Source organism: Chenopodium album, chromosome 9 (genome assembly GCF_948465745.1).
Source record: "Chenopodium album chromosome 9, dcCheAlbu1.1, whole genome shotgun sequence".
NCBI classification, from domain to species: domain Eukaryota; kingdom Viridiplantae; phylum Streptophyta; class Magnoliopsida; order Caryophyllales; family Amaranthaceae; genus Chenopodium; species Chenopodium album.
The window spans coordinates 13,223,936-13,296,024 of NC_137842.1; the positions used below are offsets into that span (position 1 = coordinate 13,223,936).

The 72,089-nt window shown below is 36.8% G+C and overlaps 1 protein-coding gene and 1 non-coding gene across 2 annotated transcripts; one reads left to right on the forward strand and one right to left on the reverse strand.

Annotated features, from left to right (window-relative positions):
* Positions 1-52,864: 52,864 nt before the first annotated feature.
* LOC145560952 (small nucleolar RNA R71) lies at positions 52,865-52,971 on the reverse strand. Its single transcript, XR_014093542.1, has one exon. It is a non-coding gene; the product is annotated as a small nucleolar RNA R71 (small nucleolar RNA).
* A 3,036-nt stretch (positions 52,972-56,007) lies between these two features.
* On the forward strand, positions 56,008-59,224 carry LOC145559578 (dof zinc finger protein DOF5.3-like). Its single transcript, XM_081620988.1, has 2 exons — positions 56,008-56,639; positions 58,054-59,224. The coding sequence occupies exons 1-2, from the start codon at positions 56,604-56,606 to the stop codon at positions 58,972-58,974; spliced, it is 957 nt and encodes a 318-aa protein (XP_081477114.1). The 5' UTR covers positions 56,008-56,603; the 3' UTR covers positions 58,975-59,224.
* Positions 59,225-72,089: the final 12,865 nt, after the last annotated feature.

Sequence of the window (72,089 nt, forward strand, 5' to 3'; positions counted from 1 at the left end):
AAGGCTCACACCGGGCCTAGTTTAGTAATTTGGCCATAACCTCCTCATTATTCATTGGAATTGTGCTTATAATATATCGTTGGAAAGATCTTTTCAAGCCCCATCCAACTACACCGTTATTGGACCCATACTATTGATCAAACCAAACTGGATTGGCTATTTTCTTAAAATAGGTTTTCAAAAACAGAGAGAGGAGAAAAGAATTTAAAATTATCTGCAACACTAGACTTCCTACACTTTCACTTCATTCGATTATGATTCGACGCGAAAGGTACTCATCACCGGGTTTGGTTTTGGGGAGACACAAATGGGTGTCTACAGAAGCCCCCACTTTGACTGAGTTTGGAGAAACGCAAGTTTCGAAAACAAAAGTCAAAGTATCGATAGGGACTGGTAATGATTCAGAACGTTCTACGATCCTAAATCATTCTTATAACGCCAATACCTGTAAACTAGCGTTAGTTAAACATATAAAAGAGTTAAGAAACACGTATCTTGCACCGTCGAGCACACGTCTCTGAAAGTAACTGATTTGCTGCTGCATTGCTGTATTACTGTATTTTTGACGACTTCCTGCAAGCTAGAGAATGCCGGCTGAAGACTGCTACGCTTGTAACTGCCTCTAATTCCGCCATGATAGACTTCTACATGCTAGAGAACCCCATTGAAGATTGCTTCGCTTGAAACCACCTTCTAGCATTTTGTGACCATCTTCCGCAAGCCAGGGCACACGATCGAAGACAACTTCGCTTGAAATCACCTCCAGTTGTTTGTGACAACTCTCCGCAAGCTAGGGAACGCTGTCGAAGATATCCTCATTTGTTGTGATAATATTCCAAGGAAAATTACTAAAGACCCACACTTGTCGATCTTTAAAAACTCGCTTGATCTTTGCTTCCGATATGCCAGTTGTCGGCGCTTTTGCTACTTTTGAACCTGTATGTCGGTGCCTTCTGCTGAATTTTTGAAATAGTCTGCTGAATTTTTGAACCAGTATGTCGGTGCCTTTTGTTGTATGAACCAGCATGTCGGTGCTTCTGCGACGAGCCAATGCTTAGGCACTTTAAGCTAAGTGAGACGATCATTCATCAGGTCGATCACTTTATGTGATTGTAATCGAGCCGATTACAAAATCATATCAAATTTCTTAGAGGGGCTAACTGGCGCACCAAGGAACACAAGAAATATTGCAAGAGGTTGGAACAACCGTATCGAGTGGCTAAACAATCTGTCGTCGTTGAAATATCGCTAGCGCCGCATATTTAGCGTTAGCGCCAGGCGCTGGCACTAGCGCCAGGCGCTAAGCCTTATCGTCTGGCTACAAGGCCTGTCGCTTGGCGCTAGAGTCGGGATTTCCATATATACCCCTTTATTCTTTATTTTCGCTGTTACTGCTCATTTTTGCTCGAGAATCGCTACGGAACTTCAATTCGTCCGTTCTTGCTCGTTTCTCAACCGAATTCGCTCAAATTTATTGCAAATCAAAGCTTATTCCATCCATTTTCCCGATCTATGTAAGTTTTTTTTCCAAACTTGCTCCGATTTTAATGAATTTTGCGCTTGTTTGTTCACGAATTTCTTGAAAATTCGAAACTCGAATTGCTTAATTCACTTTGTTTGTCAAATTTTATGCCATGAAATTGCTTGATTATTTTTATATATTGCCTTCGGAGTAATTTGAGACTTGTTTGACTCAATTTGGTGAAGAAACGAACAAATCACCATTGTTGGACCTCTTAAGGTCGGGAAGACAATGTGGCTTGTTCTTGATGTTTTCGCTAGCAATTCTTGTCCAATTTGTCACAATAATTACCATAGTTTTTCAAGAAATTGTTTGAATGCTTGAAAAATGTCGTATATGCTCAATTTCAATTTGTGCTCTGTTTTAGTACTACGTACTCTGTTTTTTTTTTTTTTTTTTGCGAACATAGTATCATGCGGCTAAGCGAACCTTAGATGCCATAGAACCTTAATTTATGATGATTTTTCACAATGTAGCATGGCTAGACAACGAGGTTCGGGTTCACAGTCCCGAGGCGTACGACGGGAGAACGAGCCCGTAGAGAACGACGCTGATCCGTCCACTTCTCTTGGTCCTTTCCCTGAGTGGGATGAGCGGACTCTGTACTTCTCCCCCGTCCACCATATTTCTGAGAAGGTGCAACTTGGGATCACAGCTGGCAAGACGCGCTACCACGGTTCAGGCTGCGACACCTTGGGCGACCTGTACAAGATGCATATCGGCATCGATGGAGAGGCGAAACTTCTCTGGGAGTCTTGTGGATTGATTGCGCTTTTTGAGACCTCAGAGGCTATGATTGCCTCTAGCGGGGGTCAACACATGGCTCGTGCCCTGGTAGAGTTCTTTTGGGACACCACCAACACATTCCATTTTCATTGGGGTGAGATGATGGTCACCCCGGCCGACTTCATTCTTATTACGGGACTAAAGTTTAGCTCTTTTGCGCTGCCGTTCGATAACGAGATCAGCGTCTTTTCTCCTGAGGTCGAGGAGCTGTTGGGTCAGATTGTTGTTCGGGCTCGTGCTGAGGTAGAGTCGACTTAGTTTAGCACCAAGGGGATTCGCCGTTCGACTCTAGCGGCGGCTTTCGAGGATGATGTAACCACCCGAGAGCAGCTAGTGCGCATCTTTGTGCTCATTTTGCTGCCAAGGACGTTTCCCCTGACAAGGGTAGTAGAGTGCTGCTTTACTACCTACCTGCAGTCCGTGATCTACACTTGACCGGGACTTATGACTGGGCCAGCTTGGTCTATGCTGACTTTGTTCGAGCGTTACGAGACTCGTATCGACATCGGTCCTTCACGGGAAATGTCGCTCTGTCCGGATTCTGGAGGGTCATAGAGGTATACTTTATCTCCCATAAAGTTTAGCCCTAAGCTTTGATTAGCATGTGTTGATACTTTTTGCCTTTTGTAGATATGGTTCTACGAGTACTTTCCCTCGGTTGCGCCGGCGAGACCATCGCCGCGCAGATTTCCAATGACTGCCTCTTGGGGAGGCCGCCGTGCTGGGATGTCTACTGCTTACGTCCGAGATCAGATCACCTCGGTATAGTTCCTTGTATATTTTAACACTTTCACATTATCTTTGATGGATTCTCATCTAATAGGCGTTCTTTGCAGGAGCCTGACGTGCAGTACCAGCCGTGGATCGGCTTGGTCGTCCCTGGATTAGCTGCGCGGTATATTGCTGAGCGTCGCTACTTCTTAGGGACATATGGAGCAGTCGCATATCTTGGAGAGAGGGTTGCTATTCAGCAGTCCTCGGACACTTTTGTCATCCCTGCTCCTCCACCGCGTCACATGTTCAATGCCGCGAGGTTGGTTAGCATGTCAAAGAGAGCTGATACCCCTTGGCGATCTTGTACGATCCCTGGGCGGTGCTAGGAGGAGGAGCTACTTTCATTGTTAGCTCCAGTCCCTGTACTGGATGAGGAGGTGGCGGTACGATTTTCATCTTTTACCTTCCATTGAGTAGCCCCCAAGTAATTGTTTTACTAATTTTGATTTTCTTTTGTCAGGCTGGACCTACTGAATTCGTGCCACCTCTTATGTCCATCCATTATCAGGGGACATACGGGCCGATCGAGGAGATGATTCCTCCGGCTCCTGAGGGTGAGCGCTTCGTGGAGTGGTCGATCCCTCGTCACCAGACTCGGGTAAGCTTTATTTCTTTGCAATTTTTTCCCATATATGTTATGCATTATTACCGACTTCATTTCCTTGACAGTTCTCGCGCGAGGTGGTCACGGTGATGGCACAGTGCATAGATGCCTTCCGGAGCCAGCTCGTTCGGATGAGGAATGTGGCTACGTGTCGTCGCATCGACGCCGTTCAGGAGGTAGTTTTCTTTCTTATTTTTGCATTACTGATTTTATTTTGATTGTTTCTGACTTAGTTTCTTCTTGCAGGGTCAGCCCATTCCTTCCCGTACCCGTACGAGACCTGAGCTGCGGAGAGAGCCGGCGAGGTCTAGCTCGAGACGTCGCCGCATTGGTTCTGGCGGTCGGGGTGGTCGTTCTGAGGCTGCCCGTACCGAGGCGGTGGAGGGCTCGGGCTCTTCACCTGAGGGTGCAGATGTTGCGCCTGTAGGCCAGGGAGAGGCTACCTCGGCTCTTAGAGGTGGTGGGATGTACGAGGTCGGCTCGTCATCGCAGCAGCCCCTCCAGCCTCAGCCTCAGGTTAATCTTGGGTGGACAGGTCCTATGCTGAGTTTTCCACCTCCCGAGGAGACTTGAGCTGGAGCAGGAGCTGGTGGAGAGGTTACACCACGTAGTGCACATTTTGTATGACATGATGGGTGTACGTCTCCGGCGCCGTAGTTTATTCCTGTGCTTTTTATTTTGACTTTGTATAGAACTTTGCCTTTATTTAGACTCATTATTTAGACATATTTGAATATACATACTACTATGAGTTTATTTTAATTGGCATTTATTTATCATTTTTTTATTTTTATTTATTTATTTTTTTTTATTGTTATGTGTATGTTTGTGTGTGCAAAGAATCGTGATAATTAATTTTGCGCAAAAATTCCGTCATTTTTATTAGTGATGGAGGGTATCCGACTTTCTCCCCCTAAAAAGAAAAAATAAAATAATGACAGAAAAAATATTGGATTTACAAAAAACTTAAAAATTAAGTCTAAATAAAATCCAAAAAATAATATAATTAATATGATTGATATATTAATTAACAAGAAGGAAAGATAGAGAAAAGGTATAAAAAAGAATAAAATATCGTAAAGTCATTGGTCAGACTCGAATCAGGCAAAAAAACGCGGTTTTGAGAAACTCATATGATAAGACACGTCAGCGCCATCTGGAGCCACGCGTTTTGGGTTAGCGCCAGGCACTAACCCTTAGCGTTTGGCGTCAGGCGCTAATGTCTGGCGTCTGGCGCTAACGAGCGCTAACTCTGAATCCTTTTCGGATTGAAACTGTGCCGATTTTGTGCATAAATAGCCCCCTGCCCAGCCGATTTTCTTCATAATTTCAGCAGATTAAATATAACCTTAGCTTTTGAAAAAAAAATCATGTCTTTAGTCTCTAAAAGTTTTACCAACTTCAATCATGAATGGTGTCGGTCTCTGTAGGCGTCGCTCGAAGTGCACCTACGTTAAAGCATGTTGTGAATATGCTTGGCACTCATAGGAAGTGGGAATTGACATAATATGATTAGGGACAAATAAAGTAGGGAGCCGCCAACAAGTTTTTAAGGAACTTGTAAATCGTTCACGGATCATAAAACGCAACCACGATAAAGGGACAACGAAGGCAACAACGATTGACCCGTGAAGGTTACACCCCATTCATAATCCATGAGATTACTAACTCCATATGGTTCGGAACCACGAAAGGAGGATCGGGGATGATGGTACGAAGTGAGTCATGGAGTCACATTCGCCCGTATTGGCCTCTACTCGATTCTTATAGTGAAAAGTGATTCCTGCGATCTCAAAGGCATACAAACAAAATATTCAATTTGCTCCAAACTATTATTAAGCTAAATTGGTTTAATATTATTGCAACATATAATTCTAAAATATCGTGACCACTTAAATTAAATAACAAGATTAAAAAGAAACCTAAACCGGTCGTCCAAATTATCTTATTAGGCGTGATTTTCAATTACATATTCCCTTTAACATGCAATATGGTGATCAATAAATATAATAGAACAAACATTAATATTGGAAACAATTTAATCACAATTCCAACAACATAAAATCGTTAGAAAAATAACAGAAATAAAAGGAACATGATTCTTACTTTGATTCTGTTTGTTTGCAACTACAAAATAATAAACGAGTTAGTAACTTCAAGGAAACAATAAAGCAATAATTAAATTAAATTAAATAAAGTAAAGTTGATTTGGGGCCAAACCCTCAAACAATTCTACCTTTCACGCCTTGGCTTAAGGACAGAACCACGAGTAAAGTATGGACTCCTTTGAGCACTTGAAAAAGGAATTTTGAAATGAGAAGGGTAGGCTAGTGTTTAGGCTAAAGCATAGAAGAGAGAAAAGTAAAAACTAGAGAATTAATTGATGCCCCGTACATCAGAAATGAGGGGGTATTTATAGGGAAAATGTGCTGAGGGAGCACACGGAACCCTAAAATGATAAAAACCCTAAAAAAGTATCCCGTGACACGGCAAATTGTACCGTGACACGGGAAGTCTAACCGTCAGACGGCAAACTTTCCCGTGACACGGTACATTTTTAGTGTGACGCGGGAAATTTTCAGAAAACGGGAAAGAAAACGCGTTAAGGGTTTACGCGGAAAAGACACGGAATGTCCCGTGTCACGGCAGACTTCCTGTGTCACGGGAAATCCCACCGTCATACGGGAGGGATTCCCGTGACACGGTGGCTGTCTACCGTGGCGCGGGAATTTCCAGCCCACTTTTCCGTCTAAATACATTTTTAACCCTAATTTCATTCGGCATTTTAAGTGCCGATTGATAATTTCAGGCCTTTTCTGACTTATTCTTATTAGGGCTAAAATAAGAAAATAATTAAATAAAAATAAACAAAAGGTTTGGGCCAAAAATAAAATAAAAAAGGGTTTGGGCTAAAATTAAATAATAAGTTTGGGCTGAAATAAAAAACTATGCTTTTACCAAACATTAAGACCAATCCATGGACCGTTCAAAAATATGAATTTAATCAAATACGATTTCTTAAGCACTCTCGGGATTAAATACCAAACCCGACCAATAGTGGCGGTGAAAGGTTGTTCATCATCGGGTCTGGTTTTGGGGAGACATTTTTAAGTGTCTACAGTCTCTAACTGCCAAGGAGAGAAAAGAGTTAGACGTTTTTCATATGGGGGGTATTTATGGTGTCAAGGGGGTAGATCTTGATGTAGACTTTATTCATACCGCCTTAGAATATTGGGATGTGGATACTCATTGTTTTAGATTAGGTATGATGAAATTAGCCCTTTGTCGGAAGAATTCGGTGCTATCTTAGGCTTCTCTGCATTAGATCTTGTAGTAATCCCTAGAATAAATGAATATTATTATAAGGATTTTTAGCGCTTCTTTAATTTAAAAAACAAAGATCTAACAAATTAAATATAGTAGATGGTAGCATAGTTAATTTGAAAGAATTTGCTCGCCATTATTTTGATAGACCTTATTTTGAGTCTTTTCATGTTTATAGAAGAAGGGCTTTCCTTTTTTGCAAGCTTAATTAATATCTTCTCAATAGTGGTAGAGCTAATGAGGGTCAAGCAATCATATCAACTGTTTTGGAGCAGATTGAATCTGGGAGAAATCCAATGCCATTAATTGTTGGAGAGACTTTGCTTAGTCTTGATGAATTGAAGAAGAATCTAAAAGCATCTTTTCGGGGCTCTCCAATTTATTACAGGTAAAAAAAATAATATTTTTAATTACAGAAATCAAAAACATATTTTTGTATAGTAATATTAACTTATTTGCATTGATTTTTTTTTTTTTTTTTTTTTTTTTTTTTACAGATGCGGCTAATGGAAAGACTAGAATTAATTAGTCCTCTAGACAACACTAAAAAGTGCACTCCAAACTGCGTTGTGAGAAGGAAGAAACGCTTCTCTAAGATGGGGCGCCGTGAATGGAAGAAGGTCTTTTGCTCTTGCAACTTTAATATCAAGTGGGTCGTCCTTTGGTGGAAAATAGAAAAGATGATTGGTGTCAACAAGAAACCTTTTTGCCGTCTTCCCATCTTGTCCAGAATGACTTTTTATTATCCCTGCAAGGTAAAAAGATAGTATGACCTACTTCAAACAATTCCTTCCGGGGATCTTCGTCGTCCCTATGAATTTCCTGTCTCCCAAGAAGTAGACAAATTTGATTCTTATTGGAGCGCTAGGCCTTTATGGGAAGTGATCACCCAAAAGGTTCCTCCTTCCTTGCCCAATGATGTGAAAAAGTGGCTTCTAAAGAAACCTTCAAAGGACATGAAGAAAAATCAGAGTAAAACTGATAAGAAGAGTCGTCTAGGTGACAAAGTGATTCCCGTTAAGGAATGCTTGGGTGAGAGACTTGAGTTCAAAACACCTACAATGCCTAGGAAGAAAAACTCTACGAAGGATAAAGGAAAGAGGAAAGCTGACACTACAGAGAAGAAGGCTTGGGTAGAGAAGAAACATGGAGTCCTAGCTGTGGGAGAAACTATTTACTCCAAAATTGAATGTAGGTCCTCTAAAGGATGCCTACTAACTAAAGTTATGGATGAAGAAGAGGATGCAGACAAAAATTGGAAGACAGCAAAGAAAGAGAAAAAGGATTAAAGCATTGCTTAACTTTCAATTATTAGAGTTATTTTTAAATTTAAAGTTAATTTATTTAAGCTTTATTTAAATTCCATCAATAATGTAATTGTTAATTTATTTTATTAATGAAATTGCAACCTTTTTTTTAATTTAATTATCTCCTTTAAATTTATTTTATTAAAGCAATGAAAACCGAAAACTTAATTTTTTCGGAAATTTTTTCGAGTACGAAAGTCGAAAATTTTCCAAAAAACACCGAAATATTCCCAGGTACTTTCCAGAAAAATGGCGCCACGCTTTTACGACTAGCGCCAGCTGCGGCAGTCTGGCGTCAGGCGACAGGAGTTGTCGTTTGGCACTAAGGTCTATTGGCTGGCGCCAGGATTTATTCTGTGACGCCGATGTTTCGTCGATTTTCTATCGAATTTATTATTAAGTCTGGGATGCGAGGTTTGAAAAAATAAAGTGGCCGCACCCGTAAAGGGTTGCCTAGTATCCTTTCTTAAGGAATCAGGCCAAACGTAGTTCTCTTGAGTGTCCTACTCAAGTAATTATGGGTAGTATTTTTTAAGTTGGTCAAGATTTGTCATGTTCGAGAACTCATTGCCATCCATATCAGTTAATTTTGCTGCACCTCCTGATAGGATTGTTTTGACAATATAGGGTCCAGACCAATTAGGCCTAAATTTTCCCCTTGGATCTAAAACATTCTTCCTTAATGCTTTTAACACCAAGTCTCCTACTTTGATGTTTCTTGTCTTGACCTTCTTATTAAAATGCCTAGCCATACGAGTTTGATAGCATTGAGTATGATGTAGTGATTCTAGTCGTTTTTCATCAAGTAGAATTAGCTCCTCATATCTTGCCCTAGTCCATTCAACTTTATCGAGTTTGCTTTCTATTTCAATGCGTAGCAATGGTATCTCTAGCTCTACAGGTTGTACGACATCCATTCCATAAACCAAGGAAAATGGCTTATTTCCTGTTGAAGTGCGAATTTACGTGCAATAACCCCACAATGCGAAGTGGAGTTTGTCAGGCCAATCCTTGTAATTTTCTGTCATTTTCTCGATGATAGTCTTTAAATTTTTATTAGCCGTTTTGACTGCTCCGTTTGCCTGAGGTCTATAAGGAGAAGAATGATGATGTTGAATGCCATATTTTTGTAGCAATTCTTCACACTCAGCTTGAAAGTGAGTTCCGTTGTCACTTATCATTTCATGTGGGACTCCATATCGACAAATAATATTTCTTTTGATAAAGTGTGCTACATGTTTTGCAGTGAGTTTAGCGTATGATTGTGCTTCGACCCACTTTGTGAAGTAATCAATTGCCACTAAGATATATTTGTGACCTCCTGTTCCTAGGGGAGTGATTTTACCAATAATGTCAATTCCCCATGTAGAGAATGGCCATGGCGAAGTGTAGGTGTAGAGTAGGGATGGAGGAACATATTGTAGATAGGCGTATTTGGCACTTAGGGCATCTTTTTACGTATTGATGACAATCCCTATTCATGGTAGTCCAATAGAATCCTTCTAACATTATCTTTTGGACTAGCACTTTGCCATTTACATGAGTTCCACAAACGCCTTCATGGACTATCCTCATTGCTCTTTGAGCATCCTTTTTTCCTACACATAAGAGAGCTCGACCCTTAGGTACCCTTTTGTGTAACTCGTTGTCTATGAGTACGTATTGGGAAGCCAAAAGTCTTAATGCTCGTTTTGCTCTTTTGTCAGCATAGGGAGGGTATTCTCCTTTGGTGACATAGTTGAGTATATCAGTATACCACGGTTCTTCTTCTTCTTCTTCATCTTGGACCACTTCATCATCTTCTATAGCTTGAATATAGGCCGGTTTATGCCTTTTTTCTATAGTTAGAGGCATTTGCTCGATTTCCGTAGGAATCCTAACAATTGACGCTAGTCTTGCTAAGGCATCAGCAAATTGATTTTCTTCTCTAGGTAGATACGTGCATTCCACCTTCTCTAAATGATTAGTGAGAGTTTCCAGATAAGTTTGGTAAGGGGCTAGACTTTCGCTCCTTACTTTCCATCTCTTAGATATTTGATTGATGATCAATGAAGAATCTCCGAATATTCGTAATTTTTTCACTCCCAATGTCAAAGATGTTTCAAGGCCTACCACGCATGCTTCATATTCAGCAGCGTTGTTGGTAACGTCGAAATCAAGCTTTATTGAGATTGGAACATGCTCTTCTTTAGGTGATACTAGTAATACTCCAACACCACATCCCTTTTGGTTTGAGGCTTTGTCGAAGTATAAGGTCTAGTATCGTTCTCGGTGACCATCAAGTCTTTGTCTAGAAATTCATTGTCATGTATTGGCGTCGAATCTTCTATTAGAAAGTCCGCTAGAAAACCTGATACCACAGATCCTTTGATATCTTTTTGGGGCATGAATCTTACGTCAAATTGGGCTAAGTTGACTATCCATCTTGATATGCGCCCATTGAGTGTTGATTTCTCGAATACTTGAGGGGATCCAATCGGGAAACTACAAATACTGTTTGCACGAGCATGTAATGTCTTAACTTGGTTGTGGCTCACACCAATGCGAGGCACAATTTCTCAAGTGGTGTATAGCGTACTTCATACTCGAGCATCTTTTTGCTCAGGTAGTAGATCGCGTTTTCTTTGCCTTCTACTTCTTGTGCGAGCATGACTCCCATTGTCTCTTTGGTGATTGTTAAGTACACCCTAAGAGGTATTCTTGGAAGTGCTGGTGCCAATACGGGAGGATTTGCGAGATAGGCTTTAATCTTTTCAAAGGCTTTTTGACACTCGTCATCCCATATTACTGGTACATTCTTTTTAAGCTTTTTGAAAATTGGTTCACATATTGTTGTCAATTTTGATATGAACCTGCTTATGTATTGCAACCGGCCAATAAATCCTCGAATTTGCTTCTAGGTTTTGGGCGGTGGCATTGAAATGATTGCCTTGATCTTGGTTGGGTCTATCTCTATATTCCTCTAGAGCTTATAACATAACCCAAAAGCTTTCCTGAGGTGACTCCAAAAGTGCACTTGGATGGATTCAACCTCATATTGTATTTTCTTAGCCTTTCGAAGAATTTTCTCAAGGCTATTTGATGGCCTGGAAGATCTTTGGATTTCACAATCATATTGTCCATATATACTTCAACTTCTTTATGCATCATGTCATGGAGCAAAGCAGTCGCTGCTCGTTGGTAAGTACCACCCGCATTTTTCAACCCGAATGGCATTACCGTGTAGCAGTAAGTACCCCATGGTGTTATGAAAGTTGTTTTCTCCATGTCTTCTTCTGCCATGAGAATTTGATTGTACCCCGCGTATCCATCCATGAACGAGAGAAGTGCATGATTTGTTGTGTTATCTACCATAATATCGATGAGTGGTAAAGGAAAGTCGTCCTTTGGACTTGCCTTATTTAGATCTCGGTAGTCGACACACATTCTTACCCTTCCATCCTTTTTGGGAACTGGGACGATGTTGGCAACCCATTCAGGGTATTTGGATACCTTGATAAAACCTACAGTTATTTGTTTTTGAACTTCTTCTTTTATTTTAAGAGCTATATCGGGTTTCATTCGACGCAACTTTTATTTTTCAGGTTTCATTCCTAGGATTAGTGGTATAGTGTGTTGAGCTATTTCTCTATTAATGTCTGGCATATCTTCATATGACTAAGAGAATACATTGATGAATTCTTTAAGCAAATTAACTAAATCGGTTCTTTCTTGTTCATCAAGTGTTAATCCGATTTTGACTTCTCTTTTATTGGTTGAATCATTTGAGATATCAACCGTCTCGATTTCCTAAATTATCGGTGTTTTCTTTTCAAGTGTTTCCATTGCTTTAATAAGTTCTTTGTCATTTTCATTGTTAGTTAAGCAATGCTCGTCATCTTGGGTTAAAGAAAAACACAAGGAGTAAGAAGAAGAAGACATATTATTAAATTCGGAAATCATTACATCGAAGAGAGATATGTCCTCAGGGACTTGATCGCTAACTATCCTGGGGGAAGAGATAGAAGAAGAGGGTGCTACAACTAAAGACTTAGATGACCCTATAGGAAGAGACACTGACTCTGACTCTGACTCAAACGACTCTTCGAACATCGGTCCTTGCCCCGTTGTAATGGATATTTTCCTTCCTCTTGGAGTAGTCACCTTGACTGTCTTGCGCCACCCTTGTAGTGATCCTTCTGCTGGAGTGATGAGCTTTGAGGGATCAAAGCTTTCGCTTTGTAGGACCGTTTAGATGAGCGAGGACTTATCCTCTATGTACGTTGACTCATCTTTTTCTCGTCCAAACAGTAATCCCATGACATTAAAGTCAAAGCATGGGGGTGCTTTCTCCTTGTGGATAGGAGTTGGGATTTCATCTATAAAATAGCAATCCAAGAAAATTTCGAATCCCGAATGTCTTATGCCATTTACGACAAAAGGTTCGGGGAAATCGTAGCATGGATAGTCCTCTCCTTCTTTTATGAATTGTCCATTGAGGGTAAGAGGATACTGATCCATTGGGATTGCCTTCTTTTGGATGCGAGCGTTCCTACGCGCTTTTGACTTTTCCTGGGCTCGCTTGTGATCTTCCCAAGTCGGTTCGAAACCAAGTCCGAAAGTGTCTAATTTAGGGAAGCCAGGTGATTCCAGCGATTTTGCTATTCCTTTCTTCTTTCCTAGGGTCATTTCGGGAAAATGTCCTTTCTTCTTCAGAATAGCGTTCACTATCATATTGGAGTGGGGGTCATGGCAGAAAGGGGTCCTTTCATCTTCCTCGATTAAGGAGACCTCTTCATTAAAGCCCCACAAATCTTCATCATCTTCATCATGCTCCACTTTAATTATTGGATTTTCTATGGCTTTAAACCTCATGGGTGAAGCATCTATCGTAATGGGAATTACTCCAACTATGGCCTTTACCTGTTGGTGGAGAGATGAAGGGACACCCTTTAGGTCATGAAGCCAAGGGCGTCCCAACAGTAAATTGAACGAAGCCATGATGTCTACTACTTGGAATGTAGTAGCGTGTTCTATAGCTCCCGTCGTTATATTCATAGTAATTTTACCAAGAGCTTGACGACGAGTGTTGTCGTAAGCTCTTATTCCTTGTGTTGACGGGGTTAGGTCTTCATCTCTTATGCCTAGTATCCTCGCAGATCTGAGTGGACAGACGTTGATGGCCGATCCATTGTCTACAAGAGTCATAGGGACGTTCATTCTTTTGCAAACTACTGTGAGGTTTAATGCCTTATAATGTTTGTCACCTTCTAGAGGTAAGTCCTTGTAGGAAAAGGTGATCAAGTTGATAGGACTAGGGAGATCACTCGTAAGAAAGTTAGCCAACCCCTCAGGAATGGTGTCAGAATCTATCCCTATATTATCCAAGGCATTCATCACTGCCAACCTATGTTCTCGAGATGTTGCTAGAAGCTTCCATACATTCCTTTCAACTTTGGTTTTCTTGAATTGCTTGACAATATCATTGTCTTCTATGATAGGTATGGGAACTTGCTGTGTGGTTGGTATAGGTTGTGTCGAAATAGGAGGTTGCATTCTCCAGGATCTTGTGAGGACGTCTATGGATGAATCTTCTTCAACCCAGAAGTCATCCATGGCATATGACACTGAAGGTGGATGTTCTACCATGTCTTTTAAGTAAATGTCTTCTTTATCACTGTCCCAAAGTCCATTAATACTTATGTCTTCTTCTTTTGGAATTTTGACTAGCCTTTTGTCATCAATCATTTTCTGAATTAAATCTTTAAATTTAAAACAGTTTTTAATAGTGTGACCCCCTAATTGATGGTATTGACAGTAGAACCTATCTGTCCTTTTTAATGATTCAAATGGTCTCGGTTCAAGAGGTTTGACCTCGCCACTCTCGGAGAGCATATTCAACATTTGAGTATATGGAATCCCAATTGGAGTATAGAGTCTATTAATCTTTTTGGGTTTATCAATTACTTGCAGAGACTTTATGGATGGAATCTTGTCACCCTTTTTCTGAAGCTCCTCTAATTGTTTCTTTGCAACTTCGAGAGCTTCACGCAGCAAGTTTGATCCCTCCAACATGGACAACGTAAGCAATTGTATGTCCTCTTTACTTGCTAATTATGCAAATTCATCCATGGCATCGAAAAAGATCTCCTCCTCTTCTTTAATAGCATGGATTTCCTCGATAGGCTTGATGAGAGATGGGGGATCAACCTCGTTTTCCTCATCAGAGATGTCTAAGGAGTGAGCTAGAGGTGTATTATCAATACTCGGCTTCTTATTGGCAGGAGGCAATGGTAGCTTGTTGTTGTCGATTAAATCTTGGATAGCTTCCTTAAGCTTCCAACAATTTTCAGTAAGATGGCCCCTACCTTGGTGATACTTGAAATGTGCATTAAGGTTCCAATTAGCCGTCCTCTTCTCGACCGGTGGGTCCCCAAATGGTCCAATAGGAGTTATAAGACCTTTTACATGTAATCGGTCAAATGCGGTGTCATAACTCATACCTATAGGAGTAAAGTTCCTAAATGGTTTCTTTTATCCTTGATTACTCATAGCAAGGACTTCACTTAAGTTAAAGGTACTAACATTGTTTGAGTGGGTGGTTTTGGAAGAAGAAGGATTGTCGTTCTTCTTGCCTTTCCAGCCACTGTTGGAGTTACTGTTAGCAGCTTTCAGCTTAGCTAGGTCGTCTTCAATATTGATTCCAATGTCATAGACGGCCTTGAAGGTATATGGAGATTATTCTGGTATTTAAGATGCTTGGAGTACTTCTCTTGAAGGTTTTTGATGAATAACCTCATAGATTCTTTTTCGCTTGGCACCTCAATCATCTTAGCAGAGGTATCTCTCCATTTGTTGAAGAAAGAGGTGAAACCTTCATTCTCCTTTTGTTTGAGGATTTCAAGTTCCCTATAGTCAGTCTCAACTTGAATGTTGCACTTTTATCTATCAGAAAGCGTTTACTATAGATTCCCAAGTAGAGGTTCTTTCTTTCTCAAGAGAAAATAACCATTGTTGGAAAACGGTTTCGAGAGATAGTGAGAACAAAGAGGGAAACACCTTCTTGTCAATACCCTTAATACTCATTATTGTTTCAAAGGCTCTTAAATGAAAGTAATGGTTGTCAGTCGCTTTGAATTTTGGGATGTCGTTGGCATTGAACTTCTTCAGAAGAAGATCCTTGTCCACCGAGACCCCTTGTGAGCTAATTCCTTGAAAATTATAGTCATTAGACAATTTTCTCAGACTCTCTTGCATGAGGTCCATCTGTTGTTGTTTCATGGGGTCATCAATCTTGAGGGTTAAAACCTTTAACGCCTCAGTCACGGTAATCAATTGGTTCCTGAGCTCATTGACTTCCTCTTGAGTTGCCATTATTGTCTTAGCTTTCCTTTTACGAGCGATCGGTTTGTCGAAAAAGTTGGACTTGAATAAAAAGGTTGTCTTTGATCAAACGCCCTTCCTTTCTTGACCACGCGCTGTAAATTAAACCATTTTTGTTTTAATGACTTGACTCAAATTGACTTTGACTTTATGGTTTGGAAAGAGAAAAAAAAGCAAAAATAGGTGCATATTTTTGGCAAAAATAAGGTATACATTTTTGGGAGTTAAGTATAGGTGTTCAAAAAAGTGGTTTAATTGGAGGATTAATATCCGACTTACCCCCCTAAAAAAATGACGGAAAATACGCGCATACAAGACTCCCTTAGACATGGTCAAAGTGTACATTAGTGTGTGCTTTATATGGTGAGTGTAAGTGACATGCTTTGACTCTTGTGTAAGACCATGGGACTTAGTGCTTAGACTCAAGTAATAGCTTGACAAGGTATTATTACCAGAAAAAATTAAATGAATCGACTAGAAAATTGTTCAATTAGACATAAAGTGATGACTCGAGCAATAAACCAAACTGTCGCCAAAACGACAGGACTGGCGCCTCTCTTTGCAGTGTAGCGCCAGACGACAGGACTGTCGCCAGGAGTTACGCTCCACTGAGTGGCGCTGCAGTTTAAATCTTAGCGCCATTGCTGGAACGTCGATCTGAAACTGCTTTCGGTATTATTTACTCTACAGGGTATGCCTAAAGTCGTACTAAGTCAACGCTGATTAAATTATTAGAATTTAAGTACTTAAATTAATTAATTAATTAATTACGCAAAGTTCTTTTAGTCATAAATTAGGTTATTTAATCTTAGCACAAGTCAAACAAAGGTTTAGGACAAACACATAGAGGATGCACAACCAATAATGCACAATTAGTCAAGTAGGCACAACATGATGCAATGAGTTTGCAACCTAAACATGGCTCTAGTTCTCTAAAGTTCGGGATGTGGGTTAGTCAAAAGAGGGTCCATGGTTAATTGTCCAGATGCACCGCGCGGAAGCCTAACCGTGAAGGGTTGGCACGAGTGGATAGGACACCGCGAGTTTAGAAAAACTCGCTTCCATGGTTTGGTGAATTCAACATTCTCGGATGTACCCTTTGTTGCTCAGAGCGTTCAGTCAGGTAGATGGAGCATGAATTACCAGAGGGTTATGTCTATATGTAGAACACATATGGGTTTCAGAAAAGTGAGAGAAACTCTATAAGGAAGTAGGATCGAGCAAACAGTGCTAAAAATTGGTCAAAATTAGAACGCATATTTCTGGCTCGGTATTGGAAGAACTTGGCGCCAACAAACAGAGGCCATCGCCACAATTTGGCTTTAGCGCCTGGCGACAGAAGCTGTCGCCTGGCGCTAATGTCAAATTGTTGGCGCTAGACTTTGTTCCCTAACGCTAGTTCCTACATGCCTCAGCAGCTTTCTGTGCTTGATAAAATCTTCCAGTTTCGCGCAGCATTATTTCGATCCTAGTTGTGAAAGATATTCCTCAAATTTCCTACGTATAAAAAATCCTATGTTTTAACTCATTACGGATGATCTTTCCAATGAGATCTTTTTTATGCATATGACAATAATGTTAATCAAAATTACGCACATGAAATACTTAGAACTTTTCGAGTCTCATCCACTCATTCTAAATCATTACCGAAATAAATTTCAGGAATTAAAATAGAAATCTTCCCCAGTGGAGTCGCCAAAAACTGTAGGGAATATTTCATCCATTATCCCTAGCTTGAACCCCACTGTTATCATACACTAAAGTACGGTGGCGTCCAAAGGGAAAGAAGATAGAGCAAAAGAGTCGCCAACAAGCTTTAGGGACTTGTAAACCGTTCACGAGGTGAAGGTTACACCCCTTAACGATCCAAGAGATTGTTAACTCCAATAGGCCTGGAACCAAGACTGATAGTTCGGGGATGAAGGTACAAATCCAACCTAAAAGAGATTGAACCTGCCCTAATAATAGGCCTCTACTTTATTATGATCGTATTTATGTGCGCTTTCTGACTAACATGCAATCAATAGGTTTAACCCTAAACTTGTTTATCTATGTTGGTTGAATTTTAATGCACAAATAAATCTATTATTGGCGATCACTTGAATTATAATCAAATTAACCCTAAACAAAATTATTAATTATCTTATATAAGCGTGATTACAAGTACCAATTCCCTTTAAACATGCATAAAAGGTGTGATCAAGCAATAACAATAAATATCAAGCAACATAATAATCATAAATCATCATAACGATAATTATAATAATAACAATTATTTATAATCAAAATCATAAAATAATCATGTTAAAGCATAATTTTAATAGCAAGATCCTAGGCATGATACTAACAAGATTAATAACAAACCCTAGCATGTTACTAAACAATAAAAATCAAAGTTTTAACACTAACATGATACTAACATGAATATTAAGAAAGAAAATAGGAAACATCATACTTTTAATCATACTTAATATTAGGAATTTATTCTTTACCCTAAACATGATACTAGGAAGATCAAAATACCCTAACATGACGGTAGGAATCATAATAACAACCTAGACATGATTTCTATATCATAATATCAATAAAAATCAATTAAATCATTTACTTGGATGCCTCGTATCTCTTTCTAATAACAAAATACACACGTTAGTAACTTCAAGGAAAATAATAAACGAACAATTAGATTAAATAATTGAAAGAGAGATTTCGAACCAAACCCTCAGAAATTAAAACCTTTCACGTCTAGGGTGAAGGCAACTTCGAACAATGCTAGGTGTGTCTTGGTCTTGTGAATGCGGAATTTTGTTTGTAAAAAGGCTAATTTAGAAAAGAGAGGGAGAGAACAAGCTTTAGCTTCAAGAAAAGAGAATTAGAGAGTTGTTGATATTTGATGATAATTGATGATGAAAAACGGAGATTTTAGGAGGCTATTTATAGAGAAAATCAGCCAAACGAATAGAAAAACAAAACAGAGTTTCGACGAGGAAAAAAGAAATTAGCGTCAGGCGCTGACCATTAGCGCCAGGCGTTAAGTCTAACGCCATGCGCTAATGTCTGTCGTCAGGCGCCAATTATTATTTTCACGCGTTTTCTTAATTAATATAAATTTAGCCATACAGAAGGGCAAAATCGTATTTCCTTAAAAACACTCTTTTATTCTAATTAAAAGTCTAAAAAGTCAACAAAAGTCAATTTATCAATGCTAATTGAATTAGGAATGATAAGAACCTTCTAGAAGAATTTAGAAGACTAAAATCAATTCTAATTGCATTAGGAATGATAAATCCATATTAGGTCCTCCTCTAGATCATTGGGCCGCATATAAGGCTCAAACCGGGCCCAGTTTAGTAATTTGGCCATCACTTCCTCATTATTCATCGGAATTGGGCTTATGATATATATCGTTGGAAAGCACTTTTCAAGCCCCATCCAACTACACCATTATTGGACCCATACTATGGACCAAACCAAACTGGATTGGTTGTTTTCTTAAAATAGGTTTTCAAAAACAGAGAGAGGAGAAAAGAAATTAAAATTATCCGCAACATTAGACTTCCTACACTTTCACTTCATTCGATTATGATTCGACGCGAAAGGTACTCATCACCGGGTTTGGTTTTGGGGAGACACAAATGGGTGTCTACATCGACGAATTTATATTTTGTCGGATATTTCCGACGAATTTAATAATTCCGTCAGAAATCCGTCGATAATTTCCGACGGAATATAAATCCGTCAAAAAATATGCACTTTCCGACGGATATTTTCGTTGGAAAGTACTATTTTCGACGGAATTTAAATCCATCAAAAAATTCCGATGAAATTTCAGTCGGAATGTAAAAACAAATCATTTGAATTAATAAAACCCTAAATCCCTAATGCAACCCCACCCTCTTTCTCAGTTTCTCTTTCCGCCTCCTATTTCTCCTTCCTCTTTCTTTTCGCCTCCTCCATTCTTTCTCCTGTTCTCTGTTTCTTTCTCCATCTTTCCTCGTTCCTCTTTTCTCCATCTTTCCTCTTCTCTTTTTGGCCTCTTCCTTCTCTCCTATCTTTTGTTCTTCTTTACCTTCGATCTCAAACCACCACCACCACAGCTTTCTTTCTTCCCCTCCTATTTCTAACCACCACTGCCCACAACACCGGCGCAACAACAACAACAACAATACCAGCAACTACAACAACAGAAGAGCCGCAACAACAATGCATAACAACAACAACGACTCAACAACATCCTTACAACAACAACACAAGAGCAACAACAATACAAAACAACATCAACGGCTCAACAACAACCAAATCTAGTTTTTTTTTAGGAAAATTTTTAAATTCCCACCCTAAAATATATCCATTTTCTAAATAACCACCGTTTAATTTTTTATTTTATTTTACCACCCTTTAAATCGAAAAACTACTCAGATTACCACCCATTTCAAAATTCAAGTGGATTTTTCTTACGTGGGCCCCACCCAACGATTCTTAGTGGTGAAAGGAAGAAGATGATCAGTAGTAGTGGCAATTCGGACATCATGCTCTTGGTTGTTTTAGTTGTTTTCTTTTGGTTTTAGGTTGTCTTGTACTCAATAAATTGGTTTAAGGGGGAGGTGGGGTGAAGACAAGCCTAATTGTAATGCTTAGACATAGTCGTTACTAGCCATTGAGTGGGTCCTCATAACAGAATTCCATCGGAATTTTGAAATGGGTGGTAATCTGAGTGTTTATATAATTTAAGGGGTGGTAAAATAAAATAAAAAATTAAACGGGTGGTTATTTTAAAAACGAATACATTTTTGGGTGGTAATTCAAAAATTTTCCTTTTTTTAATTTAAGTTTGAAAATAGTTATTTTTTTATTTCATTGTAATTTTAGTTTATAAATTTTGTTAAATAATTGTATATTTGTTTATTTATTTAAATTTATTGGGTAATTTTGTTGTTTTGTTTTGGTAATTTTTGATATTTTTCCTAATTTTAGTTGCCAATTTTTTCAGGTAATTTTTGTGTAAGTTTTGGTTAATTTAATTAGTTTTGGTTAATTTAATTAGTTTTGGTTAAATTGGTAGTTTCAGTTTAGTGTAGTGGGGTTTGGTTGGGGTGGTTTCGCTGTGGGTTAGGGTTATTAGTTGTGGTGGGCTGGGGTGATTTCGGTGGTGGATCTGGGTTGTGGGGGGTTTATGTCGTGGTGTGTTAATTGCAGTTGTGGTGGAAGGTGAATTGAGGTGGTGGGGGGGTTAATATTGATGGTGGTTGTGGGTGGAGAATAGGTACGGTTTAAGGGTGGATTTTTTTTAACCTTTCCGATGGAAAATTCTGTCAGAAATTTGCGACGGCAAAGTTTTTCGTCGGAAATTTACGACGTGTTATTCCGGTGTCGGGCAATCTCTTTCGAGGGAAAACTCCGTCAGAAAGACGTTTTCGATTGAAAAGGTCTTTTTTCCTGTAAAGTGTTTTTCGACGACCAATTTCGACGGAATTCTGTCAGAAACTAGTTTTCTAACGGATTTCAAGGTGTTTCCAACGGAATTTTTCTGTCAGAAAATGGCCTGTTTTCTAGTAGTGCCACTAAAGTATCTCTTCGAGAAATCTACACTTAATGGGCGGATATCAAGATGGATAGTCAACTTAGCTCAATTTGATGTGAGATTTATGCCCCAAAAGGCTATCAAAGTATCATTAGTATCGGACTTCTTAGCGGATTTCCCAATAGAAGATTCGATGTCTATACATGAAAATGAGTTTCCATACAAAGACTTAATGCTTACAGAAGATGATACTTGGACGTTATACTTCAATGGAGCATCAAATCAAAAGGGTTGTGGTGTAGAAGTATTATTAGTATCACCTAAAGAGGAACATGTCCCAATATCCATAAATTTAGATTTTGACGTTACCAACATGCGACATACGAAGCATGCGTGGTAGGCCTCGAAACAGCTTTGGCATTAGGATTAAAGAAACTTCGAATATTCGGAAATTCTTCTTTAATCATCAACCAAATTTCCAAAAGTTTCTTGGCCCCTTGACAAACATATCTGAAAACCCTCACTAATCAGTTAGAAAAGGTAGAATACACATATCTACCAAGAGAGGAAAATTAATTCGCTGATGCTTTGGCAAGGCTAGCCTGGCCTCAATGGTTAGAATTCCCATAGAAATTGAGCAAAAGCCTTTGACAAATAGAAAAGAGGAATAATCCTGCTTACATTCAAGCCATAGAAGACGATGAGGTAGTCCAATAAGGAGAAGAAGAAGAAGAACATTGGTATACAAACATCCTCAACTATGTCACCAAAGGAGAATACCCACTCCACGCTGACAAAAGAGAAAAACTAGCCTTAAGACTTTTGGTTTCCCAATATGTACTCATAGACTATGAGCTACAGAAAAGGGTACCTAAAGGTCGAGCTCTCTTGTGTGTAGGCAAAAAGGAAGCCCAAAGGGCAATGAGAATAGTCCACAAAGGAGTGTGTGGAACTCATGTAAATGGAAAGATGCTAGTCCAAAAGATATGTCAATATGGAGTCCCACATGAAATGATAAGTGATAATGGAACTCACTTTAAAGCAGAATGTGAGGTATTGCTACAAAATTAGGGCATTCAGCATCATCATTCTTCCCCCTATAGGCCTCAAGCAAATGGTGCAGTAGAGGTAGCCAATAAGAATTTAAAGACCATCATTGAGAAAACGACATAAAATTACAAGGATTGGCCTGACATTTGGGGTTACCGCATGTCAATTCGCTCATCAACAGGAAATACGCCATTCTTCTTAGTCTATGGAATGGATGTCGTACAACCTATAGAGCTAGAAATACCTTCCCTACGCATTGTGTTGGAAAGTAAACTCGATGAAGTAGAATGGACTAGAGAAAGATATGAGGAGCTAATTCTACTTGATGAAAAACGACTAGAAGCTCTACATCATACTCAATGCTACCAAACTTGTATGGCTAGACACTTTAACAAGAAGGTCAAGACAAGAAACATCAGGGTAGGATACTTGGTGTTAAAAGCACTAAGGAAGAATGTTTTAGACCCAAGAGACAAATTTAGGCCTAATTGGTCCGGACCATATACATTGTCAAAACTATCCTATCAGGAGGTACTGCAAAACTAACTGATACAGATGGCAATGAATTCTCAAATATGACAAATCTTGACCAACTTAAGAAGTACTACCCATAATTACTTGAGTAGGATACTTAAGAGAGCTACGTTTGGCCTGATTCCTTAGGAGAGGATACATAGACAACCCTTTACAGGGTGCAACCACTTTAATCTTCAAAGAAATCAATTCGTCAACAACAGAGCAGCTGGCTCGCAAGAATTAAGTCCAGCGCGATTTGCCACAGCTGTCGCACAGTGACAGGAAGCAGCACATCGCGACAATCGCTCTGAACAACGACAAGTTCAAATTTGCTACGCCAGACGTTCTGAGTCGATCTGGGTGCATTTCGGTGTTTTTTTGGAAATTTTCGACTTTTGTACTCGAAAAATTCTCGGAAAAATTCAAGATGTTTTCATTGCTTTAATAAAACTTTTAATATAAAAAGTTAGTTTAATTTTTTTTTTTTAAAAAAAAGCTGGAAATTGCATTAATAAAATATACATTATTGATGGAATTTTAAATACAGCTTAAAAATAAAATTGACTAAAAATTAAAACTATCTAATAAGTTGAAAGTAAAGCAATGCTCTAATTTATCTTCTCTTAGCTTTTCTAGCACTTTTCCAATTCTTGTCTACTTCTTCTTCTCCATCCATCACTTTTGCTAGTAAGCATCCTTTTAAAGACCTACACTCAATCTTGGTGTTGATAATTTCCCCAATAGCCATTACACCGTGCTTCTTTTCAACCCACACTTTCTTTTCTGTAAAGTCAGATTTTCTTTTCTCTTTGCCCTTAGTAGAACTTTCTTCTTAGGCATAACAAGAGTCTTGAATTCAACTCTTCACCCAAACGCTCCTTAGGAGGAATTCTCTTATCCCCTAGGCGGTCTTTCACATTGGTCTTGTTCAGATTTGAAGCTTTGTTCTTGTCCTTTTTAGATCTACCAAGTAGTCATTGCTTCATATCCATAGATAAGGAAGGTGGGACTTTTTGGGTAACAACTTCCCATAAAGGTCTAGCACACCAATAATCATCAAATCTCTCTACATCCCGTGAAACAGGAAATTCATTGGGATGACGAAGATCACCAGATGGAACAGTTTGAGCAAGACCATATTGTCATCTCACCCTGGAAGGATAATAAAAAGTCAACTTTGACAAGCTAGGAAGACGACAAAAAGGTTGGCTATTGACATCAACCATCTTCTCAATTTTCCACCAAAGAAAGACCCACTTGATGGTAAAGTCGCAAGTTTCAAAGGTCCTACTCCACTCCTGGCGGCCCATCTTTATGGAAAAGCGCTTCTTCCATCTTACAAAGCAATTTTGTGTATAGCTATCAACATTGTCAGGAGGGCTAAGCCTCCCCATTAGCCACATCAGTAAAATTTCAACGCAAAAAATTATTATTACTATACAAAGTTAAATATTTTTTATTTCTGTAATTAAAAGTATTGATTTTCTACCTGTAATAATATTGGAGAACCTCAAAGAGGTGCTTTTGGATTCTTTTTTAATTCATCCAAACCAAGCATGGGTTCTCCAACTATCAAAGGCATTAGATTTCTACCTGATTCAATTTGCTCCATGACAGATGCTAAAATAGCTTGGCCCTCATAAATATTACCACTAGTGAGCATATATTATTTTAACATGCAAAAAAAGGAAGGCTCTCCTCCTAAAAACATGAAAAGATTCGGAGCGCGATGTGTCAAAATAAAAACGTGCAAATTCCTTCTAATTAACTACATTCCCATGCACTATATCTTTCAAGTCTTTATCCTTAAGGTTAAAAACGCTCAAAATATTTGTAATAATACTTGCTTACTTTAGGAATTACCCCAAGATTTAGGGAAGGGAAGCCTAGAATGGCACCAAATTCTTCCTATAAAGGACAAATTTCATCATAGCCAAGTCTAAAGCAATGAGTATCTGAATCCCAATACTCCAAGGCGGTATAAATAAAGTTTATGTGTAGATCGATCTACCCCCTTTATACCATATATACCCCCAAGTGAAAAAATTCAAGCTCTTTTCTCTCCTTAGCAGTCAGAGACCGGCATCACTCACGAGTGAAATCGCTAAAACTCTTAGACATGATTGAGAGATAAAAGCTAGAATAATTTTTAATCCGTTTGACTATGCAGAATCGACAGATTTAGGGGCTATTTATGCACAAAATTGGCACAAACCAAATCCTGTTAGGATTCAGAAATATAAGTCTAGTGCCATGCGACCGAAATCACGCACCGCGTGATGCTTGTAGCCTCACGACAAGTTTGTCTCATTGCGATAGCTAGGTGTGTGTCACACCACCCTCGCGCGCTACACTAACCAATTTATTTTCGACTTTGACTCAGTTTTGTACCACAATTTTACGATTTTTAGCCTTTTTTAAAGCCTCATCCACTCAAATCTGACCTTATTGCAAATATTTGTCCCATATTTGATTATCTCGAGTTTAATTTAAGCTTATTAAAGACAAACTCGCTTTTTATTTTTCATTTTTAGGGGGAGAAAGTCGGATACCCTCCATTGTTAATAAAAGTGACAGAAATTTTTTACACAAAAATTAGTAATAATTTTCACAATCAAATGCACATAAAATGAAAAATAAAAAATGCAAAGCTAAAATTAAAAATATTACACACACACACACTCACACACACACACACACACAGATATATATATATATATATATATATATATATATATATAAAGTGATGAGTCAAATGAGCAAAGTGATGTGTCAAATGAGCAAAGTCCTACAAAGTCAAAATAAATACAAGTACAAGTACATCTATGATGGCGGAACCCGCAAATGTGAAGGAACATCAAACATGTCAAAAAACTATACAGTCCGAGGAGTTAAGCCCTCGCCTGTTGCCTGATCATAAGGAGCCGGAATCGAGAGAGTAAGGTCAGCCAATCCAGTCTCACCCTTCTGCTGCACTCCCAAACGCTAAGGTTGTTGCGACGACAAGCCTACCTCGTACGTCCCACCACCCGCTAATAGAGATTATGTCGTGCCTTCTTGGCCGAACGGCCTCCCTAATGCACCGTCAGACGAAGAGCCAGAACCCTCTAATCTGGCAGTACGGTCTGACTCCGCTCGACCACCCTGACTGCCAGCTGAGATACGGCGATGCCTCAAGTTAGACCCCGACCTCTCCCTCCTAGCCTTGGGCCTCGTACGAGTGCACGTCGGAGGAATAGGCTGAAACAGAATAAAGCAAACTAAGTCAAGTACAGAAAGACAAATATAAACATAAGAGGAGGTCAAGAGAAATACCTCCATGTCGTCATCACCGCGACGACACATGGCTTGATGGCTTAACCTCACGAGCTGATAACGAAAGGCGTCCATGCCTCTCGCCATCCTCGTCAGCACCTCACGAGAAAATTGTCACAATCACAAAGTCAGAGATAATCAAAGCATATATGCAAATGAGATAACAAATAAAGTGACTTACCGGAGTCTGGTGTCGAGGTATTGACTCCTCTATGAAGCGCCATGGCTCAGGAGCCAGGGGAATCATCTCCTCAACAGGACCTAAAGTGCCCTGGTAGACAATGGATACTGGCGGAGGCACAAAATCTCTAGTCGAAGCCTGTCAAGTTAAACGTTAATAAATTGGCTCGGGGCTATCAAATAAATAAATGAAAAATACAAAAGATACCTTTGTCGGCTATGGCAAGCAAGGCGGTGGGGCCAAACGCGGCAAAAGCCTATCCGTATAACTACGGTTTGGATGGATATGACTCCGCTAATCCGTACCCGATGGCGTCCTAGCTGTCCGAGCCTTAAGCCTCGTCTAATCGAACATATGTCGTGGAGGGCGAGAAGGAACAACAAGGGATTATAAAGAGTGTTGAATCGCAACTCTCTCACCTAGGTATACCACAGCGTCGTATGTCCCCTAAAAATAACGACGCTGGGCAGTGTACTAAACGACCAATATAGGAAAGATGAAATCATACCACGGTCGAAACTAAATATCTGGCTCCTACAAAATGAACATCCATAAGCTTAAATCCTACTAAGGGTAATACAAACAAAAAAGTGTTAATAAAACATACCGAGAGAATCAACTCTCAAACACAAGCAGTAGCAGTCTGGTCGTTATAACGGCCTCCCCAACTGGCAGCAATGGGGAGCCCTTGAGGCGAAGGCCTCGCTGGTGAAAAAGAAAGGAAATACTCGTAGAACTAGACCTATAGAGCAGGGAAGCGTCAGCGAGTACTAGCACAAAACCTAAGACAAACTTCGGTTAAAAGAAATACAGTATACCCCACGAGTCCCCAGAAACTGGAAAGTGTGACTTCCCCATCAAATCTGCGCTGGAGACAAGCGAGTCACAATCCACGCAGGAAGTCAGCATAGGCCAAGATGGCCCAGTCATATGATCCGACCATACGAAGGTCGCGAAGATCAGGCAGATAGTAGAGTAGCAGACGACCACCCTTCGTAGGGGAGAAGGTCCCCGACAAAAGAATTAGAGAAAAGATGCGCACCCGCTGCTCCCGGGTAGTCGCACTATCTTAAAAGGCCTGCGTCAGCATGGTCCGACGAATACACCAAGCATTGATCTACGTCAGCCAAGCCTCCCCACGAGCTCGAACAGCTATAGGGCCGATTAGTTCCTCTACTTTTGGAGAGAAAACATTAATGTTGCTGCCGAATGGAACGGCAGCTGGCCGGAACTCCAGTTCGTTGATGAGAGAGGAATTCGAGGGGAGTGATAGTCATCTCACCCCAAGGAAAGTGAAAAGTGTTGGTGGTGTCCCAAAAGAACACCAAAGCTCAAACTAGAGAACGGCTCAACACAAAAGAGTACATGGCTCGAGTAGCCTGAAGCAGAGGAGTCAGACCACAAGACTCCCATAACTCGCGCAACTCGTTGTTGTCGCGAAAGTGAAGATTGTACAGCGAACCAATGGCCTCGTTGCCTGAGCCGTGGCAACGAACACGATCGCCGGTCATCCGAAGCCGCACCCGCTCCGAGATGAGAAAATTGGGTGTAAAGTAAAGAGTGCGCTCATCCCACTCAGGGAACTCCCCCAGGCTAGTGGAAGCCTCCTCGCCTGCGTCAACGGGCTTGTCTTCCCGGTGAGCCTCGCGAGAACAAGAGCCAGATCCATGACATCGAGACATTCAAAATTATGCAAAACAAAAGTAAATCAAAGGTTCTATAGTATCTAAGGTTCGCCTAGCCGCATGATGCTATGTTTGAACAAAAAATAGAGTACGTAGTACTAAAGTAGAGCATGATTTTGATTCGAACAAAAATAGCATTTTCAAGCAATCTAACAATTTCTTGCAATACTATGACAAATATTGTGACAAATTAAGAATGAATAGCTAGCAAGGATATCAAGAATGAGCCACATTATTCTCATGAACTTAAAGGGCTCAACAATGGCAAAATGTTAGTTTCACCGCCAAATCAAGTCAAACAAGTCACAAAACATTCCCAAGATAGTATACAAGCATAAACAAAAAATTTCATGGCATAATATTCATCAAACAAGGCAAATTAAGCAACATAGGTTTCGAGTTTTTCGAAATTTCGTGAACAAAAGCATGCAAAATTCAGTAAAACCAAGGTGAGTTTGAGGAAAAATTACATAGATCGGGAAACTAGAGATCGAAAGCTTTAATTTGCAAAAAACTTAAGCGAATTCGGTTCAGAAACGAGTGATGATGAGCAATTTGAACTTTTGAGCAAAACCGAGCAAATGAAAGCAGCCATGGCAAAATGAAGAAGAAAGGGGTTTTATTTCACAAACCCAATTCCAGCGCCAAATGACAGAAATCATGCGATTCTTGATTCCTGTCGCATCGCAACAGCTCCTACGCACGGCGACAACATGAAGCAGCGCGCGCTGGCTCAGTGATAAAGCTTGTGGCCCCCATAATCGTTTATGCGGACCTACTTCAGCAATTTTGGGTTCCTTAGGTACGCTAGTTAGCCCCTATAAGAAAATTGACATGATTAGTAGTCAGCTCGATTACAATTGCATTAAGTGATCGACCTGGAAACGGTCGTTTGACTTAGCTTAAGCGCCTAAGTACTGGCTCATCACAAGCACCAAGGTAATGGTTCACAAGCAAGCATAAGCGCTAAGGCACCGGCCCATTTACAAAATGCGTCGGGGTACTGTCACGACAAGTAATCACAGCAAGCAACTACAGCAAAGCATTAGCAGGTAAAGGATCACAAGGCAATGAGATATTCGACGACTTTCACTTAGATGAGAAGGTTGTCATTTAAATAATCAAGTCAAGGCACAGACGCGATTTTGAAGACAGCTACAAGCAGCAGTCTTCGACGATGTTCCCTAGGATGAGGAATATTGTCATACCGAGACTAAAGACAACTAAAAGCAGTAGTCTTCGACAATATTCTCTAGGATGAGAAAATTGTCAAAAAAGCTGAAGATGGCTACAAGCAGTCACCTTCGACGATGATCCCTAGGACGTGGAGAATTGTCACAAACAATCGAGGATAGTGACATGCTAAATTCGTATCACCTAATCAAAAGTATTACCTAAATCCTCTAACTAAAGTAGATAGGAAAGTAAGGTCGAATCCACAGAGAAACTGATCTTTCGATTCCTAATTAATTTAAGCAATCAAAATTAAGTAACTAATAGTTAAAATTGAATGGGAACTAAACTACTAAGATTAAAGGTAGAGAGAAATCAATGAATAAAAGACCTATAGCATAGGTTCACCAAAAAAAAAATACTTCAGGGTAGAGCTGTCAATACGGGTATTCAAGTCGGGTTTGGGTCGGGTCAAATCAGGTCTCGGGTTAAATCAAGATCAGGTTATGTCAGGTCAATCTACCTACAGATCAGGTTAAGGTTCGGGTCGGGTCAATTTCATTTCAAGTTACAACGGTTCATTCACCTTTTCGGATATAGGTCGGGTTCAATTCGAGTAAAATTCAGATTAGGTTCAATTTCATGTTTGGGTTGTGTTTAGTTAGGTTTGGATGGGTTAATAAGATGGTACATTTGTGTTTGGGTCAGTGTTGAGTCGGGTTTTGGTTTAATTTCAATTCTAATAAATATTGATGTGGTCAAATTGAACAATATAATTACACCTTCCATAATTTGATCAAGCATCATCAAGATTTTATTAAACCTATATATGAGTAATAGAGAACAAAAGGTATATAAACTGAATAAAAGATTTTATTAAATCGGATTGAGGGTTTATAGAATTAAACTAGTATATAAGCTGAATAAAAGGTATATAAAATTTTATTAAACCTTCCATGACTCGGGTACAGGTTTTATTTGGGTCGGGTACTAGTTCGAGTTTAGATTATTATCGGGTCGGATTAAATTGGTTGACGGTTACTATCAGGTCGGGTGCAGGTTCGGGTTTAGGTCATAAAGTATTGAATCAAATCGGTTTTTGGTTAAGATCAGGTCAGGTTCAGGTCGGGTTACAGATCACTAGTTTCACCTACCCCATTGTTCGGGTACAGGTTGGGTTCAGATCATTGCTGGTTCAGGTCAGGTTTTGGGTCGGGTCAGTTTTTGACAGCTCTAATGCAGGGTAAAATACAATAATCAATCATCAATGCATCAATTAATCAGATCAAAAAGGGCTTTCGCTACGTATTACAATCACAGAATTAATCTACTGGTATTCAATCTAATCTCCCGAATCTCGACTTAACCATTTATAAATTAACATGCCTATTGAAACTAAGCCTAAACATCAATTTTCATCTCTCGAATCTCGAATCAATATTGCTAAACTCATACATAAAAGACCTGCGCAAGCCTATTTGCATAGCATTAAATCAATCAATAGGAAATTAATTAAGCATTGACAATCAAAAACAATAAATTACCCCTTCATATTACTTATGGATGCCCATAAACCCTAGAAAGAAAACTACTCACGCAAAATTAAATCTAAACTAATCAAAGCAATTAAACAAGACATGATGGAATAAAGAAATTAAATTACTGAAATTAATAAAAAAGAAATCGTTACCAGAGTTAACGGAAATAATGAGTTGAATTAAGAACAAAGTATAAAGTTGTAGAGATAGAAAATAAGAGAGGAAATAAACTAAGTAGAGAGAGAAAGTCTAAGAGAAGGGGTCCTCAAATTACTTAACAAAATCGTATTTATATTAAAATCGAAAATTCTAAACTTAAACAAACTAAAAATCGACTTAATTAACTTCCAAAGACACGCGCCCGACCGCCACACCGCTCGGTCGGTGTAGACACCCAAATGTGTCTCCCCAAAACCAAACCCAACCCAGTGATGAATATCTTTCATGTCATTTGATTATCGAACAAAGAGAAAGTGTGAAAAGTCTAGTGATGAGGATGTTTTTATTAAAATATCTCTTCTTTTTGCTTTTGAAAATATTTCTTTTCTTACCTTTTTTACGAAAAACGTGCATTCCAATTTATTTTGGTCCATGATATGGATCCAATAATGGTGTGGTTGGATAGGGATTGAAAAGAACTTTCCAACGATATATTATAAGCCCAATTCCGATGAATAATGAGGAAGTTATAGCTAAAATACTAAACTAGGCCCAAACCGGATTTTACCTACGACCCAATGATCATGTGGAGGGTCCAAAGGTCTAATCCTATTCCTAAACTAATTAGGATTAATTAGAAGCTTCTATAAGTTTCTAAAAGATCTTAATTATCCTTTTTGAAAAGATAAAATCAAAGAATTTTAGTTAAATAAAAACTTTCCTTTTTTAAAATTTTCCTTTTCTTAAATCCTAATTCTATTCGAATTTAAAGATGTTCAAAGACAGTCAGATTTTATCTTTGTGCCTCATAATATTTATCCAAATTTTATATGGTTGGATAGATCTTGAAATTAACTTTCCAATGATATACTATAATATTAATTCCGAGCTATAACGAAAAAGATATGAATTAGATATGAAACTCTATCCAAAACTGATACTGTCCCACTATTTCGGCCATATCTTTTTATATACAAATGATTTTAATCTGATTCTAATTGGGTTGAAAAGTAAAATTCAAGAGCTTTCTAACGACATATCATATGACTTATTTAGACTTCTAGATCAAAAGATATGATAAATACAAAATCCGCAAAAACTGCTGTCCATCGAGTTCTATTTTGATTCGATTTCGGATTCTTTTCTTATTCTTCGACTCTCTTTTTTCTCTATAAATAGAGGTCATATCTCCCCTTTTTTTAATCACCAACTCTCATCAAGAATTTCTTGATTCTCTCTCTCTTTCTAAACCAACCCTTTTACAAACACAATTCCTCATACATTAGCACTAGACACACCTAGCATTATTCGAAGTTGCCTTCGCCCTAGACGTGAAAGGTTTTAATTTCTGAGGGTTTTGTCCCAAATCTCTCTTTCAATTATTTAATTTAATTGTTGTTTATTATTTTCCTTGAAGTTACTAACGTGTGTATTTGTTATTAGAAAGAGGTACGAGACATCCAAGTAAGTGCTTTAATTGATTTATTGATATTATGATATAGATTTCATGTCTAGGTTGTTATTTTGATTCCTAGTATCATGTTAGGATGTTTTATTGATTCATAGTATCATGTTTAGGCTGTTCCTAATATCATGTTAGGATGCTTTCTTTAGTATGATATTTAGGGTGATTTGCTTATATCAATTATGATTCCTACGATGCTTCCTACATTCTTTCCTAATATTCATGTTAGTATCATGTTAGGGCTAAGCTTTGATTTTTATTGTTTAGTGACATGATAGGGTTTGTTATTAATCTTGTTAGTATCATGCCTAGGATATTGCTATTATTATTATGGTTTAACATGATTATGATAAATATGATTATTTTAATTATTATTATGATGATTATTATTATGTTGCTTGATATATATTTATTGTTATTGCTTGATCACACCTTTTATGCATGTTTAAAGGGAATTTGGTACTTGTAATCACACTTAATAAGATAATTAATAATCTTATTTAGGGTTAATTTGATTATAATTCAAGTGATCGCCAATAATAGTTTTATTTGTGCATTAAATTTAACCAACATAGATAAACAGGTTTAGGGTTAATCCTATTGATTGCATGTTAGTCAGAAAGCGCAAATGAATACGATCAGAATAAAGTAGAGGCCTATTATTAGGGCAGGTTCAATCTCATTTAGATTGGATTTGTACCTTCATCCCCGAACTACCAGTCATGGTTCCAGACCTATTGGAGTTGACGATCTCCTGGATCGTTAAGGGGTGTAACCTTCACTCTGTGAACGGTTTACAAGTTCCTAAAACTTGTTGGCGACTCTTTTGCTCTAGCTTCTTTCCCTTTGGATGCCACCATACTTTAGTGTATGATCATAGTGGGGTTCAAGCTAGGGGTAATGCTTGAAATATTCCCTACAGTCGGGCGCGCTTTTTCTCCAAAAAATCTACTCTCGCGCTCAGTCGGACGTGAGATTGGGCGTCATGCACTCTTCTGCCCCGCCCGGCCGGGCGCTCCTTCGGGCGAGACGAACTTGGCGGGGCAAGGCCATCTTGGGCATTCTAGCCCACTTTGGGCAAGCTTTGGACTTCGATTGGGCCCCCGATCATTCGGCCCAATCTGGATTTCCTCCTTGGGGCTTGACTACTCGGTCCAATTACCTCAGTATATCAGTCGTGCTCCTCAAATGCTCGTAGTAGCTTCATAAAATCCCGAGAAAATGCTCCAAATGTGTAATTCCCTGTAAAACTCAACCAAAACTACGAAAGCACTAGAAAACAACAATTAGTAATAAAAGTGGCTCAAAAGAGCCAAAAACACTACCAATTACGACCAAAGGATGCGGGTAAAATACTATATAAAATAGATATATCAGATAGCTACAAGCAGCGGTGTTCTACGATGGCGTTCACAAGGCACTATGGAGGTTATCATAAATGCAGCAACAAAATCGGTTACCCCAGAGACGTGTACTTGATGGTGCAAGATACGCGTTTCTTAACTCTTTTATCTGTTAAACTAACGCTAGTTTGCAGGTATCGACGTTACAAGAATGATTTAGGATCGCAGAACGTTCTGAATCATTCTCCGTCCCTATCGCTACTTTGTCTTTTGTTTTCGAAACTTGCGTTTCTCCAAACTCAGTCAAAGTGGGGGCTTCTGTAGACACCCAAATGTGTCTCCCCAAAAACCAAACCTAGTGATGAATAATTTACATGTCGCTTGATTATCGAACGAATTGAAGTGAAAGTGTGAAAAGTCTTATGATGCGGTCATTTTAATAAAAATCTTTCTTTCTGTTTTCGAAAATCTACTCTATTTATAAAAATAGCTAGTCTAATTTATCTTGTTCCATGACAAGGGTCCAATGATATTGTAGTTGGGTCAAGCTCGCAAAGAGCTTTCCAATGATACATTATAAGTCCAATTTCAATGAATAATGAGGAAGTTATGGCTAAAACACTAAATTTGGTCTAAAATGGTTTATGGCCCAATGATCTAGTGGAGGACCCATTAATTATTATTCCTAAAATTATTAGGATTGATTCTAATATTCTAAAATAGTCTAGAAGGTTATCTTGAGTTAGAGTTAGGATTGATAATTATCTTTTTTAGAAAAATAGTGAATTTGGTTTGAAATAAAACAAGTGTTTTATCATGATAAAATCTGATTTAAAATTGACTAAAACAGAGATTAATTGCTTAATTGTATTAAGAAGAGGATTCCGTACAAAAGTGTGCTTTATCTTTTAATTAGCGCCAAACGGCAAGGTTGTCGCCATGCGTGATGCTTGTCGTTTCGCGATGGGCTTTATCGCTGGCGACATGGGTCAGTTTTATTCCGATTAAAATTCTGATTCTTTTCTATTGTTTCTAGACTATTTTATTTATAAATACGGTCGTATTTCCCCGTTTTAATTCGCTCAAAATCATCAAGATTCACAATCATCCTTATTCTCTCAAACAATAGCTTATTCTTCTCCCTCTTTCTAAACCTTCCCCTTTTTATAAAATTTCGCATTCACAAGTTCTAGACACACCTAGACAAGCTCGAAGTTGCCTTCTCCCTAGACATGAAAGGTTGATAATTTCTGAGGGTTTGGTCCCAAATCCTTATTTCAATTATTTCAATTAATTGTTTGATTTAATATTTTCCTTGAAGTTACTATTACGTGTATTTTGTTATTAGAAAGAGATACGAGGCATCGAAGTAAGTAATTTAATTGTTCTTTTCATATATAAATCATTTTCATAATTTTATATTAATTCCTAGTATCATGTTAGGATGCTTTTATTGATTTCTAGTATCATGTTTAGGTTGCTTCCTATTTCTTCTATCATGTTAGTATCATGTTCGGGCTAAAGCTTTGATCTTTAATGTTTAGTGACATGCTAGGATTTGTTATTAATCTTGTTAGTATCATGCCTAGGATCTTGCTAATATTATTATGCTTTATTGAATATTATGGTGATGATTTGTTTTATCAATATATTTATGTATTATTGTTGTTTTTGCTTGATCACGACCTCTCTTGCAGGTTTAAGGGGAATTTGTATTTGTAATCACGCTTAACAAGATAATTAATAATCTTGTTTAGGTTAATATGATTATAATTCAAGTGATCGCCAATAATAGTTTTGTTTGTGCATTAATATTCAATGAACATAGATAAACAGGTTTAGGGCTAACCTATTGATTGTATGTTAGTCAGAAAGCGCACATGAATATGAAAAGAATAATAAAGTAGAGGCCTATTTTAAGGGCAAGTTCAATCTCTTTTAGGTTGAATTTGTACCTTCATCTCCGAATATCCAGTCATGGTTCCAGACCACTATGGAGTTAGTGATCTCATGGATCGTGAAGGGGTGCAATTTTCACCCTGTGAACGGTTTACAAGTTCCTAAAACTTGTTGGCGACTCTTTTAACTATAGCTTCCTTCCCTTTGGATGGCACCATGCTTAAGTGTATGAACACAGTGGGGCTTAAGTTTGGGATGCTTGAAATATTCCCTACAGTAGTAATTTTATTTGTTAACTAAATTTTACATACTACTCTAATAGTCTAATGTCCTATTTTAACTCATTTCTTGTAATTTTATTTTATTTAACTAAATTTTAATTTCATAGTTTTATTGTGAACTTTCAAATGATGAGTGATGGGAACTTTAATCTAAATCTCTCTCCTTCTCTCTCTACTTTATCTCTCTAGAAAGTACACACACTCAATCTACTTTATCTCTCTTAAAGTATGATTCACTGAATTAAGTATCGAAGGGGATTTCCGGAGTCACACACTCCAAGGCAGCTAACCTTCTCTTTCTTGCAGGTCAAGCCCCCAAACGTTCTTGCATGGCGGAGCTCATGGACTTCTCTAAGGACTTTTAAGCAATTGGACTTAGATTCTAAGACATCTTGATACCTTATCCTAACACTTTTAGGAGCATTCTATTTCCAGAAGCATAAGGACATTTGTAGACACCTAAAAATGTCTCCCCAAAATCAAACCCGATGATGAACAACCTTTCACCGCCATTATTGGTCAGGTTGAGTATTTAATCTTGGAGTGCTTAAATTCATATTCAATCCCAAAAAATTTCATAAACCAACCCAATTCCTAGCCCATTTCCCCAAACCATAACTTATTTTCCTCTTTTCATGCCTTTAAACCCAAAATAATTCATTTCGTGTCCTTTTTATAAAAGCGTTTTGAGAAATTTATTTTGGTCCATAATATGGGCATAATTATTAAATATTTTGATGGTTTTTGAAAATAGCTTTCCAAATATATATTATAAGTCCTAATCCGAGTTATAACGAATAAGTTATGGTCAAAATACTAAACTGAGCCCAAATCGAACCTAAGCCCACCTTACCTACGACCCAATGATCATGTGGAGGGTCCAAAGACTTTAATCTCATTCCTAAACCAATTAGGATTACTTAGAAACTTCTAGAAGTTTCTAAAAGATCTTAATTCTCCTCTTTGAAAAGATAAGATTAAAGAGTTTGAAATTAAATTAAACTTTTCTTTTTGAAAGTCCTAATTCTATTTCAATTGAAAGACGTTCAAAGATAGTCATATATTATTTTCGTACCTCATATTTTTTATCCAAATCTTAGTTTTTTGGATAGCCCTTGAAATTATCTTTCCAATGATACATTATAATATCAATTCCGAACTGTAATGGAAAAGATATGAATGAAATACCAAACTCTATCCAAAACTGACATCGTTCAACTATTTCGGCCATATATTTTATTATACAATGGATTTTTAATTTTATTCCAATTGGGTTAGAAATTATATTTCAACATATTTCCAACGACATATTATTTATCTTATTCCGATTTCTGGATCAAAAGATATGATAAAAACAAAAACCGCAAAAACTGATGTCTATCACAAGAGTTTTATTCCGATTCGAATTCTTATCTTTTCTTAATTCTTCGACCCTTTTTTTTTCATTATAAATAGAGGTCATATAACCCATTTTTCAATCATCAACAAGCTTGATTACAAAATAATTCTCTTCTCCCTCTTTAGCCTAAACACTAACCTCCTCATTCTTTCACTATTCCTTCCTTTAAGCACTCCTAGGAGTCCATACAATACCCAAAGTTCTATACTTAAATCAAGGCGTGAAAGGTATAATTGACTGAGGGTTTGGACAAAATCAACTCTACTTTTTATTTAATTTAATTGTTTCAATTTGATTTATATTTTCATTGAAGTTACTAACAGCTTATTCATGATGTAGCAATTTAAGGAAGTGCAGAAAGTGAGTAATTAATCACTTAATTACTCTTATGTTTATTCTTGTTGCTAATATCATGATTAGGTTTATTATGATTTTGATTTTACTAACAATTTATTGTTGAATTGCTTTCAATATTAATGTTTATTCTATTATTATTATTATTGATCATCATATTGCATGTTTAAAGGGAATATGTAATTGAAAATCACGCCTAATAAGATAATTTGGACAGCCGGTTTATGTTCCTTTTTAATCTTGTTGTTTAATCAAGTGATCACAAATATTTTAGAATTATATGTTGCATTAATATTCCACCAATTTAGCCTAATAATAGTTTGGAGCAAATTGAATATTTTGTTTGCATGCCTTTGAGATCGCAGGAATCACTTTTCACAATAAGAATCAAGCAGAGGCCAATACGGGTGAATGTGACTCCATGACTCACTTCGTACCATTATCCCCGATCCTACTTTCGTGGTTCTGAACCATATGGAGTTAGTAATCTTATGGATTATGAATGGGGTGTAACCTTCACGGGTCAATCGTTGTTGCCTTTCGTTGTCCCTTTATCATGGTTGCCTTTTATGATCCGTGAACGGTTTACAAGTTCCATAAAAACTTGTTGGCGGCTCCCTACTTTCCTTGTCCCTAATCTTATTATTTTTTTTTGAAGACCCCTAATCTTAATATGTCAATTCCCACTTCCTATGAGTACCAAGCATATTCACAACATACTAACTTAGGCGCACTTCGAACGACACCTACAACATTATTCAGTGGCGGAGCCAGAATTTCTAAGTAAGGGGAGCCAAGATTATACCTACGTATTACATTTACTTTTTTTGGAAAAAAAAAATTGTTAGCTACAAGATTTGATCCCTTAACAACTTACATACTATCACATGGAAAAAACCAACTCCTCTAAACCAAAATTAATGACAATTAAGAGCAAATTTAATTGATATCTTGAGCCAAGGGGGAGGCCAAGACCCCCGCCAGCCCCCCCTTGGCTCCGCCCCTAACATTATTAACATACTCCCTCTATTTCGCATTTGTTGCAATAATAGGCTTGGCTCACAATTTAAGAAAATTATAGACTAGGCTTATAAGCTTATAAGCTTATAATATAAAGCATTGTTAGTAAGAAATAGAAATTTAAAAAAAAAAATTTAAAAAAAAAAAAGTAGTGTGGGTGAGGTTTGTAGGAAAGAGAAATAATAAAATATTTGTGAAAGTTGGGTTAGTGGGAGAGAGAAATTATAAAAAATTGGTGGATCCTTTACAAATATAGTAGTGTTACAACTAATTTGAAATGACCGAAAGTGAAAAGTGTTGCAAATAATGCGAAACGAAGGGAGTAATACTTTCTCAGTTATATATATATATATATATATATATATATATATATATATATATATATATATATATATATATATATATATATATATATATATATATATATATATATATATATATATATATATATAACATACCTTTTTTACACACTATTTGAGGAAGTTATTTATTAGACTATGTAGACAGACAATGTATGTTATTAAATTTAAATCGTTGCAATATATCCTTTCCAGGCCATCTTATTGGTGGTAAATTATTGTTAATTAATTTGTCCATTTTTCTAGTCTAATATCTCCTTAAAGTGTGTGCTAAAGTAGTTGTGTTGCAAGTAATACAAATGAAGGAAATATGCATTTTGGAAAAAGTAATATTCGTATATGATATAAAAAATAATATAATTATGAATATGAATGAAATATTCCTTACAATAATTTTTGCAGTGACCGGCGAACCATTTTGATTATATTATACAAAAGGTGTGTTGGTAAAATAACTGTTGAAATCTATAACAAACAATAAAAGATTAGAACTTTCCTGGATTGAAGATCCCAAACTCACAGTCGCGCCGTGGAACAAAATCCACTGCCTTAGAAGCGAAATACGCCACCACCGGTACAAGTTTCCTAGTGACGCACGCCCCCCAAGTTTAACGCAACTCTCTCTGTAATCCGTGCACCCGAACTGGAAGAGTGGAATTGCTCAAGAACTGTTCAGATCTCAAAAGGTAGGTTTGTGTTTTCGGCTAGAAAGTAAATGAATGTCATGAAAAAGTAAGACTCGTATTTATATGAGTCCTGAAAAAGAGAAACACGTAAGCAAACCGACCTAGGAAAAAGGCGGGCCCGATCGGGCGAGCTGCCGCCCGATCGGGCGCGAGATCAAGTTTTTCCAGAAGCAGTGTCGCGCCCGGTCGGGCGATCTGAAATCCCCATTCCGGGCGAGCCATCGGGCGAAGCCGCCCGATCGGGCTCGTCAAAAACTTGAGTCCGCCGCCCGGTCGGGCGAAGCCCGCCTGATCGGGTGCGAGAGTTCTCGTAGAAAAACTCTTGTCCGTCGCCCGGTCGGGCGAAGCCCGCCCGATCGAGCGCGAGAGTTCCCGATTTTTCCTTGACTACCTTCGCCCGATCGGGCGAGATCCGCCCGATCGGGCGCAAGTCATCCATTTGCATTACTATTTCCAACAAGGTGGTACTATTGATAACAAATAGGTTAGGACGTACCAATATTATTTTGCACACACCACAAATAGTTGAGATTATTTTAAGCTTTATTTTATAATCATATTAGATTAAAATGTTTATCTATTTTAGTTGAAGATTGTTGAAGAGTAATATTGACTGCTTGTCAATTCATTGATTTGAAATTAATAGTAACAAAAGTATAAAACATGCCTATATTGTTGTTATATTTTCTTACATAACTAAAATTTTAAAACTTACAATATTAATTTTAAGGTCCTATTCACTACAATTACCTTAAAAAAAAAAGTAATATTAAATAAAAATAATTTTAGTTCAGTAACAATAGATTTAGTTCAGTAAAAATAATTTCAGTTCAATAAAAATAAGTTAAGTTCAGTAAATATAATTTCAATTCAGTAAAAATAAGTTCAATTAAGTAAAATTCAGTAATTATAAAGAAGAAATATAATAGAAAATCAGTACAAATAATGTCAGTTCAGCAAAAATTATTTCAATTCAGTAAAATAATTTAAGTGCAACAAAAATATTTTCAGTTCAGCAAAAATAATTTCAATTCAGTATATAATTTAAGTGCAGCAAAAATAATTTCAGTTCAGTATAATTAAGGTGAAGTGAACAGAGCCTAATTAGGGACCCATTTACATCTTTTCCCCAGGCTGCCAAAATCTCATGAATGGGACTCTCAATACTCAATACTCTATAAGGAATAAGGACAAATAGAAGTATCAATTCAAGTGTCCGCATCAAGTTTAGTAAGGTCAGGTCAGGTCTAATTTCAAACTTAAATCATGCTAAATTGGAAAATTTTAGATTTTAACATCAGAAACCCCCCCGATGGTTTTTAACACCCAAAAAAAATTATTTTAATTTGGATTTTTTGACTTTTACCACCAAAAAATTCCAAATATTGTTTTTTTACCACCAAAACTTTTTAAAAGTTTTATTTTACCACCAAACAAAAAATAAAAATTGTTTTTTTACCACATTCCGTCAAAAACCTAACGGATTTTTTTAAATTTTTCGATTTTCGTGCGCAAAACATGTTCTTCATAGGTTTAAGGGGGCATTTTGGTCCAAAGGGTCCAATTTAAGATCAGAATTTACAAAAAGTGATCGATAATGTCTCGTTTTTCGTGTTTAAAAATACCTTAATTTGCGTGAACACGCAAAATGAGACAATTCCGATCATTTTTTATCAATTCTGACCTTAAATTGGAACCTTTAGGCCAAAATGCCCCCTAACCTAGGAATAACATGTTATGCGAACGAAAATCGAAGAATTTTTTTAAAAACCGATATATTTAACGATTTTCTTAATGATATGTGGTAAAAAAAAAATTTTTAGATTTTTTTTGTGGTAAAATAAAACTTTTAAAAGTTTTGGTGGTAAAAACAATTTGTTGGCTTTTTTTTTGTGGTAAAAGTAAAAAAAAAAAAAAAAAAAAAAAAAAAAAAAAAAAAAAAAAAAAAAAAAAAAAAAAAAAAACTTATTTTAACACCAAAATTTTTATAACAAATTTGATTTTACCACCGCTTAACTTATTCCGTCCAATAATCCGTTAAGTAGGGGCATAAAACCACGTTTCGCTTTGTTATTGGTCAAAAAAGAAAACAAATTATAAAAAAAAAAAAAATTAAAAACAACCTAAATCTACCTAGCTACCCCAGACCCACCACCACCATGCGCCACCCCACTACTACTTCCACCTTCACCCAACGCAGTCGGCAGGAAGCCGGCGGTGCATCCCCTTCCCTCCCCCTCCCTTTCCCGCAGCCCTAATCGGCACAAAAAACCACCAAACCAAAACCCTCCTTCCCCAAAACGGCCACGAAATCGGTCCTTAATGGCCGAAATCGGCCGATTTTGGGGTTGAGTGGCCTTAAACCGACCAATTTCGGCCATTCTTAGCCCCAAAATCAGCCGATTTCGGCCATTAATGGCCGAATTCGTGACCGTTTTGGGGAAGGAGGGTTTTGGCTTGGTGGTTTTTGGGGCTGATTAGGGTTACGGGAAAGGGAGGGGGAGGTTCCAAGTAGGTTGAGGGAGGAAATGTGTCGTCGGCTGCGTTGGGTGAAGGTGGCAGTGGTGGGGCGTTGGTGGGGCTGGGGTGACTGGGTAGATTTAGTTTTTTTTTTTATTTTTTTTTTTAAAAACAAATCAAATGGTGACACGTGTCACTGCGGACCCCACTTAATGGATTTTTTGGACGGGGACCGTTAAGGGGCGGTAAAATCCAATTTTTCTAGTGTTAAAATTAAAAAAAAAAAAATAAAAAATTAGGGGTGTTGAAAACTATTTTCGGGTTTTTTTTTCTGGCGTTGAAATCCAAAATTTTCAAATTATTATGTACATGCGAGTCCAAATCAACATTAAGGTTTTTTTTTTTTAGTCTAGTCAGTCAGTTTAGGTTTTAATACCTCTATGAACAAATATTATTGTAAATGACTAAATGTAGCTTGATACATAGATGTAACAGTGTAACACTCACTATATTCATATTCTTAATATGGAGTAGAAGTTTTGCTAATATTTTGTAAATTTGATTGTAAAAGTGAAATGTTTTAAGTGAATGTCAGCATCTAAATATTCTTTGCTTCACAATGTTTCCAATCTAAAGATGCTTGTTGGGTCATCCTCTCAAAAAAGAAAAAAGGCATGCTAGGTTCAGTTCCCTACATACTCTCTACACTTTGCTTTCCTTTCTATCCAACCTAAAATTTTTAAAATGGGTTTTTTTTTTTTTCGTCACTGATCAAAATAGTTTTTTGACTAGTCAAACAACTTGGTATAGTCCAAGAGTGTCATGCTCAATTGCTCATACTATATTATTTTGCATGGCCCGCTTTTAATCCATAATACCTCGATTTTGATGCCACTGAAAATAATGCATATTGTGGTTTGGAGGAGGTTTTTTCCGAAGTAGAATTACTAAATGCTTCGCTTCAAATTGATCGCAACATTTAAGCTTAATAAATAGCTTAAGGAAAAAAAGTACAAAGGAAGGAGAACAAAGTCATGGTTTATAATACTATGTATATTTCGTGAAAGATAGTTAGGCTTTGTTCACATTGACTGAAATGAGCTGAATTGAACTGAAGTACCGAACTTAACTTAACTTAACTTATTAGAGCTGAACTGAACTGAATTGAACTGAACTGAATATTTTATGAGAGAAGGTAGTTAAGAGTTGAATTGAACTAAACTGAACTTTTAAAGCTGAACTGAACTGAAAATAATATGATGAGAACAGACCCTTAGTAGGACTATGTATATGCTATACATATCCCCAAAAGCTATACATAAGAAGTTAAAAGAGGATATTATTAATAAAAAATATTCATTAATTACAGGGGCGGAGGGAGAGGGGTACAGTTAAAAAATAGTTTTTTTTTTTAAAAAAAAAAAAAGAAAATAATGTTAGTAATTCAAGTATGAGATATTTTCATCTATGGCGAGTTTATATGTTTAAAAATCCCAATTTTCAATTGTTTGAATGATAATATTTGTATATATATAGTTCAGATTACTTGAATTGTTTTGTTAAAATTAATAAAACCTCACACGCTTATTATAGATGAACTATAGAAATTGAAATTTTGATAGAATGTTTGAGTTGTTCGTTGCTATTAACTTGTTAATTGTGTTAATTTGTCTGAAAATTTTGATTGTGTGATATCGTAATTGAATTATTGATTCATATTTTTTAATTTAATTAGGACACGTTAAATGTTCACTAAATCAAACAAGTCCAAGACAACTAGAAAATTACCCAATCTTCGGCAAGTTTAATGGTTGAAATCCCAAGGAAATAATCCCTTTATTTCGTTTCCTATAGACTCAAGAAAATAAGTGGCTCAAGTATTAGTAATATACGATTTTGAACTTCTTTGTCATGGTCCGAAATGAAGAATGAACATAATGGATTATTCCCAAATCAATAAAATGAGTATATTTTTGCTTTTTTTTTTTTAAGTGTGAATTGGTTAAAAAAATAGAATTGGATAAAAAAATAGAAATGGTTCAAATAATAGAAAAGAATTGAAAAATTCTTGACTACCCTCAAAGATAAGTGTCTGATTTATAGAAATTTTTTAAACATTTTGGATTGTATGACTAAGAATTTTGGAAAAATACTTAATTATCTACGTGTCAAGTAATTTTTTAAACAATTTTGTCAAAATATACCATGTCCTTCCACCCGATTTGAAATTTCTAGCTCTATCACTGATTAATTACACTAATTTGCAAGTGATTTTTTCATGCATTCCTAGATTAATAATTGTTATTGGAAAAGAGAACAATACAGAGTAATAAAAACTAACAGAATAAAAAGATCAATCAAGAAATGTTGTACTGTTATTAGTTATAAATAGATGAAAAATAAAAGTGTTGTAATTATTCAAAAATGAGAGTTTAAGCAATTATTAATTTATTATTGCACATAGTTTAGGTGATAATTTTTTATTAATTAATACGAGTACTTCTTTTGCTTTTATTTAAGTGCTCTACTACCTCCGTTAATTATTATGTGCAACAAAGGGGTATTATTTGTGAGACATAAAATATTTCTTTGTTGCACATAATAATTAACGGAGGTAGTATATGCATTACTTTGATTAATGATATTTTTAATAAATACTACGTATAAATTGTAAAAAATTGATGTCTAAAAAAGTGATAATTCTAATAAGTATTAGCTAGCACTAGTTGGTTACAAATTTATGGTTTGAAATAAGTAGAAATAGATACAATTAGTGAGGGCATGTTCTCATAGACTGAATTCAATTGAACTGAACTGAACTGAAATGAAATGAATATTTTATAAGAAAAGAAAATTAGGAGTTGAACTGAACTGAACTGAACTAAACTGAGCTGAGTTGAGCTGAGCTGAACTGAAAATAAATGTATGAGAATAGACCCTAAGATTATGCCAAAAATAGAATTACTATTTGTGGGATGAATGAAAATGAAGTTGTTTAAACTATTTTCATGTTGATGGAGTATATGGCTAATATGAGTGATGCTGTGATGGTGACCCGATTATCTTCGACTTTATTTTACTCCGTATTTTTTATTGTTTTTTTTGTCAAATTATAATGTTCACATTCATATGTTAGACTTTACTTGATTACTACTACTAAGTATGAGATAAGGAATCTTGATGTTCTATGAAATTGTGAAATTTGACTTTAAACATTTGTGGACCTCAATCCCTTCAATGTGATTCACATTTTCCAAAATTTTAATGGACATGACTACACTTTTGATTTCACAAGTGCACCACAAATGAAAATTTAAAAAAAAAAAATATCACAATTTTAAAACTACTCTATAATATTTATGATTTAATTTATGCATTAACAAATAACACGGAGTGTTAAACATCGTAAGCGGATAAGTATATATTAAGATTAATTGAAACAATACTAAGTATATTTTTTGAGTGAAACAAAATCATCGTGTTACAAAAGAGTAATTTTTTAGGTTTCACTTTTTATAGGATCAAGATTTGTGAGATTTCAATCATCCAGCATAAAAGTAAGTGATCTCAAGTTAAGTGTAATATGGGTCATGGGTAATATACTCTGCGTGATTGGGATTTGAATTATATACATTTTCCATTAACTGATGGTTTTTTTTTATTAAATGCATTTAATAGGTAAAGATTATACAAGATAGAGAGAGAAGAGAGAATTAAAAATATATATTATACAAAATAGACAATTAAAAGAAAAAGGGAAATTCAGCAAAAAAAATAATTCGTTTTTTAAGAGCAACCAATAGATTAATTAAGTGACAAAGAGTTCATTAGTAAAAACGAGCAATATCGTGGAGAGAATGATTTTGCCAAACTTCAACACTTGTTCAATTCCAAAGGGGACAAGTCCAGTATGATAATGCACAATAAAATTGATACTCCTTTTAACATGCGACCAGCTAATAGACTTTAAGAAAGAACATGTTTATAAGACACTATTCTTTTGAGTTGTTCTGCTCTGTTCTGGTGTGTCCGGCCTGCTCTACTATACTCTACTCTACTCTGTTGAAATTTGCTCTGCTCTGTTTTATAGTGTGTGGAAGCTATGCTCTGCTCTACCCAGGCCAGAAGCTCAAAAGAACAACATATCTCCTAACATAGAATCAAGGACCCTAATAAGGTGCACTACGACTCCTATTGCAAAACGATTCACCAAAACTTGATAATTCGTTTCCAAAATAACATCTACTACTCGTTTAGTCTATATCTCTTCCTCAGTTTCGATGCCATAATAAGATCCTTAGCGTATATAGGTCATGTTCTTTTGAGTTTTTCTGGTCTGTTCTACTCTGCTCAGTCCTGCTCTGCTCGGCTCTATATTCTGCTGAAATCTGCTCTACTCTACATTGTAGAAAGCCCTACTCTACTCAGCTTTGATTTGTTGAAATCTGCTCTGCTTTGCTTTTTCCTGAATCTCAAAAGAACAGGCTCATAGAGTATCCCAACATGGTATTTGCATACTTTTAATATTTATTCAATCACTATATATGCTGGTCATAAATTTTTTAAAGCTTAAGTGTTCAGAGGTTCAAGACTCCAACCAAATAAGCTAGTTGTTCATCCGCACTTCATACTCCATATACTCCGTCGTACAAAATAATTTCTCAAAAAAAGTATTATGAGGAGAAATAACATTTGAAATAAAAAAATCATTGTCCGAATTACAAATAAGCCTTTCATGTATTTCCTAATTTGATATTATTAGGTAAGCACGACAAAATATATTTCCTAATTTGGTATGAAATTTGAAATTGACAAAATCACGCATAATTTGGTGTAGTAATTTAGTGGAGATGTACAAATTTTTTATGTTACGGAGATATACAAATTAAAACAAGCTTTTTATTCTTATTCTTAATAAGGGCTTGGGAGGGGGGGCATAATTATATGAAGTTGGGGTTTTTTTTTTTTAATATTGAATTGATTTTCTTTTAATAATTCCAAATTTTACTTGTGTTTTCTTTTATCAGGATAAAACGATTATTAATAATCCTTTTAAAAAAGGTTAAGGGGACACATATCAACATGCAATTTGTCTAAGAAAACTAAAACATGTAAATAAATCCCTACCTTATAAAAAGTTATTAAATAGTGTCAAGACTATTATACCCTTAAAAAAGATAATTGACATATTTACCCCTAATTAAAATTAATTTTAATGCATTTAAGTATTTAACCTTTGGTATTTTTGTCCTCTATTTCTTTTGTTTATCTTCTTTCTTATCATTCCACCGAAAAGACCAAAAATCCTCATTTCTTAATTTCCTCTTTTCTCACAAACTCCTTTTCTAGTTGCTGGAAAATACTGCTAACATGTCAGTTTCCATTCCCTCGGTCACCACCCACCACCGTGATAATTCTATAAGGATGATGACCCAACTGGTTGTTTTTTTACACTAAATAAAATGTAAAGTTTGTGCAATATATTTGTTTATGTTATACAAAGAGGTGAATAAGAATACTATTTGGAGACCCCCGTATCCAGTTAGAGTTGGGGACAACTCAAGATTGGTGGAGTTGAAGGATGAATGCAATAATGGTACCTTCGTAGTGGTGGAGTATAAAGTGTAATTGCTTGGATACCATTAAAATGATAAACCAAAAAAAAAAAAAAAAAAAAGAAGAGTAATACTTTTGATGTAATTTCTTTTAGTTGTGTTTATAGGGGAGTCAAACAAAGCAATTCATTTGATGAATCTTCTACGGAATGTAGCAGTTATGTCTTACATATGAGGTACAATAGTCTTATGCTTTTGATTAAGAGGTTGTTTGAAGATGTATTTTGCTTTAGTTACTGTGTCATTGGCTCGATTTTTATCCTAGGAAAAGCTTATAGTTTATGATTATAGGAAAGAGTTAAGACATACTCATACATCATCAGTTAAATACTCGTAGTTCATAAATGCTATCTCCTCCATTATATGGTCCAAAGACTATCTAAATGCAGGGAAATATACTAATTCACATAGCCTTTGGGCCAGGGTGTTCAATGAGGGTTTTGTTTTCTCCATAACACTTCTATTGTAGTTATAGAATGATGCAATTTTATATAATAATGCGTACATTGGCGAGTTATAATATATATGATCATTTTCAAAATAAATAATCATAACACAAAACATGTTTCTACAATTAAATAAATTCAGATATAATCTCTTATTGATCAACCTAAGACAAGTATAATTCAACAGCAACTCAAAGTACGTAAACTTTGAGGTTCGAATTTATAACTCCCCTACGATGGCTAGTTGTATCGCGCGCGTAGACTTCCCTATTAAATATATAAATAAAAGAGAGTAAAAATTCCCTTAGCCCTCCCTAGGCCCACCCAAAAATAGACCCCTTAGCCCACCCAAAAATGGCCCCCCTCCCAAGCGCCATCACTGGAAACCAACTCCCTTCTATACCAACCCCAGCCCCTTCTTGACCAATTCAACCCTAAAAACCACCCCCTCCTTATCCCCCACCTTACAATAGCCTCCTCCCTAACTCTCACTCGAAAACAACCCCCAACCCAAACCCCCACCCCGAAACGACCCATCTACCAAGGTTGAAATTACTTAAAGAAAAGGAAATTAGTCAAAGATGGGATTAATTCTTCCTATATATGGAAACTTGCTCCATTCCCTTTTTCTGCATTCTTCAACCAACTCCAATTCAATCATAAATTGATACGAGTACTTTCGACTATTCCTCCTAAAACTCGGTATCCGGAGAAATAGAGCAACTAGTAAAATCGGAAGGAGTATATATAGGATTGTGTATGTAAAGATTATTAGGATTGAATTTTCTATCTTATATTTATTTTGTACCTTAGTAAAACTAATTTTAAGTTATTCATTACTTAACGATGTCAACTTCACATTCTGTTAATAGTTTCAAAACTAATTCAAACTATTAACTTTTAATGTACAATGACGGAAAAAAAAAATACATTGATTTTTTGTTTATTCAATTTTTTTTCCTGCAGTGTTAATATATGTATTTTAGAAATTATTTTTAGGGATTACTTTAGTATAGTAATATAAACTGAGTGAGTTTCTTCGATCGGGGACATCTGATATAAATTGAGTGCGTGGACTCACTTTAAACAGACTCACTCAGATCAATAATTTGTGCTAAACAAGAGAATATACTCATTGCATAAAACTAGAGCATATATGCCACTACGCAAGTTAAACCAAGAATGTGATTATAACTATAAACGTACGTATGTATGAAAAGTTGAAAACTAGCTGCGTGAATTTGTAGGGGATTGGCGTAAGTAAAATAATTTACCTCAAGAGTTTAATACTATGTACGTATAACAATTGCAAGGCAATTATGTTTTATGGATATGCATGGAGATTCATAAGAATATTAGATTGATGCATATGAAACAAAATAAGCATTATCAACTAGTCATAGAGTTGTTTACAATTATAACAAGTATGATCAACTCATCAATTTACATAAATTTCATGTAAGCATTTATGTAAACATAAAATTTATGTAAATATTAGCCTCGCCGACTCTCTCTCTAGAAACCCTCACCGCCTCACCGCTTCACTCTCTGCCGCCTTTTCCTTCCTCCGTTTTCTCGTCGGCAACCGGCGTTTCTTCTCCTTGTCGTCGCCGGCGAGGCCTGTTCTTTGCTCTCTCTGTTTTTGGCTGTTACGTACTCTTCGCCTTTTTCAAGTTTTGGGTAATGAGAGCGGTTGATTTGGAGCTGTGATGATGACAACTTCATTTCTAGGTGTTTCGTTTCTGCTTTCTATTGTTCATATTACTGCACCGTTATTTTTCCTTTTTCAGTTTTTAATTTTGTCTCCTTTGGTTTAGTTCTTTGCTTAGTCGATTGTAGGCACTTGATGTTTTCCTTTGGTTTAGGTGGTGTCTACTTGTTTTTATTTTCCTTTGCTTGATTATTTTCCTTTGATTGTTTATTTTCCTTAATTTGTTCTTGTAATTCCTCTTAGGTTCTCCTGGTTCTTTGTTTAAGTTGGGTATTTTTTTTTTTTTGGGAATAGCTTAGAGTTTCTAGTTTATGTTAATTAGAGGTTCTTCGAGTTTTTACTTTGTAGATGTTGTTGAGCTGCAGTGTTTTCTTCTCCTTGGTAGTTGGATGTTCTTGTTTAAGTGCTTCTCCTCTTAGTCTGTTTTAGGGTCTTATATAATATGGAGTTGTTTCCTGCCTTCATCTCTTTTCACCTTTCGGATGATTTTAATGATGAAAGTATTTTCCACCTTCTTTCCTCTAAGGATAATCATATCCCAGTGATGTTGTTGTTCGTGCTTCGGAAGTCAAGGAGCAAGGGAACTCCTTGTTCAAAACCGGCAAATTTAAACTTGCCTTTTCTAAGTATGAGTTGGCTAGTGATGTGTCTATTTTATATAGTATTTTACCCCCGTCCCTTGGTCATAATTAGTAGTGTTTTTGGCTCTTTAGAGCCACTTTTATTACTAATTGGTGTTTTCTAGTGTTTTCGTAGATTTGGTTGACTTTTGCAGGGATTTACACTTTTGGAGTATTTTCCCGAGATATTTTGGAGCAATCACGAGCATTGGAGAAGCACGACCAGATTTTATAGCCCAGGGCCGGTTAGAGCCATCGAACCGGTGATTAAGGGCTCGGTATAGGTGATACCGGGACATTTGGACCGAGTATTCAAGACCCAAAGAGGAAACCCAGATTGGCCCGAAGAATTAGAGCCCAATCATAGTCCAAATCGTGGCCCAAATGAGTCGCCCGGCCAAAAAGGCTGGCGCCCGGAGGCGCGCCTGGCCGGGCGGGAGAAGCTTAGTCTGGCGCCCGGTGACGCGCCCTGCCGGGCGCGAGATTTGTACTATGATAAAAAAGGCGCACCCGATCGGGCGGTGCCTCGCCCGATCGGGCGCGTGTTTTATTAGTTGACGCTTAACGTCCTTTTAATTTGTTTTAATTGAGGATTTTGTACGGATTATAAATACTTCTCCGTAATACGATTTTAGGATCTCCTCTTCTTCTCCTCTCTTTACTCTTTCTTTACTCTCTTAATTATTCTCTTAGAATCCTTTCTCTCAACTTTTGTTCTTAATTCTTCCATTAATTCCAGTTTACTTTTTGGTAACAATTTCTTCCCCTTTAACTTCAGTTATTTTATTTGCTTCCTTGATTATGCTTTTATTTATTTATTTGATTAGTTTAGTCATGATGATTTGTGAGTAGTTTAATTTCTAGGGTTTATGGGGATCTAATAAATAATATGAAGGGGTAATTTATTGTTGTTAATTATCAATGCTAGATTAATTTCCTATTGATTGATTTAATGCTCTGTGACTAGATTAGGCCTATCTTTTATGCATGAGTTTGACAATATTGATTCAAGATTCGAGAGATGAGAATTGATGTTTAGGTCTAGTTTCAATAGGCAGGTTAATTTATAAATGGTTAAGTCGAGATTCGAGAGATGAGATTTAATACCGGTAGATTAATTCTGTGATTGTAATACGCAGCGAAAGCCCTTTTCAATCTGGTTAATTGATGCATTGATGATTGACTATTATTGATTATTGATATTGCATGATAATTTCTTATTGAATTGTTTTAACGTTTTACAATTGCGGCTTGTAAAAGTATGGCAATATTGAATTGATGAATCGAGCAGATGTTAATTTGATATTAAAGGCTATTTTCAATAAGAACTTAGATCTAGTAAATTGCGAGAGCCTGTTAGATCTATGTTGATTAATAAATTGCGAGAGCCTGTTAATCATGTTATTTATGCAATGTCAATGATTGATTACTATGTTTTACCCTGGAGTATTATTTATTGGTGAACCTATGCCCTAGATCCTTTTATATATCGTTTTCTCCCTATTCCTATTCTTTGTAGTTTAGTTTCATACTCAAATATAAATATTGGTTACTTAGATAATTTAGATTATAATAATTAATTAGAGTAAAAAGACTTGTTTCCCTGTGGAGATCGACCCTACTTCCCTATCTACTTTAGTTAGAGGATTTAGGTATTTACTTTTGATTAGGGGATACGACTTTACCTTGTCAAAATTTGGCGCCGTTGCCGGGGACACGGTTTTATTTTTATTTCTGGTTGTTTTTGTAGTCTAGATTATTTCCCTTTTTGTCTCAGAGAGCGTTAGTTCTCTGAGACAAATCTCATATTTGCTTCTAGTTTTTGTTTATGCCCAGGTGTTCCAGATCAGGTTACATCCCATTCGATCCTGAGATAGAACGTTCCTTCCATAGACAGAAAAATTTCTACAAGCAAATCCTGGCGGATTCTGGTGATACTAATAATAATCACCGAAACCCTCCAACTGGTTCTAGCGATTCAGAGGCATCATCAGACGCGGAATCAGAGATGACGGCTCCAAAGAAGCTTAGTGATTATTCACAACCAAAGCTTACGGATTTTCCACATCTCACCCCTACTCCGGCTCTTGATGGGGTTCGATTTGAAATAAAACCTCAATTTATAACGATGATAGAGAGGAAGCAATTCAGTGGAGCCAAGGGTGAAGACCCGAATCTTCACATTGCTGACTATTGTCAATATTTCAACACCATCAGGCAAGCCGGGGTCACTCAAGACCAAATCAGGGAGATTCTCTTTCCCTTCTCTTTAACTGGAAAAGCTAAATTGTGGTTTAATGGCTTAAATAGAACTTCACTTGGTATAACTGACTGGGAAACTCTTGTTTTGAATTTCTATAACAAGTATTATCCTGCAGAGAGAACAGCAGTACTACGGAGTGCGATTCAGAACTTTGCCCAAGAAGCCGATGAATCTTTATATGAGGCTTGGGAGAGGTTCAAGGACTTACAAAGAGAATGCCCTCACCATAATTTAGCGCAATGGCAGTTAATCCTGTGGAGATCGACCCTACTTCCCTATCTACTTTAGTTAGAGGATTTAGGTATTTACTTTTGATTAGGGGATACGACTTTACCTTGTCAGCTAGTGAATTGTTGTGTTTTACTATGTCGTGTTCTTTGGAAGCTTTTTCTTCGTTTCGTTCTTTGGCAAATCATCTCAATCTTGCAGCTTGTGCTTTGAAGCTTCTTGATTACTCTGCTGTAGTTAAATTATGTCCTTTCGTGTTAGAGTTTGATCCTTGCCATATTAAGGCTCTCTATAGGAGGGCTTCTGTGTATCAAGAATTGGGCAAGCTTCATTCCGCTAGAAAGGATCTAGTTAAGGCTACTAAAGGTGATCCTAATGATTTAGAGGTGTTAACTAAATTGCATTGTGTAGGAGGTTTGTTAATGTCTTTGGTTGATCAGAAACAGAAGGGTAAGATGGTCCAGTCTGTTACCCAGGTTGAGTCGACCTCTCAAGTTCCCAATGATTGTGTGACCGGTTGTCAGGTCACAATGCAAAGAGTTATTGTGTTGCGGAACTTGAAGCTCCGACTGATGTCTTTTAGTGTATTGTATTAGGTTCAACTGTTGTTTCTTAGGCTGGTTCATTTAGTGGTGATAAAGAATGTAATTTCTCACCGCCAATTTTAGAAAGAGCTGATATGGAATGTTATTTCCAATCAGACTCACTTAGTGATGAAAGGGAGTGTGAGTCTTTACCACCTTTTCGTCAAGGAGATGAAGTCTCTCGTATCCATGAGTTTGTTTCTAGACATGTTTCATGTTCATCCCTTCAGCTTTCTTCCTCTACTTTGCAACAAGTTAAGCAAGACAACGTGATACGTTTTTACCATTCCAAGTCTCTGTCGTTAATGTCAATTCGGGTTTGTCCTAGTAAAAATTCTATCCAGACATAGATCCCCTCAAATGTAATTTCTAGGGATGCATCGACCTCTATTTCTTCTTCAGTTAAGTATCACAGTGGATTGGAGCAACAAGCGGTGTCCACTTAGGGTTCATGTCAGCTCCCATTTTGCAATCCACGTATGCTTCGGTGTTGCATTCTTTTCCGAAGGAGGTGATCGCCTTAAAGATCTCCCACGATGTGAAGTCCAATGTAGCAATGTCCTCTACCTTTACTTCATTAAAGGTATGTGATCAGATCAAGAACGGTAGACAGTGCCCATAACAGAGTCTCAGCGGGTTTCATGTTGCAGCAATCCTCAGATGCTCCCATGGCGCATAGCAGTTCGGAGTGCATGACTGCTTTTTCTGACGTTGATAGTCATATGGAGGAGATGGATTTACAGGAGTTGGTGGGAGAAGTTAGTACTATCAGTTTTCAGTTTTCCATTTTATATTCAGGTGCCAAGTCTTCAGGTCAACCAGTTCGCCGATAATGGTCTATTTCTCATCCACAGTTTAGGAATATATATAAGTTCTTTGGTGGTTCGACTTAGATCATCTTCAGGTAGTTCGTGTGGGTGCAAAGCGTGATCGCGGGCCTAGAGTGGACTTCAAGTACTCCGACTCGGCTCGAATAAAGTTTGCTCGCAAGTATTTTTACTTAGTCTAGTTTGTTTGTTATCTTTGTTTTAGTTTTTCATTATTAGTACTCTTTGTCAAAAAAAAAAAAAAAAAAATCAATTGACATAAAATACAATTTTATTTATTTATTTATTATTATTATTTTTTTTTTTTTTTGTGGTAAAGAGATATATCTTATATATACAGAGTATATGAATTATATATGATTTGTGATGACTAAACCCACAATTAATCGGCAGCATACAAAACTAATTGAATGCTACCAATGATTTTATTTAACTATTTCCTTGTTTTGTTTTTTTGTTAGTTTATATTTCACTATTTAAACTCTTTTGTTTTAAAATGTTTCGCTTTAATGTTGAGATATTAAAACTACGTACATATCCATATAATTTTAACATCCCACATGAATTTTTTCCCTTATATAATTATCAATAGAGTATGGGGCTGTTCACATTATTTACTAAACTGAGTTGAACCGAACTGATTGGAGCTAAACTGAACTGAATGATTGGAGCTGAACTGAACTAATCTAAATAGAGGTGAGTTGAATATTTTATGAGAGAAGGAAATTAAGAGGTGAATTGAACTAATTGGAGCTGAATTAAACTGAACTGAATTGATTGGAGCTGAACATAACTGAAATTAAGCTGAAGTGAACAAACCCAAAATTAGAGTATTTAAAAACAAACAAGAACTACGAAAAGAAATAGGGAGGAGTATTGTTTTGGTGTGTTCGGAGAGAATCAAAATGCAATAGATGAAGCAGCTTTTTTTTTTTTTTTTTAAGAGACAAAAGCTTAAGTCTTGTAATATATATTTATAAACTAAGAGTCGGATGTACAAAAAAAATCTTGAATTAAGAGTGAATACAATGTTTTAGTTTGCAAATCTATGACATTGGTTTTCTTGAATAATTTTCCAAGAAATAGAAATTTGCAATTAGAGAGTGTAACATTTTATTTTGAGAGATAAAAAAAAAAAGGTAAGTGGATGTTGATTTTCTTGTAGATTGAGATTTGTTCTCATTTTGATCATTTATTACCACTTATCAAATGAGCGAATGACCCATAATGATGATTTTTTAATATAAGAACCGTTACTATGGGCAGTTGTCATTTAACTGCATTTTGCTATACATGCGATGTCATGTCATACATGATACTTCACTCGATTCCTTTCTCGTCTTATAAAACTCACCATGCTAATGAAAATTCTCCAATGATAGCAGCTCTCAAAGCTTCAATATTGTAAAATCGTTGATACCAGCAGTAGTTAACTGTGTTTAAGAGCAATCTTTAAGATTTATTTAGTTCATTTTATTTCAAGACTTTATTACTAATTTCAAATCAAATAAAAAAATAAGTTTAAATGAGAGATCGGAAAAATCGACAAATATGCCACTCAAACTGTTACTCGATGCCCTATCCGACACAAAGAAGTGTAGATAGTAAATCCAAAAACGGGAAAATAGCCTTACATGAGCCGGTAGCCGAATAATGGACGAAATATTGGACAAGGTGTGACCCCACAAGAATAAAAGACCTAACAAAATCACGCTAGTAGGCTCCACTATGTGAACTAACCTCTGTCTATTCTAACAAACTTTTTTTTTATTATTATTTTATTTTAAAATTTATTTTAATACTATTTTTTTTTTTTTTTTTTTTTTTTTTTTTAAAAAAGAAGAGATTTTAGTGAAGTAGTAAAACAGACAACCCTACTGAAGCTGGAATTTTCCATGCTTTTCTCAGCGTGGAAGCCAACCACAATGGTCTTCCCGTACCATTTCCTTGTAATCATTACAATAATAATAATCATAATATTTCATTTTCTCTCTCCTTTTTTTTTCCTTCTATATATTTACCTCTTCTTTTGCATGACATATTCAATCATACGTTAAATTATATCCTCCCTAATAACATTACTCTTCCTTCAACCTTACTCCTTGCTCTCTTCTCATCTTCATCTTATCAATCCCATCGATTTCGTCGATCGATAGTTCGACTATTAGCCACTAATAATCATCTCGCATTAACGAACTCTCGATTGATACTTCAAGTATTAGATACATGTCTATGGATTGTTCGAGCTTACAACGGCATCAGGTAATTATTAGCATTAACAATCTTTAATTCAACTTATTATTGTGTCAATTTGTAGTTAATAAGAGTAGAGTGTTCTACCTTATTTTGTCTTTACATATGCTCTTTTTTAAAAATTTTTATTAAAAAGGAAATTTTTCATATTAATTATCTTTAACAATTATTTTTACTATAATCTTTTTAGGTGAATACAAATATGATGGTTTGGCAAAAAAAAAAAAAAAACAAAAAATGGAGTACTCAACATTTTTTTTTTGCACACAACAACAATAATCATCCGAATTGAATTGAATTGAATTGTATGCGTATATTATTTGACTAATTTGAACGTGTTACACTCGTTATATTATTTGATTACAGATTATAATACACTCGTTATATAAGACCCATCATATTATTCTCTTATATAACCTCAATAATTCAATGTCGCTTCTCATTTTTTCTTTTCATGCGTCTTATTACTTGCTCCACATCTTTTATTTAAAATTATTTTATTTTATTTTATTTTTTATTTTAAGTTGGGTCACACACGTACTAACCCAGACTACCTGTTTTTTCTCTTTAATTTTTCATTTGCATAAAATCTTATACGAGTACAAAAATATGTATGGGACAGGCAATTTGGACGGTGGAAATAATTTAAATTGACAATTAAAATTTGTACCAAATTTGTTGTTGATTTTACTTGATTAGGCACCTCATGCGTTTTGGCAATTCAAGTGTCCTTTAAGATACCTTGCTTCTAAGTGAAGAATATAAACATATTTCAACTTATATTAATGCATTGATTATTGGTTAATTAGTTTAGTCATTAATCTCTTCCGCCCCACATTAACTTTATCACCTATTTAACTTTTCATTTCTTTAGATAAAGTGGCAACACTATAATTACAAAGACCATTTTTTCAACTAATCTAATCAATCGATCATTTTTGTTTTCTTTTGTCTTTTGTATTTCAATTTTACACTCTTTTTAATCTTTCATTCCATTTTGATAGATAGCTAGTGTCTATGTTTAAATTACTAGGTATGTCCTATTAAAAAAATTCTCTAGTGTAACCCTTAATATTAAAAAATTATATAAAATAAATTAATAAATTTACATATAAGCACGAAATCAAACATTTTATACCTTATATTTTGGCCTTGTAACAAAGATTAATAACCAGTTTAAAAAAAGTTACAATTTCAAATCCACCCTTTTTATGTGTAATTTGTAATGCTGTTATATATGACTCGTTTGTTAAAATTGATTATTTAATTTGTGCCAATGAAATAATCTATCGGTATAAATTAAATAAAAGTAATATAATCATGTCGCTTGATGATTAAAAGTTAAAGCTAGACGACATTTATGTTCATAGCAAAATGAAATTGGTTTTCTAATCAAAGATTATATATGTTTTCAAAAATCCAGGAAGCAATGGCCTCACAATCGCTAGACAGCATGTTGATGTGCACAAAACCCGAAAACGGCAGCCAACAATCTCAACAAGAGAAGAAACCGAGGCCAGCAGATGAGCAAGCAATGAAATGTCCTAGATGTGATTCAACAAACACCAAATTTTGTTACTACAACAATTACAGCCTCACTCAACCAAGGTACTTTTGCAAGTCTTGTAGAAGGTATTGGACAAAAGGCGGTACCCTAAGGAATGTACCGGTTGGAGGAGGGTGTAGGAGGAACAAAAGATCTTCATCAATGCCGAAACGAGGTACTAGCTCATCGGATTGTCACCTCCAAGTACCCGAACTCATGATCACAAACCCGACTTCTTCATCGTCGCAAAGCTTGCTCTCACCCTTATGCTCCTATGATCAAACCCTAGCTCTTGCTCATCATGGAAACCTTTCTATTTTGGGAAACCATGGGAATGGTCATTTTGACCTTTTTGGTAACCCTAGTGGTAATAATAATAATAGCAACTTTCTTGATACACTAAGAAGTGGTCTCATTGAGAACAATAGTAACCACTTCTTGTACTATGGTCATGGAGGAAATGGTGCCAATTTCGGGGATGTCCGAGGGACAAACAATAATGTTGATGTTCATCATAGCCATGAGGATCGTCATGAACTTGCTATGAATTTTGTTAATCATAGCAATAATCGCGACATTATGAGTAATACTTCTTCGGGTTCTTCAACACCCGAAATTAAGCATGAATTTGGTGGTGACAACAAAATCTTATGGGGTCTTCCTTGGCAACTTAATGGTGAAAGGAATTACATGATGAATGGTGGAAACATCAATGAGATTGATACACTCAAAGAAAGCTGGAATAGTACTATTGTTGGTTCTACTTGGAACAATCTTCTTAATAGTCCTTTAATGTAGTTCTTAGATTTTTATAAACTTAAATTATAACTTGATATTTTGGAGAGCTAAAAGGAGAGGAACTCATATTTTTAGTTTCTCTCTTGCTAATATGGGTGTTTTTTTTTTCTTTAGTTGTTTCACTAAATACTTAGTCTTTGGTTTTTTTACTTCTTTTGGAATACCTTAGTTTTGTCTAGGGTTTTTTTTGTTGGATTGTCTTGGTTGGTAAGCTAAGGTGATGTAATGAAGTTCAAGATTTATATTCTAATTAATGTTACAAGTATTTCTTTACCACTTTACATGACGACTCATCTATTATATCCAATACATTTATTAATTTATACATCTGAGTATACCTATCTCTAGGTAAACTCAATCATTGATTGAAAAATAATAACATTGCTCATTTGCTTATATACAAGAAGGACCTTGCTGTAAACTCAATCATTGATTGAAAAATAATAACATTGCTCATTTGCTTATACAAGAAGGATCTTGCTAACGAACGCCTCCGGGGCGTTGGATAAGCATTTAAAATTTTACTTAAAGTGATATTAATTTGGGAAAGCATGACTAAATCACGCGTCGATCGGTGTGATTAATATTAATTTTAATTTAATTTTTCTACTTTTAACTAGCTTATCCAACGCCCCAGGGCGTTTGTTAGCATTTGCCATACAAGAAATTATGGTAATGAATCAAAAGACTATAATTTTATACATGGGTTTAAATTGAGCAAGGAAGTAAACAAAATTAATTATCTACTTGACTTCTGTTTCTGGAAATAAAATACTCCTCGGTGTTAGGGTAATGAAATCAAGATGTCCTAGAGCTAGGTTCAATGAATGTCCGAATTCCCCTCAGCTATGCCTTGCTATCCGAGAGTTAATTAGGCCTGCAAAAGAGAAAGAAGGTTAACTGCCCCGGGGGTGTGACCCGGGAAAGCCCCTCCGATGCTTAAGTCAGCGAATGTACTTTCTAGAGAGAGAAAGAGTACTTTAGAGAGAGAAAGTAGAGAGAAGGTTAGAGAATTAGGAAAAAGTTACCATCATTAATGATTGGAGAGATATTTATAGATGTACTTTCAGGTGGTATAAGTTGTACTTGTTTGGACAGATTATGGGGTAAATCCGTACTTTACTCTAATTAATGATGGGCTAGATCATGAAGGGGTATTTTCGTAATTTCAGGTCAATGGGCTTAATACAATGGACTTGACCCAAACATCTTCAATCCCCAAGCTACTTTAATTCAATATTTCACCCAAAAATTTAAAGACACCCTCTATGTCTAATCTATTCCTCTTTTATCCTTGATAAGTCCTTAATATATAAACAACTAAAATAAAAAAAAATAATCTTAATAAGATATTTTGTGTTTTCTCTTAGCTTTAAATATTACCAACAATAATATCTCATAAGGAACTTTCACTCGATATTTTCTTACTAACATCTCCAAAGTTTCATATTCACTTGGTTTTGTGGGTGATTCTCGTGATATCAGTCTCTCTAAGTCTCTAACCTTATACCCACTGTCTGAACTTAATATACTATGTACTCCTCCGTATATGTTTTCCCAATGTTTGTAATGTATCTAAAGTGAAAACAGTATAAAATAGACAATACTCTACAATCGAGTCTTAATGTACTACTCCCTCCGTCCCTGAAAGAACAACCCATTTGGCCTAATTTTAGTCCCAAAAAGAATGACCCATTTATTTATTCCAACATCTATTCATTTCCCTTTCTTTTAAAGTGTCAGTTTGGCAATCTTGTGTATTCTAATTATATTGGTTGTTGTAAAACAATAATTTAATCTTATTGGCTAATAAAGCATCACATGGATTAGTGCATTATTACATCATGTTTATTAGGCATAGGATAAAGATAAAAACTTACATCTAGGGCTTTCTCTCTAGATATTGATTACAAATTATTGCTGACTTGTGTTTTTCCATACATTTGTACTTACAAATTAAGTTTCTTAATACCCGCGAAATCATCCCAAATAGGCCGTTCTTTCGGGAACGGAGGGAGTATGTAACTAACGATATTGATACATAAAAATGCATCTTTAAAATCACATAAAACAAAACATGGACACTATATTATGAGACATATTACAATTTGACAATTTGTTGATTACTTTTCTTACGTTCATGGATAAAACAAACAAATTAAAGGTATAATTTATGTTTGTGTTAAATCCAATGCATATGCATGATATGTTGGGAAACTTATCTAGAGATCGGTGGAGATTGAAGAATGTTTTCCCGTTAATAGGAAAAGTGGGTAAATAAAGAAGAAATATTGAAAGTGATGTTTCATTTGTCTAAAAGATGTGAAACCTCTCTATTTTATGTTGGCAAAATATTTTTTTGGTCAAGTGGTTGGATTTGAAACCATGGTTGTGTTCTCAAGAAATTCGTGCATGATAATTGTGGTACTCATCAACTTTATCGTAGTGGAGTAGTATTATTTATTCATTTTATCATATGATAAGATAATATAATATAATATATATTGATATTATTTTATATTATAATGTTTAGAAATTATAATGATTTTGGAATCAATTGAAGGCATTGCATCACATATCTGGATGTGTGAGAATTTGAGGGATCAGTAAAATATGATGGATGTATGAGAGCACTAATTTCGGTAGAGATTTAGTAGTGTTAGTCGACAAGATCTAAGTTAGGATTTGAGCGTGATGATAATTTGTCAGTAATCAGTGGGAAATCTTGTTATTAGATGACTACAACAAATCAACGAATCTTACGTTTGACGTAGTGTAGTAACTTTGGTTGGTTAATTACATGACTAGACAAACCTATGCATATTATTTGTGGTTACTAAATTAATAAAGTAGTAATAGATGGTGCTTTAAAAGTAAGGAAATGAGATTAAATTTTGTCTTTATTATGTCATTGGCACTAACCGATATATACACTCTTAGGGCTTGTTGAGGTGGCGGATTAGAATTTTCGAGTTGGTGAGTCACCATCATTTATTGATCACATATAAAAGTACAAAAAAATTTGGGTTTAGTTCATAATTGTTTTCAATCCAAAAATTATATTAAAAATAATAATTATATTACAACCAAATTGATTTCAATCCAAAATAGAACACAAAAATCTATATTACAATCAAATAATAGAACTAAAAAAATTCATCTTACCAGCTAAAGTTACTACAAATAACATCTAACAAACAAATAGGACCAATCCATTATTTTAGTAGTAGCAAAAAAATATATATATACAATGACTTTAGAGACCGGTTTTTTAATAATAACCGGTCTGTTTGACCCGTTATTATAAAGAATAATAAAAAAAAAAATTACCTTAGAGCAACTCCAATGATAAGCTAATTGTCAAATTAGCTAGCCATGGCACATAAGCTTTTAAGCTAATTATCATTTTAGCTACTTTAAACTCCAATGGCTAGCTATTAGCTTACTACTTAAATTAACCACACCTCCTTAAATAACTTTTTAATATTTATTTTTATTTATTCTAAATTTTTTTGGTTCGGCAACAGTTTTTTTCTAAGCAAATTAGCTTAGCAAAGTTTATTTGCTTGACCAAGCTAATTGCATTTTCTGACTCCAATGGTCAAGGTAGTAGCTAGAGATTATTTAATATTGCAAGCAAATCCCTAGCTACAATAATTGGAGTTGCTCTTAGAGGCTTAGAGACCAGTTGTTTAATTACTGGTCTCTTTTAATTACAAAAATAAAGCAGCGAAAATAAAGCGGGAGTGGTTGAGTGAATTCTGCATTATTACTACTAGCATCTAAGAGACTTGTTATTTATAATAACGGGTCTATTTGATAGATTTCTTCAAAAAAAAAAAATCAACTTTTTTTGGGAGGCCTGCTGGTGCACGTGCACGAGTGTGCACCAATGTAGCTTCGCCCCTATTGTTGAGTAACTTTTGTATACATTTGATGTACAATAATTTACTGTACATCGGGGGTCACTTTTATCAAATTTAGGGTCATTTATTTGGGTAAATTTATCAATAAAGCATAAATACTTCGTAACTTTTATTTATGTTAGGTTAACTTTTATTTATATTATGGTAACTTTTATTCATATTAGGGTAAATTTTGCTTATTTTAGGGTAACTTCATAACGGATGCACAATATTTTATTATACATTCGATATATTTTAAAGTTTGTCGGGCTTGTTTATTACTGTAGTTCACCTCATTTTTGCTTATCTGAACTTATCTGATCTGGTTTCATCTGATCTGAACTTATCTATTATGATTTGATTGTCTTATTTAACCAAGTTTTGACCTTAAGTGTACGATAATCTATAAAAAAAAAAACATATCAAGTGGAATCTTGTATAATTCATAATAATGTGTATTTTAATAATATGTAATTTTCATAATTTTCATAATTTTCTTCATTACAAATTTAAGATATTAAGCGATAAAGCACATAAAACGATGATGTGATCTAAACATATTTTTTCTGATCTAAACATATTTTTTTTTCTAATCTGAACGTTTTTTTTTCTAAAATAAGTAAAAATACGTTGAAATAAATAAGGCTTCAGTCCCTCAGTCGTTTTAATTTGCCACACTTTTCTTTTTAAACATTCTTTAAAAGTTATCACATACCATAAAATCATTATTTATACTTCCTCTGTTTTTTTTTAGTTGACACCTTTCTATTATCACGCTTGCCAACGCATATTTTTAACGATTGATATCTCTAATTATCAACATTATAAAAAGTAGATTTAAATAAAATATACATTTAAACGATTCAAACAAGACCCCACATAAATATGTTTTATCGTATATATAAACCACAAAAGCAAGTCAAAGTGTGTTGCGTGAATAGTGTAAAACTCAAACGGTGTTAACTAAATCAAATGGAGGAAGTATATGATTAAAATAAAATTCAATATCTATCAAAAGAAAATTAATATTCTATATAAATAATTAAAATTTAGTAAAAAAAAAAAAAAGGTCCAATATTATGCTGAGCAAAACTAAGTTCGATTAAGTAAAATAAAAGTTTTAATATGTAAAAATCAACACTCTAAAGAACAAATAAATGCAATAGAGAATAAGTAAAAAAATAAAATTTAATTAGTAATATTAATTTTATTTAATTTCAACAAAAATAATTTCAGTTAAATGAATATAAATTTAGTTTAGTAAAAATAAATTTTGATTGGTAAAAATTAGTAATTGTAAAGAACACATATGTTTTGGGTGTTTTTGTCCCTCGGGAGAGTTACGTCACAAGTTCTGGTCCGGCTCGAGCTGCACCTGCAAAAACACGGAGACTCCAGGTGTTGGAGCTCCGCCTCCGAATATCAAGTTATAAACTTAAAAGAGAATAAAGAAGTGCGGAAATTTAGGTGGGGATCTTCTCGGATTCCGAGATCAGGTGATTTCTGATGAGAAAGAAAGTGAGTGTAATAAATGATTGAATGTGTCCCCCAAATGGGGGAATATCCCCCTATTTATAGGGTCTTTGGGAAATGTGCCCCTCCTTAGGTCACTCTAACCTAAGTTTGGTGGGCTGCGCTGCAAAGTGCGGAATTCTCGGGAATTGGGCCTTTGAAGGCTGCAATTTTGATTGTTATCTGAAGTTGCCAGGGCTTGACACGTGGGCCTCTCTCATTGGTCCACATGTCTAGGGTATTTTACCCTAAACATTTGCCCCTCATAGGGGTGACGTGGCAGTCCACGTGGCGCCTATGACATGTGTTTCCCCGTGAGAGCTAAACAGTGGAAACAACTAGTAAAATTTGGGGTGTGACGGGGATGCTCCCGTTTCACCCCTCTATAAATAGAGTTTTACCCCCCTCCCTTCTCTCACTTTTTTCATCATTTTGACTTTCTAGAGAGAGAAAGAGAGATTCTTAGAGAGAGATACTCTGATCCCGCCTGCGTCAGATCTTCAAGATTACCGTGTGCGTACTTGACAGCACCCGGTCACTTGTCTGTAGCAGTTTTCAGATCTTTTCAGAGCTTAAAGTAAGGTAACCGCCTGTACCCTCTTTCAGCTTTTTCTTCATTTCCGTCTGTATACATTCTTGTTCCGTCTGTATACATATTCTACAAAAATAAATAATGGACTCTCCATCCACACACACTACACTGCCTAGGACATTCAGCCGGTCTCCTGGTACGGCTGAATCTAGAACCGGGGGTGCCTTTTCTTGTTAGTCGGAACTGCTTTGCTCATCTCCGAGTTCCTCTCTCTCTATGTCTGTGCAGGACACAATGGCTAGAGTGAAACAAACGGCTGTTAAGCCCAGACGGCGGCGCGCTAGGGAAGTGCCCGCAAATGATGTTGTTAGAGATGAGTACTATGATGGTCCGGATGAGCAGGATGGTTCCACTGATGGTGCCCCTTCTTCCCCAAGCAACGTAAATGCAAGGGAGGCAGGCGACGAGGGTGTCGTCTTCTCTCAAGAGTTGGAAGAGGATTCAGGCGGTAAAGAGGCTGTCAAGAGATCAGGGTCAGAGGCTTCTGGCTCTGATCAAGACAATTTCACGGCTGACTATCAGCAACCGGCTAAGACATCAAGCTTCCCCGACCTTAAGAAGACAAGGATGCTTCCGGGTGATAGAGCTTTGCTGAAAAGCGGCTTTGAAGCTTTCAAACAGAAACACCCTTTTGGAGAGGGGTGGGATATTATAGTTCCACCTGGGGATGCTGTGATGGCGTGGGGGGACGAAATAGAAAATGCAGACAACTACTTCGTCTCCTTCGAGGCGGTGATAGAAGCCGGCCTCCGGTTCCCTCTTCACAAGGGGATTAGAAAAATTCTAAAGGGGTATGACCTGGGCGTCTGGCAGCTCACCCTGAACTCGTGGGTTAATATTTTGAGCTATATTGCCGCCTGCGAGTTTCAGAATATAGATCCTAGCTTCGCAACCTTCGCTCAAATGCATTACATGAGCAAGTCCCCAGGCGACCATGGGGCGTGGTATACTCTTACCACCCTGCCCCAATACTTGATGTCTTTGGACAAGGTGTCCAAATGGACCGGGTGGAAGGAGAAGTTCTACTTGATCTCCTCCCCCTCGTTGAGGCACAACCGGACACTTTGCCGGTAAAATAAGGAGCCGGATCTTATGGGTAGGAAATGTGCCCTTCCTCCGCTCTCTTCTAGAGCCCGGGAACAAATAATGGAGCCGGGATTTTTCGAGACCACAACTAAGCCCTTGGGGGATAGGACTCAGATAATTGTGCCAAAGAACTGGATCCCCCATCTGGACTTTCTTAAGAACGAGACCTTTCTGTCCGCCTGCGGGTTAAGCACCATGTTTCTCAAGGGTAGATTTGCTTAATTATCTGGCAATTTGCCGCCTCTGTTTATGTACTTCAATTTTTTCAATTATTTTGACTAACTCTTGGTTTGCTCCTTGTAGAAGAAGCAAAGAACATGGTGGACCCTGAGAATACTCCGACTAAGTCTGCTGCTGTATACACCCATTTGTGTCTCCCCAAAACCAAACCCAGTGATGAGTACCTTTCACGTCGAATCATAATCGAATGAAGTGAAAGTGTGGAAAGTTTAGTGTTGCGGATAATTTTAATTTCTTTTCTCTTCTCTTTGTTTTTGAAAACTTATTTTAAGAAAACAACCAATCCAGTTTGGTTGGTCCATGATATGGGTCCAATAGTAGTGTAGTTTGATGGGGCTTGAAAAGAGCTTTCCAACGATATATTATAAGCCCAATTCCAATGAATATTGAGGAAGTTATGGCCAAAATACCAAACTGGGCCCGGTTTGAGCCTTATATGCGGCCCAATGATCTAGAGGAGTGCCTAATATGATTTATCATTCCTAATACAATTAGGGATGATTTTAGTCTTCTAGATTCTTCTAGAAGGTTCTTTTCATTCGTAATTCAATTAGCATTGATAAATTGACTTTTGTTAACTTTTTAGAGTTTTAATTAGAATCAAAGAACGTTTTTGAGGAAAATACGATTTTATCCTCCTGTACGACAATTTCTATCTGATTTTAAGAAAACGCGTGAATTTCTGAGTAAGCGCCAAACGCCAGCTGTAGCGCCTGGCGCTACGCTTGGCGTCTGGCGCTAGCATTGGCGCCTGGCGCTAATGTTGGCGTCTGGCGCTAATGGTCAGCGTTTGGCGCTAACTTGTTTTTTTGCGTCAGAACTCTATTTTGGTTTTTCTATCTTTTTTGGTTGATTTTCTCTATAAATAGTCTTCTAAAAACTCCGTTTTCATCCATCAATTCTCATCAATTCTTATTCTTTCTAATTTACACCAACACTCATCAAGTTTTCTTGATTACTCTCTCTCTCTCTTTTCTAAACTAGCTTCTCTCAAATATAAAAATTCCGCACTCATTAGACCTAGAAACACCTAGCCATATTTGAAGTTGCCTTCGCCCTAGACGTGAAAGGTTTAATTTCTGAGGGTTTGGTCCCAAATCTCTATTTCAATTATTTGATTTAATTGTTGATTATTATTTTCCTTGAAGTTACTAATGTGTGTATTTTGTTATTAGAAAGAGATACGAGGCATCAAAGTAAGTACTTTAATGGTTTTTATTGATGTTATGATATAGAGTTCATGCTTAGGTTGTTATTATGATCCCTAGTATCATGTTTAGGGTAACTTTAATATCAAGTATGATTAAAAGTATGATGCCTTTTATGTTCTTCCTAATATTTATTCATGTTAGTATCATGTTAGGGTTAAATATTTGATTTTTATTGTTTAGTGACATGCTAGGGTTTGTTATTAATCTGGTTAGTATCATGCCTAGGATCTTGCTATTATTATGCTTTAACATGATTATGCTTATAATTATTATTATGATTATTTTTATTATGATTATAATTTTATGATGATTATTATTGTTATAATTGTTGTTATGATTATTATTGTGTTGCTCGATTTTTATTGTTATTGCTTGATCACACCTTTTATGCATGTTTAAAGGGAATTTGTACTTGTAATCACGCTTAATATGATAACTAATAATCTTGTTAGGGTTAATTTGATTATAATTCAAGTGATCGCCAATAATAGATTTATTTGTGCATTAATATTCAACAAACATAGATAAACAGGTTTAGGGTAATCCTATTGATTGCATGTTAGTCAGAAAGCGCACATGAATACGATCAGAATAAATTAGAGGCCTATTATTAGGGCAGGTTCAATCTCTTTTAGGTTGGATTTGTACCTTCATCCCCGAACTACCAGTCATGGTTCCAGACCTATTGGAGTTAACGATCTCTTGGATCGTTAAGGGGTGTAACCTTCACCTCGTGAACGGTTTACAAGTTCCTAAAAAAAACTTGTTGGTGACTCTTTTGCTCTATCTTCTTTCCCTTTGGACGCCACGTACTTTAGTGTATGATCATAGTGGGGTTCAAGCTAGGGATTAACGCTTGAAATATTCCCTACAGCTGCGCTATTGCACAAGGAGCAGCTGTTGGCCAAGAAGGCAGCTGTTGAGGCAAAGGAGGTCAAAAAGGGCGGGGTAAGACCGCCTGACTTGTTTGCTTGAATTCCAATTTCTTCCAAGTATTTTTCCGGTTGTTAACTTTTTACTTTTTCCTTTGGAGGGCGCCGGCAAAACCATTTCCCGCTCCATCTCCAAGCTCATCATGAGGCCAGGTGAGAAGTTGAATAAATCTCCGGCTGTCAAAATCCCTAAGAAGAACCCTTCTCAGTCAACCTCTTTTGCCAACCCAGATCGTCCTACGACCGGGGGCAAGTCACCTTCTGTTCTGAAGGCTCTGAGCGAAAACTCGGAGCGTTCAGCGAATAAAGTGTCGGATGTCTCTAAGGCATCGAAGAGTGGCGAGCCACTCAAAGCTGCAAGCGGTGCTGCAGCGACTGGGGAGGGGGAAACTCCACTGCCCTAAACTCAAGGTAAGATCAGTATTGAAATTCCTTGGCTACTTGACTTCATGCGGGTCAAGACTATCGTCAACCCTTCTGGAGGTTCAGTAAGCAGCCGGCAACGAATGAATGCCAACTATGCTGCAACCCTCTCACCAAGTACTTCTTATGGTGCAGATGTTACCTCCGGGCCTCCTGACCTCCCGGCGTTCGCCAAAAGGATGGTGAGGACCCTCACCCGGTTAGAGAAGAATTCCGTGCCTGATCTGCAGGTGGTGGATTTCGACCGGATAATGGGCCAACTAGCAATGGCAAGTTGATCTCCACTCAGCACTTGTATTTTTTCTTTTATTTTGTTAAGTACTAACTTTCCGGCTGACCCCTCTTTAGGTAATGTTAAGAATGGATGGGTTGCGGGGCCCCTTCAGGCGGAAGAAAGAAGAGGTAAATGATGCCAAAAGGAGGGCCACCTAAAATCTCAACTCTTATGAATATGCTAATTATATGTCCGAAATTAAGATTAAAGCAGTAGAGTTGAAACAGGAAGAGTTGATTCGAAACCTGACGGCTACTAATGACGCCGCCAACAATCGGGCCAATGACCTTTAGCAGCAACTGAAGAATGCTCAATCAGATCTCAAGGCGTTGGAGGATGCTGACTAGGAGAACACAAAGATCCGGGCGGATGTCACCCGGTTGGGGGTAGAGCTGGTCAATTTGAGGAACCAGCACCGTGATGAGATCTCCTAGGAGCAGCGCCGGCTGGTTGAGGAAAATGAGCGGGACAATGAGGCCCGCCTGAAGATAGCTTGGGGGCTCCTCTACCTAGACGTGGACTTCGAATTCTACAAGCTTAGGTATGATTACGCCACTGCGGTGTCTGATGCCCAAGTGCTGGGAGAGGCAGCTCCGCCTCGATTCAAGGCCTGGGTTGCAGAGCTGGGATATGAAGTCTCAGATGAGGAAGGGGAGCAGGCTGAAGGCCAAGAAAACCAAGACAGCCAACCCTAGACGGCTGAGAATCAGTCAGGAGCCCTTCGTGCCGGTCAAAACCAGACGGAGCAGCCACCTCAGCAACTTTAAGTCGTCTACTCTTCTTTCTACGGTAGTATGCCATCTTTTCTTCTTTTCCGGCTTGTATGCCGAGTAATCTTGTAATTTTACCGACTGTGGAGTCGGGTCAAAAATTTCTTTTCTCTTTCCACCGGTTGTGTTTCCGGTTAACAATCTTATTCGGCCTTTGTGCCGATTTTTAATTTATGAAGTATTCCGATTTAGTCGGTTTTTTACATTTGCGTTTGATTTTTGAATTTTTGCATATATATACTTCATATTTTTCCTAACTTATGAAAAGCATGCGGCAGGTAATAATCCGGCTGTCCTTGCCCCTGGCGGCTGTGTGGTTGGTTTCCTCTTAGATTGATTGATTGGCTTGGAAACATTTGATACTTTGAGGAGTATGAGATGTTTGTAAGCCAATCAATCACAATGGTGATTGCCACAAACCAAGTGCACAGCCGACCATTAAAATAGGCGTTCCAGCCTCTTACCCAGACGGTAATTTACCGACTGGGGTGGTTGCATAACCATTACACAAAGCTCATTTGCCCCATTATGGAAACCTGTGCAATTTTGGAATAAATAATCTAAGTAGGAACTTCAGTGGATAGCCGGCTGATGTTCTAGTACATCCGGTTTCTCGCATACTTGGTCGTTCCCTATATTATTTTGGTCAGACGGCTATGAGTTGACCAATTAGGTCGTTCAATCTTTGTCGTCTGCATGCGTACGTAGAGCAAACGATAGAGTGCTCTCTGCGTCGATTGCATCCGGAGGGGTGTCGCCGGATGCCAAGTTCCGTATTGGAACATGCGATTTTTTAAAGTAAGCAACCATCCGGCCATAGGCCTCATGTCTTAGTCAAGACCGGTTGTGAAGCCACTAAACCTTTTTGTGCTTAGCTTATTTTCTTCTTAGTTTCAAGCTTAGCTTTTTAACAAATGTGAATGGTTCGTCTGTGCATTGCCTAGACAACGTAAAAACAAATAACAATAACAGTAATAAAATTGAAAGCAAAAAGCAACTTTTCATTGATTCTTGTTTACAAAAAATTTACAATTCTCAGAAGTAGTACCTTTTTAAGTTATCTATATTCCATGTTCTAGGAAGGCGTCTGCCGTCTAGAGTCTCCAGGCGAAAGGTGCCATCCCTAACTTCATCATAGATCCGGTAGAGGCCTTCCCAATTAGGAGTTAGCTTTCCAAGCTCATTGGCCCTACCGGTTGCCTCCATTTTTCGTAACACAAAGCCGACAACTTTCAAAGGGCTCTTGTGCACTTTCTTATTGTAGGCTCTCGTAATTCTCAAACGGTATATCTCATGACGCAAGACAGCATTCCCCCTGCGTTCTGGGAGTGAGTCCAATGCCAGCCACATGACCTCCCAATTTGCCTCTTCATCATAAAGCATGACTTTGAGAGTCGGCTCGTCATGTTCTATGGGCAAGACGGCTTCAGCACCGTATACCATGAGAAATGGGGTTTCACCGGTTGCCCCTTTTGCAGTTGTCCGGATGGCCCATAGGACATGGATTAATTCTTCTGCCCATAAACCACCGGCTCTTTCAATTTTCTTTTTAATGCCATCCGAGATGAGTTTGTTGAAGGCTTCAACTTGGCTATTTTCTTAGGGTTGGCTGACTAATGAAAAACAGTTTGAGATCCCTTGATCTCCTAACCAAGTTTTGAGCTGAGGCGTCTCAAACTGAGGGCCATTTTCAAACACCATAGACATAGGTACCCCAAATCGGGTGATGATGTTCTTCCATATGAAAGAGATGACATCCTTTGTATTAATGCTCTTTACCGCCTCCGCCTCCACCCACTTGGTGAAGTAGTCCACAGCCACAAGAATATAGCGCTTTCCGCCTAGAGCAGGCGTAAAAGGGCCTAAAATGTCCATGCCCCATTTAGCAAACAGTACTGGGCTGTGGATTGCCGTCAGGTCAGTAGCCGGACGATGAATGAGCGAGCCGAATTTCTAGCACTTGTCACATTTTTTCACCATCTCCTTGGCGTCTGACTCAAGGGTGGGCCAGAAATAACCCTGCCGCCTGGCTCTGACGGCTAAGGACTTGCCGCCTATATGAGAGGCACAATATCCCGCGTGCAATTCTTCGAGAACTTTCTTCCCCTTTTCTAGGGTAACACACTTCAGAAGGGGCTTCAGAAAACCCGCCTTGAAGAACTCGATCTCC

Excerpts from the sequence above, each read along its gene's own strand:
- LOC145559578 (XM_081620988.1), top strand. The coding sequence starts at position 56,604 with ATGTCTATGGATTGTTCGAGCTTACAACGGCATCAG. Across the intron at positions 56,640-58,053 it reads CGAGCTTACAACGGCATCAG|GAAGCAATGGCCTCACAATC; the intron begins GTAATTATTAGC and ends TCAAAAATCCAG.